General features: G+C 54.4%; 1 protein-coding gene across 2 annotated transcripts; it reads right to left on the bottom strand.

The window, feature by feature from the left end:
- Nucleotides 1–12,852: 12,852 nt before the first annotated feature.
- On the bottom strand, nucleotides 12,853–30,707 carry tarbp2 (TAR (HIV) RNA binding protein 2). Of its 2 annotated transcripts, none has more exons than XM_072493821.1 (8): nucleotides 30,580–30,707; nucleotides 26,975–27,144; nucleotides 23,868–23,970; nucleotides 20,886–20,958; nucleotides 18,829–18,946; nucleotides 17,217–17,344; nucleotides 15,316–15,508; nucleotides 12,853–13,197 (listed from the first exon to the last, which is right to left on the bottom strand). In XM_072493821.1, the coding sequence occupies exons 1-8, from the start codon at nucleotides 30,630–30,632 to the stop codon at nucleotides 13,040–13,042; spliced, it is 996 nt and encodes a 331-aa protein (XP_072349922.1). In that variant the 5' UTR covers nucleotides 30,633–30,707; the 3' UTR covers nucleotides 12,853–13,039. The 2 variants fall into 2 exon arrangements, with proteins under 2 accessions (XP_072349922.1, XP_072349923.1); XM_072493822.1 differs by having other exon boundaries at nucleotides 18,829–18,943.
- Nucleotides 30,708–50,568: the final 19,861 nt, after the last annotated feature.

Below are 50,568 nucleotides of genomic sequence, written 5' to 3'. Positions count from 1 at the left end.
GGCCAAGAATCCTCAAGTTGTTCCTCCTTGCGTTGTTTTCCAGTGCCTCCAACCTCTCCACAGATCGTTTCTGGTGTGCCTCCTGTATCTCCGACTTCACCACCAGGCCCTGTATATCGTTCTCATTCTCTGCTGCTTTCGCCTTCACGACCCGAAGCTCCTGCTCCTGGGTCTTTTGTTCCTCTTTCAGCCCTTCAATCGCCTGTAATATCGGGGTCAACAACTCTTTCTTCATTTCCTTTTTTATCTCCTCCACGCAGCGTTTCAAAAACTCTTGTTGTTCAGGGCCCCATATGAAACTGCCACCTTCCGACGCCATCTTGGTTTTTGCTTGCCTTCCTTGCCGTTGTTCCAAAGGATCCGCTGCAATCCGGCCACTTTCCTCTCCTTTTTCCATCCGTGTCCAGGGGGAACACCCTTCTGGTTTACCGCACGGTGTTTTTAGCCGTTAAAATTGCCGTTGGGGCTCCTATCAAGAGCCCAAAAGTCCGTTCCACCGGGAGCTGCCGAAACGTGCGACTCAGCTGGTCATCGCCGCACCCGGAAGTCAACAAAAGCAAATCTATACACATCAGGTACAGTGATCATAACCCCATTAGATTCACGAATGTTATGGAAAAGGACAAGAATGGACCAGATTGGCCTCCTCCTGCTCCTAATTCCGATGTTCTGACGTGGGACCATTTGCAGGAAGGTGCAATTAGGGCTGGGGCAGCTCTTCTTTGACCAGCACAACCAGGATGGGTTGAATGGCCTCTGGCTGTGTGTCATACACTTTCGGTGATCACCCGGATGTCGGCGCATCCAAACATTTGTTTTCATGGGGTGAGTTTTGGGGTGCACCCTGGAGCCTCAGACGCCACATATGAAGTTCAAACCCATGAACTCGGCCCCATTCCTCTCCAGAAAGTTGTCCACACAGCCAGATTCGTGAATCAGGATGGAAGCATGATGTTGAGATCCGCCCATTGCCAACACAAGCCGGAGAGGACAGTGAGTTAAGAAATGGGGCTGAGTTACTGGGGCTGTTGGTTATAAATGACAACTTAGGGCTGCACGGCGGCACAGTGGTTAGCACTGCTGCCTCACAGCGCCGAGGTCCCAGGTTCAATCCCAGGTCTGGGGCACTGTCTGTGTGGAGTTTGCACATTCTCCCTGTGTCTGCGTGGGTTTCGCCCCCACAACCCAAAGATGTGCAGGTTAGGTGGATTGGCCACGCTAAATTGCCCCTTAATTGGAAAAAATGAATTGGAAAAAATGAATTGGGTACTCTAAATTTATAAAAAGAAATAAATGACAACTTGAATTCATAGAACTTTCATAGAATTTACAGTGCAAAAGGAGGCCATTCGGCCCATCGAGGCTGCACTGGCCCCTGGAAAGAGCACCCTACCCAAGCCCCACGCCTCCACCCTATCCCCATAACCCCACCTAACCTATTTGGACACAAAGGGCAATTTATCATGGCCAATCCACCTAACCAGCACATCTTTGGACTGTGGGAGGAAACCGGAGCACCCGGAGGAAACCCACGCACACACAGGGAGAAGGTGCAGACTCCACACAGACAGCGACCCAACGGGGAATCGAACCCGGGACCCTGGCGCTGTGAAGCAATTGTGATAACCACTGTGCTACCGTGCTGCCCACGTTATTCTACAGGAAGAGTTTAGAACAACATTTACTCGTGGTAAAGACAAACTAAATTGTGAAAATTAAATGCGAACTCTGCTGGGGAATAAATATAACCCTGGAACCCGAAATTCCGTCCCAAAATTCCGTAAATTGTCTGCCAGATTATCCGTCCAGCCGGCGATGATTCCAGGGGGACTGGAAAACGTACCCCATTGACTTTGTTTTTAGACGGGCATCTCCTTCGATGGGGCTTTCTTTTTTTTCAGTTTTCTGTCAATAAAGTGCGATGCGCGTGTTCAAATTAAATTTGATCATTTTATATGTGGCTCACTTGTTAAAAGTGCCAGAAGTAAAATTAGGACCTGGGAAACGCAAGGTGTAAGTTCACAGCCAATTGCTATGGACAGTGCACTGCTGCCACCTACAGGAGAGAGTCGATATAACAAGTCAATACTTCCCCCAATGTCTGATGAGATACAATGGTTAACAAAATGTTCGAGCAAGTTTGGTGAGCGAACTGACCTAGTTCCTACCTTTCAGGCACAGTGTATCGAGGGGCTAGAAATTGTAGAGGACACCTTGGGCTACCTATGACTCATATTGAATGTATATAGTGACCATTACATTTCTCACCTCAGAGTGCAACATGATCAATGTGGAGGATTTGAATGTCATTGCACTTTCTGTTTTAAATGTTACGTTGGTCTGACTGATTCTTTATCCCTTGGAGGGGCTAGGGAATGCATTAGAAACTGGAGGGGCAGGTAACTATGGTCAAACGAAAACTTGGCGTGTGACAGCGATCTCCCCTCTCCATTGCAGACAAAAACCTGGTCATCAAGTGTGAGGCAGTCTTGGCGTTGCTGTGCAAGTCTGGTCCATTCCTCACTCCTGAGCCGTGATGATCACTCGAGCCCTCTTCTGCTTTAGCTGGAGGTCAGAAATGGATCGTCTTCACAGAGAAATGATGTAGAAACCTCGAGACAGAGAGGGGAACTAACATACCCAACATCGCCCTCCTCCTGATGGCCACCATCGTGTGCGACTGCATCAAGCTGTGCGTAGACCCTCGGTATGCAAACACCAATTGTCACTGAGTGCTGAGGTTTTACCTGTCCCCGGTGTTGTGAAGGATGGGTCTGGCTACGTTGCCGTGGGATTTGGACCATGCTGTACTACCTGTCCCTCGTGGAAAAGCTAATGTAAAAAAAACGCATTTGATCACAAGTCCATCAGATAGTGGTCTGTACGTAACATCTGAGAGGCCCTGTGGGGAAAGAAGATGGTGGAACCTGTCGGATGGTTCCCTGCGTAGACTCATGCATTTGGCAGAATGCCTCATCACCAGAATGTTGAAACAACCACCAAGACTGAAATTGGCTGGTGGTGGGAAAGACCCTCCCCGTAAGATCCTCCCTACTCGCCCGGAGTCTCACCTCGTCCGTATGTTGCCCTCGAGGTGGCTGTGGTGGGGAAGAGACTGTTATCCACCTCCTTGTGGAATGTGCCTTTGCAAAGACGGTCTGGAGAGAGATGCTGATTTTTGTCAAAGTTCATCCCGAGCAGCTCTGTGCCCCAGGACTATGTGCTCTACGGGCTGTACCCAGGGACGCACACCCACGTAACCATCAGCTACAGCTGGAGGATCATCAACTCAATGAATGATGCTCGTTGGTCTGCTCAAAACCTACTGATCCTCCAGTGCAAAGAATAGTCCTTGACCGAGTGTTGCAGGGTTAAAGCTTGAGTCAGCTGCCACAGAGGCGCAGTGGGAGAGAGGTCACTCTCTCAGGTCTGTCAACCAGATTACACCGAGGGACTGGAAAATGTGCAGAAATCCTTGAGCAGTAAGCCTGAACGTACTTTTCGAATACAAGGATATTGAAATTGTACTGAGGCACCTCAGAGAGGAACATGCTGTATGAAGGAATGTCGGAATTCAATTTCACTTTTTCTAATTATTCGAATTGAAACATTTTGCCCTCAGACTGTACGCTCAATATGGAAAACATTGTAAATATCAAAAGAATTACAATTGTATAGCGACACCTAGGAGTGGAACATACTACATGGGGACAAGTTGACTCTTATTGCACTTTTTCAAGTTGACATGTTTTGTAATATACTTTTACAAATTTTCTGAATAAAGCATAATTTGGGGCAAAAAAGACACATTGGTATTCATCTGGTAAAGACTGCAGATATGGCGAACGTGTGTTTTCACAAGGCAATGTCGCAATGCAGTGCTGAGCTGGCCGCTTTGTGGCTCTGTCAGGGACTTGTGTCTTAAACAGTGCGTCGTGAATGGCGTCAAGGTGGAGGAAACTTTCTTTAACACAACCTGCAATACTGTGCTATGTAAGTGCGTGGATACCATAAATGACTTTTGTACCCTCCGACATAAAAAAGTCGCAATAAAATCATTTAAACATTGTCCATTTGGGGTGGCACGGTGACGCAGTGGTTAGCACTGCTGCCTCACAGCTCCAGGGTCCCAGGTTCGATTTCCCGCTGGGTCACTGTCTGTGCGGAGTCTGCACGCTCTCCCCGTGTGTGCGTGGGTTTCCTCCGGGTGCTCCGGTTTCCTCCCACAGTCCAAAGATGTGCAGGTTAGGTGGATTGGCCATGGTAAATTACCCTTAGTGTCCAAAGATGTGCAGGTTAGGTGTATTGGCCGTGATAAATTGCCCCTTAGTGTCCAAAGATGTGCAGGTTAGGTGGATTGGCCATGCTAAATTGCCCCTTAGTGTCCAAAGATGTGCAGGTTAGGTGGATTGGCCATGCTAAATTGCCCCTTAGTGTCCAAAGATGTGCAGGTTAGGTGTATTGGCCATGTTAAATTGTCCCTTAGTGTCCAAAGATGTGCAGGTTAGGTGGATTGGCCATGCTAAATTGCCCCTTAGTGTCCAAAGATGTGCAGGTTAGGTGGATTGGCCATGCTAAATTGCCCCTCAGTGTCCAAAGATGTGCAGGTTAGGTGGATTGGCCATGCTAAATTGCCCCTTAGTGTCCAAAGATGTGCAGGTTAGGTGGATTGGCCATGCTAAATTGCCCCTTAGTGTCCAAAGATGTGCAGGTTAGGTGGATTGGCCATGTTAAATTGTCCCTTAGTGTCCAAAGATGTGCAGGTTAGGTGGATTGGCCATGATAAATTGCCCCTTAGTGTCCAAAGATGTGCAGGTTAGGTGGATTGGCCATGATCAATTGTCCCTTAGTGTCCAAAGATGTGCAGGTTAGTTGGGGTTACGAGGATGAGGTGGGGGAGTGGGGCTATGTCTCTTTCAGAGGGTCGGTGCAGTCTCAATGGGCCGAATGGCAGCCTTCTGCACTGTAGTAGGAGTTCTACTTTTCTAAAACTTCTGGCCTATATTTCATTTCCTCCACTTAATGGCAATCTTAATCATTTGTGGTGTACTGGGGACCTCTAGTGGCAAGCAATCTGGTACTACAAGGGCTCAATGATTCATTTTATTGCAACTCTCCCAAACATGGTTTTCAAACAGCACGGCAAGGTGTAACTGGTCTTATCCTGTCCGCACCCTGAGGGTAATTCCTTTTTCAAATGTTCCCTTTGGCAACAACTTTAACAAAAATGTCCCGGGGCACTTCACTGCGGCATTATAAACCAAAATCTGACATTGGGTCACAGGAAATATTCTGGTCAAAAGTTTTTTTTGTAGAAAATATTTTATTGACGTATTTATAATTTTAACAATTTTAAACATCAAATTTCAACAGAAACAAAAACACAATATAACTAACAACCCCCCTCCCCGAGCACAAACCCCAGCCAACATGGCTTACACAAACAATGCCACCTTCCCCAACCCCCCCCCCCTCCGTTGGTTCTCCTGCTCGTCTCTCCCATGCCGCCGCTCCCCCCCCCCCCCCCCCCCCCCCCGCGCTGACAGCTTAATTTTTCTCGAAGAAGTCGATGAACAGCTGCCACCTACAAGCAAACCCGTGCAGCGATCCCCTCAAGGCGAGTTTAATTTTCTCGAGTCTGAGAAACCCCACCATGTCACTAACCCATACCCCCGACTTCGGGGGTTCTGAGTCCCTCCATCCTAGTAGGATCAGTCTCTGGGCCGCCAGGGAGGCGAAGGCCAGGACGTCTGCCTCTCTCACCCCCTGGGCTCCTGGATCTTCCGACACTCCAAAGATGGCCACCTCTGGACTCGGTACCACCCTCACTTTTAATACTTCTGACATGACGTCAGCAACCCCTAACAGAAACCCCTCGGTCTCAAACATGCCCGCAGAGCACCCGCACCTATCCTCCACCTCCTCAAAGAACCACAGTCATGTGCGCCCTGTGGACCACCTTGAATTGTATCTGGCTGAGCCTGGCACACGACGGGGATGCATTGACCCTCCTCAGGGCCTCAAACCTATAACCCGGCCTCCAACTCGCCACCCAGCTCTTCTTCCCGCTTTCTCGTCACCTCCCCTATCAGGGCTCCCTCCCACTCCATCAGTTCCTTATAGATCTCCGAACCCTTCCCCTCTCCTACTCCTGTTCTCGACACCACCTTATCCTGCAGTCCCCGGTGTGGCAGGTGCGGGAAAGTCGAAACCTGCCTCCGCACAAAATCCCTCACCTGTAAATACCAAAAGCTTGTTAATAGAGATTAAAAGAAGTGTCGTAAAGCAGGAAGCGAGGTCAAGAGGTGGAGCGTCTAGTGAGGGAATTCCAGAGCCTGGGGCCTTGGCAGCTGAGGCACGGCCGCTAATGGTGCAGCAATTAAACATAGGTATCCCGGGGGAAGGCCTTGAGGCTGCAGGGGATTAGAGCCAGGGAGGGACCAGGCCATAGAGGGATTTGAAAACAGCGATGAGAATTTTAAAGTCAGTGAGCACAGGGGGCATTAGGGGAAGGTGACTTGGTCCAAGTTAAGATGCGGGCAGCAGAGTTTTGGATGACCTCAAGTTTACAGATAGTAGAATGGGGGAGACCAGGAGTGTGTTGGAATAGTCAAGTCTGGAGGTAACAAAAGGGATGGCCGAGGGTTTTGACAGCAAATGAGCTGAGGTGGGGGCAGAGGTGGGTGACATTATGGAGGTGTAAGAGTTTGGTTTGGTAGTCACAGATTATCCAAAAATAGACAGAAAAGACATTTTACCCTTAACAGGTGAGAACGGTTTACTTGTTCCAGAAGTGAAAAGAACCAAATACAGATGGAATGTCGATCGGGTGATGGCAGCCATTTTGTTCTCTTGTCGAAGTGTGAGGCACCTCTTTCCCCATTATCCCTCCGTCTGAAGAGCATAGATCACTTCAAAAAATTATTTCCTGTCTGGTGATTTGCTCCCTGTCGAGAGCCTGTTTGATAACGTTTGCTCAGACTGTTGGCTCACTTACAATGGGATTGAGATCCAATCTGATCAGGGTTCGAAATGTTCAGGGCCTATGGTCGAAGAAGAGATAACAGGCCTGTCCTGAGTTTGTCAGTCATCAAGCTGCAATGGAAGCTTTCTTCATGAGAGAGTCGGGTATTTCTACAGTAATCCATTCATTTCTTAAGAGGCAACTTCTTACAGGGGTAAAAATAGGTGGTCTTATGGATATGTGGTCAGGAGCTCACAATCGGGGTCAAATATGACACAAAGATCGCAAAGGCTGGTTCAGCCTCAAATCAGTTGATAGGAAGGGGAATGGAGTTGGTCACTAGGGAACTAAATTTGAGGTGGGGGCTGAAGACAATGGCTTCGGCCTTCCCAATATTAAATTGAAGGAAATCTCTGCTCATCCAGATCATTTAGAGATAGTGGAGGCCTCTTGAGTGAGAGAGATGACGATGAATGTTGTCAATATACATGTGAAAGTGGAGAGTTTTTGGATAATGTGGCAGCATTTACGATTGAATTTCCTGCCATCACATTTCCAGATCATAACTAGTTGTATTATAAAACAAAAATCACATCTCCAGTCTGGTTCTCCAGTTAATTACCTTAAATCAGTGCCCTCTCCGTCCTTATCTCTGACAGTGAGCTGTCCCCTCCGCAAAGCAACAGAATATCAATCAAGATAGCAACCCGAATCCTGGATTAGACCCACAACCCTCAGGTTCAAGGAGGTGCTCCCAACTGTGCCAAGCTGTCAAGAGTTGGGGTGTGTACGTCTTCGAAATGGCATTTTATTCCATTATATTTTATCTGTCCCCCCCTATGGAATTTTACATATCGGGTAGCAAAATGCAAATTTTTCTCCAATCCATGCCAAGGCAAAGGATAGTAAGAAGTCTTACCAAGTTAAAATCCAATAGGTTTGTTTCGAATCACTAGCTTTCGGAGCACTGCTCCTCCCTCAGGTGAATGAAGAGGTGGGTTCCAGAAACATATATATAGTAGATAAAGTCAAAGATGCAAGACGATACTTTGATTACGAGTCATTGCAGGTAATTAAGTCTTTACAGGTCCAGATGGAGCAACTTGAGAGCCGGATAACCCCAGGTTAAAGAGGTGTGAATCGTCTCAAGCCAGGACAGTTGGTAGGATTTCGCAGGCCAGACGGTGGGGGATGAATGTAATGCGACATGAATCCCAGGTCCCGGTTGAGGCCGCACTCATGTGTGCGGAACTTGGCTATAAGTTTCTGCTCGGCGATTCTGCGTTGTCGCGGGTCCTGAAGGCCACCTTGGAGAACGCTTACCCGGAGATCAGAAGCTGAACACCACTTCAGCAGTCAAAGGCGGCGCGAGCTGGCGCAGCGCCAACCCCGGCCTAGCCCCTGAAGGTGCGGAGGATTCTGCACCTTCCGGACGACCCGACGCCGGAATGGATCACGCCACTCCTTGGCGCCGGTACGGCCTGCCCTGCTGGGTAGGGGAGAATCCCGCCCCAGATGTTGCTGGAGGATCATCAACCTGATTAAAGACAGGCTTTGGTCTGCCCGAAACTTGTTGGTCTTACAACAGAGTTGTCCGTGACTGAGTGTTGCAGACCGGCACATTCCAAAGGCCAGGACTAGGCGCTGAGGGATTCACTAAAGCTTGGGGCAGGTGCCACAGAGGCACAATGGGGGACGGTCACTTCACTGTCGCCTTTCAGCCAGTTAGCTGAGGAGCTGGGATTGTACAGAGCCCCCTCAGGCTGGATGACTCACATTGAATGTATACAGTGAATATTATGTGACACAATTGTATTGAAGCACCTCAGAGTGAAACTTGATGTAGGTAGAAAACTTAAATCCTGTTGCACCATTTGTAATGACCATGTTGAAATGTCTGTTTCTTTGACTGTATTGAAGCAACTCAAGGGTCAACATGTATGCAGAAAACCTGAATATTACTGCACTTCTTTCAGATATTTTATGAATAAGTATTTATTTGCAACATTAAAAAAAACCTCACTGGGAGTTGGGTGAATACATCTTGCTACAATTGTCCAGGAGGTTTGCCTGCAGTTTTAGTCTCCATATCCAAGGAAGCCTTGGAGGCTGTACAACAAAACCTCCTGGGATAAGGGTTGTTGGAGGAGAGGCTGAATAAGTCAGGCCCGTGCTCCCAGGAGTTTCATACAAGATTCTGGAGCTTGACAAGGTTGAGGCACTGACCTCTAGACCACGGTCTTAGCAGAAGGGGTCGGCCATTTTGGACAGAGATGAGGAGACATTCTTTCAAAGGCTTGTGAATTTTTGCAATTCTCCACTCCAGAGGATTGTGGATGCTTAGCTATCGAGTCTGTACAGGACTGAGATTGACAGATTTCTGAACATTCAGTGAATCAAGGGATATGGGGAGCAGGTGGAGTTGTGGTCAAAGGTCAGTCGCACATTGAATGGTAGATCTGGCTCAGGGGCCTGGATGGCTTACTCCTGCTGCTAATTGCACATTTAAAAAAAAAAAGAATATTCCAATTCATTGGACAGATACTATAATGGCAAAAATCTGGCCACACTGAAATACAGCCAAGTCAGTTTTTTGAGAGTCCGGATATGAATGGTACAGGATTACATTCCAAGGGCATAATGCATTCATTTCCTGTCAACTTTATCCCCTTCCTCCCAGTGTCTGCGTGAGTCTCACCCCCCACAACCCAAAGATGTGCAGGGTAGGTGGATTGGTCACACTAAATTGCCCCTTAACTGGAAACCCCTTCCAAAGCCACTTCTTGCCCAGATGCAGTTCTATGAGCTCCAGTGCCCTACCCACATGTACAGTGCTTGCAGGCCTCGACTGTGTCAGCAGGGTATTTGAATATGGGAACAGCTTGGTCCCGCCTTCTCCAGGTTTTGCATTTTACCAGACATTGCTATCCAGCAATCAGGAGCAGGGAGTCAGAGACCAGAAGGCGGAGGAGCAAAAGTAGGCATTCGGGTCATTGAGTCTGCTCTGTTATTCAAAGAGATGACTGACCTGATACAATCCTCAACTCCGCTTTCCCACCTTTTCCCCATAACCCTTACCGATTAAAAATGTGTCTCAGCCTTGAACATAGTTAACAACCCAGCCTCTACAGCTCTCTGCGGTAAAGAATTCCAGATTCACTCTCCTCTAAGAAATTCCTCCTCATCTCTGTCTGAAATGGGTGACCCCTCACTCTGAGATTATGCAACTCAGTGAACAATGTTTTATCTCCCACAAGGGGAAACAACTTCACCGCATCTACCCTGTCAAGCCCCCTGAGAATCCGATATGTCTCAATAAAGTGGTCTCTCATTCTTTTAAACTCCAATGGGTACAGACCCAACCTCTCCTCATAAGAAAATCCCTCCATACCCAGGATCAACTTAGTGAACCTTCTCTGGACGGCCCCCAATGCCGGTATATCTGGAGGGCAACTGAATGAGTGTTAATATTACCCTGGCTGATATCAGCCAACTATCAGTCGGTATCAAACCGCTTCTCTTGGCCTAATCAGGTCAACTGCTCACTGGCTAGACAGGGCCAAGGAGCCTAAACTAGCCAAGTTGTCTAAAGATTTGACAGGTGATGGTGGCAAATTCTGAACGTGCGCAGAGCGTTCTGACGTCCTAATCAGAAATATTATCTCCCAGTAGGAACTGCACTTGTGTTAAAACAGTGGGCAAGAGGGCTGGCGATGTGTCTATTCACTCAGGATGGGCACTGGTTCTACTTATCAGACAAGGTCCTACAATACTAAATAACCCAAGTAACCCCGATGCAGCATTCTGAATTGCTTCCAATGGAAAAAAAAGGACTTTTCCAATATTTCTCAAAAGTTTTTTTTAATACTTTGCCAACTCAGTGAACAGTTTTATCCGGGGTCACATTTTGCTGGGCAAGGTGCGGAAGAATGAGACACTTTTGGTCAAATCAATCAGGTGACACATCCTCCGCTCCGCCCTAACACTGCGACGAGTTGCTACATTTCAGCAGCGCTGTAAACATGATTTCTGTTTTGCCTGTTATTTACAGGACGTTGGGAGCGGCCAAACAATTCTTCACCCAGTGAAACTGCAGAACTCAGGAGCAGCCCTCACCGCACCTGGATGGCGTCACCTCTGCCGCTTTTCACCCCAGTGTCCACAATAGCCTCAAGCGAGTCTGCCAGCTTTGTGCCACGGGCTTGCCCACACCCACAATCGGTCATTTGGCATAGTGCCCTCATCGCAGGTAAACAGAACATTCTTCTCACGTAACTGGGCTGAGGGAGCTTGAGCGCGCTCTGGAATGAAATGCCTAATTGGTTATGGAGTCTGGCTCTCTTCTAGATCACATTTTTTTTCTCTCTTTAGCACCTCGCCCCACCCTTTCCAAAAGGCGCTAACCTTGCCGGGGCAGTGCCCACTCTTCCCCACGTGTCAGGATAATGGGTATGACAGATCAATCAGGCCCTGTCCTTGTCAGATGTCCACATGGGTAACATTTTCTACAAAAGCTCACTCAATCGCAAAGAGGATCATTTGCCCCACCCCATCCCAACCAATTAGAGCACCACTATGCCCCGGCTGAGATTAGTTACCTCAGTACAAGCCAAAGGGCAACTTGGAGCTGGTTTAGTGGTCATTGCCTCCTGACTTAAGAGCCCATTGAATATGCAGCAACAGTGACTATACCTCACTGGGTGCAAAGTACTTTGGGATGTTCTAAAGTTGTGAAAGATGCTATATAAATGCCAACTCTTATTTTAAACGGAGGATCCCCATGTGCATTAAGCGCATTTCACTGCAGACGACTGCAATGTCTAATAGTGTTGTGCATCTGATATGGATTCCCTCTTAAAAGATTTCAGGCTCATCAAGCACGTTCAAAGTCCTGTTGTAGCTACAAGAGATCAATAAGCTTCATGATACTTGACAATAAAAAATTTAAAAAAATCAGACTCTGTACTTATCCCATTATGTATGCCTTCACAGCCAGGCAGCCCAATACCTGCCACCAGCCTTCACAGCCAGGCAGCCCAATACCAAGGATGCTGCAAAATACTACTTTGGGCCAGGTGGACAGAAGCAGACCAGAACCTCTCTCTCTCTCGAGGAGTCAGCTCATTGCCCTTTCTTTGATAGAGGCACCCAGCCGCTGCTCAGCACCTTCCCACTGCTCATCCAAGATCAAGAACCAACAGGCACACAACACCACGTCATGAGAGTGAGCAATTGCGTGTCACGTTGGGACAATAAACCCCCCCCCCCCCACCCCCAGCTGCTGACTGACCCTGACGAGATCCAGTGAAGGCCCCAAATTCATTCTATAGATCAAAACCCCACATTTTCTGGGAAATTAGCTGAAAAGAATAGCACGGCAGATAGCCGTTAACGTTGCAGCAATTCCACTAGAACCACAGTAAAGATAAAGTCACCACAGTCCCGGACGACCGTGGGTTGCTTTCCCCTTTGAGGGGGAGAGCTGCCTGGTGGTGGTTTAACCAGAGGGTCACCACACCTCAGGCAAGGGGCAAGGTTGAGAAGGCGGGGCCTTTGTGAAAACCAGTAATGGATCAGGGACGCTATACAAAACCACAGTAGGTTTCTAACTATTCATTTCAATGTAAATAAAGGGGATGAATTTATTTGCCCATGGCAATGTCATGTTGGCCATCCAGGAAACTAAAGATATGCGGGTGGCCACTGTGGGGGAGAAACACATCAAAAATATAATTTATTTAACATAAACCTTCAGATCCCTTCCCTGACCCGCCTTGCACCCCCCCCCCCCCCACCCACCCCCCCCACCCCCCCACCCCCCACCCCCCCCCCCCCCACCCCCCCACCCCCCACCCCCCCCCCCCACCCCCCCCCCCCCCCCCCCCCCCCCCAGCCTTAAAAAAAATACAAAGACACCTCCCTAGGCTCGCTGAACTGTAAGAAACCTCAACTTTCAATCAAGTGCAAAACTTGAGATATTCAAGTTGTTGATTTGGAAAAGACAATGTCAGTTTGGGAGAGAGTTAAAACAGTGCGCCAGTCAGACTGAAGAGTGAAAATCGTTCTCCAATGGACTCATTTCCCTCCAGCCATGATTTTCAGATACTGCAATGCATTGTGGGCTGCGTTGGAACGGGCTCCCTCTCTCGCCGAGGCAGAACCGTGGCAGACAGTTGTGGGCTGTGTCGATAGCTCCACCAGACACTGGTACAGGCCGCTCAAACTCAACTCTTCTGTAAAAACAAAAATGCACACACATTAAAACAAAACACTGGAAGTTACTGAGCAAACATCTGGAGAAGTAAGGTTTTCCATTTTTTGGGTGTTGATCCCATCCTTAAAGTTACGAAGCCAATGCGCAAAGTGGACAGGGCAAAGCCTTAATCGTTGCTGGGTCCAAAAAAAAATTCAAATCAAAGCCAATTTTGTGGGGCGGGATTCTCCGACCCCCCGCCGGGGGGGCACCTCGCCCCGCAGCCCCGACTGCCGTATTCTCCGGCGCAGTTTATCGGGTGAGGGTGGGATTCCCCCCACGCCGGTCGGGGGCCGTTGACAGAGCACCCCCACCCCCGCGATTCTCTGGGCCCCAATGGGCCGAGCAGACATCCATTTTTGGCCAGTCCCGCTGGCGTGAACCGCTCAACTCACGCAACGGCGGGACCTGGCAGGTGAGTATGGGTGGGCGGTCCTCGGGGGGGGGGGGGAGAAGAGAGAGAGATCTGGCCCCAGGAGGGGCCCCCACGGTGGCCTGGCCCGCGATCGGGGCCCACCGATCTGCGGGCAGGCTTGTTCCGTGGGGGCACTTCTTCCTTCCAGCACCGGGCTCCGCCATATTACCCGGGGGCCGGCGCGGAGAAGAGAACCCTCCGCGCATGCTCCAAAATACGCCGGCTGGTCTGCGCATGCGCGGATTCACGCTGGCCGTTCCACGCAAGCTCGAACTCGCGCCGGCCCTTCAGCACCAACCCCTCAGGCGTCCACCTAGCCCCCGAAAATGCGGAGAATTCCGCACTTTCGGGGGCTGTTGACGCCAAAGTGGTTGCCGCTGGTTTTCCCGTCAGCATTTTAGTCCCCAGAAGGGAGAATCCCAGCCATGGTCTCCACAAGAGAGACACAAGATCCAAGCTGACAAAAAAAAAAGGCATTGCACCTCGAGGCTTGATCAGACACTTGGTCTTGGCCAAAAGGCCGAGATGCGATAAGGTTGACCAGAACGCCATTCAATCTGCTTACTTGATCCAGAAAATCTGTTCCCCCCCCCCCCCCCCCCCCACTAAACTGGACTAACGAGCTTCATCCTTCACCAGGCTGCTAGTTAAGAGTGAGAGTCTTGGGAACGGATAATAGCCAGAACTGCGATCGGGACGGGATTGAAAGGTCTACACACAAGGGATCAGATGGAGTCGTACAGCGGAACAAGAGACAAACTGCAGTGTCAATGGTGGACACCAGTAAGCCATTTTGTTTCTCGCTGTCACGAGGGGCCCGATTGTGTTTAGCCTCCAGGATTGGAGCACATAATCGAGGCTTGCACTCCAGTACAGCATGGGGCTTCTTCACTGCATTGCACTGGCACCATGTTTCGGATGAATGTTGAAATGGAGGACCTGCCTACTTGCTCAGGTGAATATAAAAAGACGCCACAGCCATCAGAGGAGCAGGCTACACCGGATTAGCTAGTCAGCCAACTCCATTATCATTTGTGGGATCTCAGTAGGTGCAAATTGGCTGCTGTATTTGACTACGTATCAGCGACTAGACTGTAATTAATTGTATATGGAGCACACTGTTGTGATGCCATATGGCAGGATATAAATGCAAATGATTTGTCACTTCACAACTCCTAGAATCAAATGCTTCCTCAGTGCATCTAGAGAGCTTTCACTCCTCAATTTCCTCTTGGTATTCTCAGCACTGGTTTCAAGGCGATCAATTGGGGTGGCACAGTGGTTAGCACTGCTGTCTCACAGTTCCAGGGTCCCGGGTTCAATTCCGGCCCCGGGTGTCTGTGCGGAGTCTGCATGTTCTCCCAGTGTCGGAGTGGGTTTCCTCCCACAGTCCAAACACGTCCAAGTTAGGTAGATTGGCCATGTTAGATTGCCCTTAGTGTCCAAAAGGTTGGGTGGGGTTACTGGGGTAGAGTGGAGGCGTGGGCGCTCTTTCCAAGGGCCGGTGCAGACTCAATTGGCTGCATAGCCTCCTCCTGTTAAGTTCTATGATTCCTATGATCGGATGTCCCTCCCTTCTGCAGTGGCACAGAAAGGTCCTGGATGCTATGAAACATGGAAAGCATTCTCCACAGGCAGGTAAGTGGCTCCATTCACAGTGACATTCAGCCAAAGATAACTTACCAATGTCGAAGTAACTGACATCGAACCGCTGCTCCTCTGCCAGCTCTCTCAGCATCTGGCAGAAGTTGGAGTTGGCAACACCTAGGGGGTGGTTCTTGAGGTGCAGAATCCGTTCTCCTGCAGAATTTCGCAGCGAGTCCCACGTGCAACCTGTGCTCTTGCCTTTTGGACCATCTAGTTTACTACCAACCATCTGGAGAGAAAGAGAATGGATACAAATGGAGGAAACATTTCCTTTCCAAATACCAGTCTCAAAGAAATGCGGTGTTGCTTCCCTTCTGTTTTTTTAAAATAAATTTAGAGTACCCAATTCATTTTTTCCAATTAAGGGGCAATTTAGCGTGGCCCAATCCACCTACCCTGCGCATCTTTGGGTTGTGGGGGCGAAACTCACGCAGACACGGGGAGAACGTGCAAACTCCACACGGACAGTGACCCAGGGCCGGGATCGAACCTAGGACCCCGGCACCGTGATGCAGCAGTGCTAACCCACTGCGCCACCGTGCCACTTCCCTTCTTGCTCTTTCCACAAATGTAATGGCCTGTAATTATCTGCCAAGTATCTCATGCTTACGGGCTCTCACTTCCTCTTCACACAGTGGACTCAAAGTCCCAGTGTAGTTATTGGCTGCATCAAGGAACTGCGCAGACTAGTCCAAGTCTTTCTGGAGACAGAATGATTCCCAGAGCAAAGTGCGAAAGCATGAGGTCTCGAACAAAATCAGGCCATTCAGCCCCTCGGGCCTGCTCTGCTGTTCAATACAATCATGGCAGATCCTCTACCTCACATCCACTATCTCACCCTCTCCCCATTTCCTTTGGTTTCGTGAGAGATCAAAACTCTTGTCTATTCTGGCCTTAAATCTATCCACCAATGGAGCATCCACAACCCTTGGGGTAGAGAACTCCAAAGATTCACAATCCTTTTGAATGAAAAAATTTCTCATCTCAATCCAAAATGGCCGACTCCCTTACCCTGAGACTGTGGCTCCCATGTTCCAGATTCCCCAACCAGGGGGAAAACAATCTCTCAGTGCCACCGCTGTCAGATTCCTTCATCACCTTGAATGTTTCAATGTAGTTTTGCAATAAAAAAGGTGATGCCGTGCTCCTAAAGATCCTCAATCTCGGGATAGGAACTCAGGACGCATTCAACTCATGTAAAAAAAGCAGAGATTGCAAAGAGTTGTGGAGGTCTACGAGTCATCCAAAATGTTGTGGTTTGTGAAGCTCTTAATTCATCATCAGGAAGAGGTAGTGTAATAGCAGTTATCCAGCAACGGTAATCGAGAATTCAAATGTCACCAAGGCAGTTGAGAATTTGAATGGAGTTGGAATTTGAAAAACTGTATCAGTGGCTACTGGGAGTGTCATTAAAAACCCAACTGCTTCATGATTGTCCTCGAGAGAAACTGGTTGTCTTTACCCGCTCTGGGCCTATAGGTAACTTCAGTTCCATATTGGGGTGGTTGACTTTAACTGCCCTCTGAAGTGGCCTAGCAAGCTACTCGGTGGCATCAAATCAAGGCAAATGGAGACGTAACCACCCACATTCCAAGAATGAACGAGTGACGGAAACTTCAAATGGCTCCCACCATTCGTTACAATCCTGAAAACATCAGAACATCACCTTCGAGAGCGGGATTGCACAAAATGCACTTCCAATCTCAAGGGTGGTTTTCAAATTTGAAGTGGACCTGATATGACGATTTCACCCACCCACTGCCCCAGTGTTAACCCTGCAGTCTCTCTTCAATATCTGTAACTACAATGCAGGCGGTCACCATTACAGACTATGCTCACTCGTCTGAACTTTTTGGATCAAGGCGGGAATGGAGCCACGGCACCGCTATCTCATTAGGCAAGTCGGCACTTTACAATTCAGCCTGTCACACACTTACAATGGAAAACTGGTCATCTTCCGGCTCAACCTCATTCCCGTCCCGCTGATCGACGGGAACGTCATGGATTCTTGCTAACATCTTTGCTGCAGCATTCCGTTTTGCCAGCTTTTTCGACGTTCCGCTCCCTACGAGAGTCAAGACACCACAAATGAAGAGATCTTCTTCTCAATGTCACAAAATCGGTACAGTAGCCATTAAATATTAAAAGCAATCCCTAGAACCAATAAAAAGATTTTCAAAAAAAAAAAAACAATCCCTGGAAATTTTATTTTCTTAAATGGGGGGTGCAGGAAGAACTCATGTTCCAACAATAGCCCTCCCCTGTACAGAAACACCTCGCCTCCTCGGAGTGGTATAGCCAGAATGCAGGACACTCAATATATTTTTTCAAGTGCCTGCATCAACAGGGCAATTTTGCTAAAAAGATTATTGAACCCAATCTGAGGAGATCACAACACCAGCATACATCACGTGTGATACTGGTAATGTGGTCTATGGGCGGCACGGTAGCATAGTAGTTAGCAGTGTTGTTTCACAGTGTCAGGGTCCCGGGTTCGATTCCCGGCTTGGGTCACTGTCTGTGCGGAGTCTGTACGTTCTCCCCGTGCCTGCGTGGGTTTCCTCCGGGTGCTCCGGTTTCCAGTAATGACTTGGATTGATGGACTTGGCTAGCGGCCAATGAATTGGCTCAAATGTCTGTGCCCTGCCCGGTGCCCGGTGGTGATTGGTTCTGGTCCCACTGACATGTTTCTCAGTATCACAAGGCTGGAGTTGGTTTTGCTTTGGTTCTAGAGCCTGGATGGAGGAGTTCTAACTCTCTCTCTCAAAGATCTGATTAATTCTCTCTAGACATCCAGTGTAAGAGCTCCCTCTCTCTCCAAAAAGGCTGGTGTGAAGCAGAGACCAGAATCTGATAACTCTCTCTGTAAGAGCAGGCTGATATGAAGCCAGAAGCCCCTCCTGAAAAAGCTGTAAGATATACTGCTGAGCTACAAAGAAGACCATTACGGGCTGCTGACCAGAGACTTTAAACCACACTCGTACTGTGAAAAGGGTGCACTGAATAACTCATAATCTGAAGCAAGGACTCTTTATCTTTTGGCCTTAAACCTTATTATTTGTCACCTTATTCCTTAGCCTGTGTATGTCTGACTTACGTGGGGGCAGAGGGTGGGGCAGTTAAGTGTGGGGGGAGGGGTCAGGTGTCAAAGGACATTTAACCAACTGTATTCACTGCATATTTCATATTTGTTCTAGTTTTAAATAAACAGTAATTGCGCTTAAACGTACAAACCTACTTATTGGGCAGCCAAGGGCCAAAGACTTTGGGTATTTTTATATGAATTATCAGTTAATTCACTTGCTGCGACTCCAGGACGAGTGGGGCTGGAATTAGCCGCGCACTTGTCTAGGGTTTCGTAACACGATGTGCAGCTTCGCGTAACCAAGCTGCTTGGCTCAGCAGTCACCCAGTACAGATAACGTGACTCAGAGCCAGAACATTGAAGGAAGGCAGCAGAGGCACCTCACCACAACAGCGGCAGTATCAGAGGCAAGCACGCAAGGCAATGGCAACACGGAAGGACTCGGAGGAGTGGTGGGTCTGTACCTATCTCCAAGAATCTCTCCACCCTGCAGGTCATGGTGAACTCTTTCCGGTGGGCGGGTCCGGATTCCTGAGTGACCGTATACTCTGGGAGTCTCCATCCCTTCTGAACCACCAGCTCCTGGAAAGAAAGAGCACACACTAAGCAGAACATCACTGATATGCACTGCTACGTCAACAATGTGCCGCAAAGCAGTTTCACACAATCGCCCTAACTCGGGTACATCCTAAAACTCACCACTCCCCGAAAACCCAAGATGATGAAGGGATTTCAAATAGAGTAGATGTTAAAAAAAAATTTAAAAACTGCTTCCACTGGTGGGAAGAGTAAAACAGGGTGGTCCTAATCAATCCAATAGGGAATTCCAGGAGAGCGGAGAGAAGGTGGAACTCACTACCATAAGACATAGGAGCAAAATTAGGCCACTCGGCCCATCGAGTCTGCTCCGCCATTCAATCATGGCTGATATTTTCTCATCCCCATTCTCCTGCCTTCTCCCCATAACCCCTGATTAATCAAGAACCTATCTATCTCTGTCTTAAAGACACTCAGTGATTTGGCCTCCACAGCCTTCTGCGGCAAAGAGTTCCACAGATTCACCACCCTCTGGCTGAAAAAATTCCTCCTCATCTCTGTTTAAAGGATCGTCCCTTTAGTCTGAGGCTGTCTCCCTCTGGTTCTAGTTTTTCCTACAAGTGGAAACATCCTCTCCATGTCCACTCTATTCAGGCCTCCCAGTATCTTATAAGTTTCAATAAGATCCTCCCTCATCCTTCTAAACTCCAACGAGTACAGACCCAGAGTCCTCAAACGTTCCTCGTACGACAAGTTCTTCATTCCAGGGATCATTCTTGTGAACCTCCGCTGGACCCTTTCCAAGGCCAGAACATCCTTCCTTAGATACGGGGCCCAAAACTGCTCACAATACTCCAAATGGGGTCTGACCAGAGCCTTATATAGCCTCAGAAGTACATCGCTGGTCTTGTATTCTAGCCCTCTTGACATGAATGCTAACATTGCATTTGCCTTCTTAACTGCTGACTGAACCTGCACATTAACCTTAAGAGAATCGTGAACAAGGACTCCCAAGTCCCTTTGTGCTTCTGCTTTCCTAAGCATTTCCCCATTTAGAAAATAGTCTATACCTAAATTCCTCCTTCCAAAGCGCATAACCTCACACTTTTCCACATTGAATTCCATCTGCCACTTCATTGCCCACTCTCCTAGCTTGGCCAAGTCCTTCTGCAGCCTCCCTGCTTCCTCAATACTACCTGTCCCTCTACAGATCTTTGTATCATCTGCAAACTTAGCAACAGTGCCTTCAAGGCACAGGGAGTGGTTCAAGATGAATACTATTGATGTGTTTAAGAAGAATTTGGACACACACAGAAAGGAATGGAAGATCATGGTGTTAGAATGAGTTGAAGTAGGGCAGGAAGAGATGTGTGTGGAGCATTGACAGCCTGTTGCTGCGCTAAACATTCCAATTGAAGTAAAGGACCCATGGCAGTGCTGGGCAACCAGTGAGCCACACAATTGGCCCTTCTTCATCTCAGTGGGTCGCAAGATGAAAACCGGTTGGGCATGTTCATGAACTATGATCCTTGAATAAGGTCGAGTACATTTAATACATGCAAAATCTTTCGTAAGTTATAGAAAATGCTTAATCATTCATATATTAATAGAACTATCAATTTCAAGTGGTTAAAAACAAAAGAAATATTTACGTTTGATTGGACACAGAGGGAGCGCACGGCTCTCACAGTCAATGTTGTGAGCAATCAGCACGCTCCTCACTTCACTTCCCCTTCGCCTTCGCTTTACGTGCGAATCATTTCAGTCAGTAGGAAAGAAGCTACACAGCAGGAGATCCGTGCAATTTAGCAACTCTGCACATGGGAAACAGTCAACAAAATGTCTCGCAGGGCGTACTCAGAACCCAGATTGGCCGCACGTGTTCCCCCACCCCCCCACCCCCAACCCGGGCCACAGGTCGCCCACCACTGACCCATAGCATACATCTATCCCAAGTCTTGGAAAATGAATAAGAATACAATACCTGCAAGGCCCCCACTGGGTTGCATTCTGCCAGCTGTGCGGAGCTAGAGCTTTTCGATTCAGTGCCAGAGATCCTGGAGAGAGAGAGAAAAAGAAAGGCAACAGTGGAAGAATGAGATGTTGCGATTGCCAAATATTTTTCAGCTAGTCACATACGGAGACGGCTCCTTTCCTTAGGCCAAAGGAGCACCGAGGAGCGAGTTGGGTGACTTACCCCTCGGTCTCGGCACAATTCCAGTCCAAAAACCCTTTATCTCACAGACGCATCGCGTTTCGAAGGGGTGGGGAGGAATGGTACAGTAATCTATTTATTGCCTGGTGCTGCTCTCTAATGCCGAACGCGTAAACCTTCAATGCCCTTCTCAATCGCGCAGACACGCACACACGAGCGGCTCCACAGTGGCACAGTGTAGGATTTGGGGATGGGTGCAGAAAGTAGGTGGAGAAAAGAGATCATACAACATAGTTCAAGGATTCATCACAAAAGCTAAAGCTCCTAAAACGCCAGAGATCACAACGAGCCTGCGTAAGGATAGCTTCCACATCTAATCTCCATAGCAATGTGGCTGGGATGGATATTAAGGTATGCAGCTTAGTGGTTCAGGTACCAGACTAGGAAGTCATGAGCTCAAATCCCACAAAGGCAGAGTGTGAAATTGAATTCAATAAATCGGGTAATTTGTGGGTCAGAACCAGCAGCCACAAGATCTCAAATGCCATTGTTTTGGTGTAAAAATCCAATCGGTTCAAACCCTGTCCTTCAAGGAGGGGCCTAACTTCCTTACCTGGTTAGGCGTCATCGATGATACAAGTTGATACAAGATGATACTATGTAATAATAATAATCGCTTGTCAAATAGGCTTCAATGAAGTTACTGTGAAAAGCCCCTAGTCGCCACATTCCGGCGCCTGTTTGGGGAGGCTGGTACGGGAATTGAACCCGCGCTGCTGGCCTTGGTCTGCATTGCAGGCCAGCTATTTAGCCCACTGTGCTAAACCAGCCCCTGTGGTCGACTCCTAATGCCCTCATTCAGATAGTAAGTCAACACTACCGCTTACCAGTGTCATCCATACTCAGAAAATAATGTTTTTCTTAAAATAAAGGCATAAATCTGTCCCTCAGCAATGTGGTGTGGGGGATTTTGACAGATACAATTAGAACCTTTACGCATGTACACTGCATGTTTAACTGGGTCTCGGTTCAGCAAGGGTTAAACCTACCAGCTGATCTTCCCCTTTCCTGCCTGAGGCAAGTACGGCCAGTTTACGGCAAGTACCGCACAATCTAGATTGGAGCTGGAGCTGGCCTGGTGGAAACAAACTAGGAGCCTGCATCCTTCCAATGGTATGGTACGGGACCAACGCACTGAATCCCTGTCTGATTGAACTTGGGATGTAAACGGACAGAGAGTTCTGGAGTTATTTTCAACTTTTAAAAACTTTTATTTGCATCGCGCCTAATCATGAGTCTTGTAAACGATTAAGCGCATCACAAATTAGGAGTTACTTTGAAGTTTAGCGACCGTCAACGTGCAGCAAACGCGGCAGCCATTTTGCGCAAGCAAGATCCCGCCAAGAGCAACGAGCGGAATGTTTTTGGTGAAAACGCTGGCCGTGAACACTGGGAAAATTCCCCAGGCATAGAATCCCTACAGTGCAGAAGGAGGCCTTTCAGCCCATGGAGTCTGCACCGACCTTCTGAAAGAGCACCCTAGGCCCACTCCCCGCCCTATCCCTGTGACCACAACTAACCTGCACATCTTCGGACACTACGGTGCACTTTAGCATGACCAATCCACCTAATCTGCACATCTTTGGACTGTGGGAGGAAACCCACGCACACACAGGGAGAATGTCTGTGTGGAGTCTGCACAGTCACACAAGGCCTGAATTGAACCCACGTCCCTGGTGCTGTGAGTCAGCAGTGCTAACCACTGTGCCACCGTGCACTCGTCTTCCATCTTTGTAATCGCCACACAATTTTTAAAAAAAAGTCTAATTATTTGTTATCAGAGAATTTACAGTGCAGGAAACCATTCGGTCCATCGAGTCTGCACCGGCCCTTGAAAAGAGCACCCTACTTAAGCCCACACCTCCACCCTATCCCTGTAACCCCATTTAACCTTTTTTGGCCACTAAGGGCAATTTAGCGTGGCCAATCCACCTAACCTGCACATCGATGGGCTGTGGGAGGAAACCGGAGCACCCGGAGGAAACCCACGCAGACACGGGGAGAACGCACAGACAGTGACCCAGCGGGGAATCGAACCTGGCACCCTGGAGCTGTGAAGCAACAGTGATAACCACTGTGCTACCGTGCCGCCCATAATTTCCATCAACATATCACGTACCCATGACACTTAATTCACTGCACATACAGAAGTTAGGCTTTCCAGTCCCAGGTTCAACCCCCAGTCTCTGAGATTGCTCATAGAAGTAAAAGAATTTGCATTCACGTAGCGCAATTAGTACATTCTTCAGAAACGCCCCAAAATGCTTCACACACATACACGGTGACTTGCGTTGAACTGAAGTGCAGTGACTTATGGAGGCAAATACAGCAGCCATTTTGCGCACCGCGGTGTTTGCAAACTGTAACAAAGAGTGATTTGCCAATCAAATTTTGGAGGGACAGGTTCATGGAGGGACGTTGGCCTCAGGGCACCAGGCAAACTCCCTGCTTTTTTGTTGTTAACAAGGCAAGCAACAGCGCCACGGAATTTTTTCACACAATTGGAACTTGCAGATGGGGCCTTGATTTGCCATCTCGTCACAACAATTGATGTGCACTGTGTTGCCAGCGGGGTACAATTGGGAAGGAAATGTGATGTTTAACGTCCCTACTCTTGACCAGCAGTCAATGCCGCCTGGTGAAAGCGTGTGGTGGGGGTTTCCCTTCATATGCCACTGCCTTTTGGAAGAGATGTGGGGGGGGGGTTGGGATGGAAAGGTCTTTCTAGGTGCAGTTAAGCTATTCACGTACTTGACTCCATCCAACATGGGCTCCAACATGTTTCCTCCCTTTAGTAATTTGAGGGCAGCCTCTGCTGCCTTGTGCTTTGCTGCCTTTTTGCTAGGCCCCTGACCTGAGGGGGGGAAAAACATCGATTAAAACACAAATTGAAATCAAAGCCATGAAGCAGCTGCCAACCATAAAATAACCATTTTTTAAAATGGCCGCCTTTATTTCAGCCCCGAAATGAGAGCGGAAAAAATCCTCAGCCAGATTTGAACAGTCACGCTCAGAACCGATTGGTTTCTGCCAAACCTGTGTCTCAGTCCCTTCAGACGTGGAACTATTTAGACGCATCAGTCCAATTCCTTTGCTAATAAGCGAGCGAGCACGCTCACCGTGGACCAGAAGGTCGTGGCTTCAAGGCACACTTTAGGATGCTCTCTACTCAAGATCAGGACCACCTTAAAGAACCAAACAGTCTTTTCGGGCAGGAGAGTCCAAGAGGTCACTGAAAGAGCAACACAGCCCACCTAGTGACCAGGTTAAGACATCCCCTCAACCCAACACCAGCCAACAACAACAAAAAAAGGTAACTGGTCTCTCATCGCAATGCTCTGATATGGGTCAGAAATGGCAAGGCCATTTCAGAGTGATTGTTGGGCGGCACAGTGGTTAGCACTGCTGCCTCATGGCACCAAAGACCCGGGTTCGATCCTGGTGGATCTACCAGTGTCTGCATGGGTCCCAAAAGATGTGCAGGGTAGGTGGATTGGCCACGCTAAATTGCCCCTTAATTGGGAAAAAAAGAATTGGGTCCTCTAAATTTATGAAAGCCAACCACATTGGTTGTGGATCTGGTGCCTGGCAAGGATGGACGTGACTGAACCAGATGGGTTTTTATGACAATCGACAATGAAGTCTTGACGATGACCATGAAACCAAACTCCAGATTTCTTTGAATTCAAATTTCACCATCTGCAGTGGTGGGATTCGAACCCAGGACCCCAGAGCATTACCCAGAGTCTCTGGATTACTAGTCCAGTGACAATGCCACTGCGCCACCATCTCCCCATGTGTTTACCTACTATAAACAAAAACCGTTGCTGCACTGCTACGTAACCCACACAAGGTGCTTTTTAGTTCAGTTATTATATGGTCTGCACTCGCAAAAATAAGTCGGGGCATTATGACACAGGTCCACCTTCAATAAATCACTGATCCCACGCACTGTCATGTTGTTTTAAAATGGGAATGTCACTCCAGGGGTTGGAACGGCTGGAATATTTCCCACGGATCGAGTCAATGACACATGAAGGAAATTCAAAGTTCTCCTCCGGATAAATCCAACAGGGAATTCAGGAGAAGGAGCAGTGGGAATGCAGCACTCACGACCACATGGAGCAGTTGAGGCAATTAACAGGGATATATTAAAAGGGAAGCTGGACATGGATACGAGGGCGAAACAAGTGGACGGTTACATTGATAAGAGATGAAGAGGAGGATCTAGTGCAGCATAACCACCGGCACGCAACAGTCATGCCAAACGGCCCATTTTATGTAAAGATTCACATTTCTGCCCATTGCAAAAGCATCGTGCTGGAGTCCGTTCATTTCACATTTGCTGTTTCGAAGATGACCCACTTGCACTGGACATCACATGGGTCTGCTTTTGACTGTCAGTTATTACACTGGTTTCAACACTGAGATTCTTCCCCACCCTCAAACGGTGATATCAGAGCCACGACGCCCTTCAAATACACGCTCGCCAGTACAAAGCAGGTACAAAGCAGGCACAAACACTGCTGCTTTGCCACGGGCTAGCAAAGTCAGGAGACTTGCCTCGAGTCGCTCCACTCACAAGATAACTCTCCCAAGGGTCACTCCACACTACGACCAGGAGAGCAACTAGCTGGGAAGCAACGCCAATCTCAAACTCAAAGCAAAATACAGAGGATGCTGGAGATCTGGAATAAGAAACAGCAAAGTGCGGGGGGGGGGGGGGGGGGATTCAGCAGTGTTTGACAGAGAAGCAGAGCTAACGTTCCGCGCCCATATGACACTTCTTCAGTGTTGACGAAAGGCAGAAAGGGGGGGGGGGGGGGTCTTGAAATGTCATTTGTTAATGCCAGCAGCATCATTCGATTTCACAGACGGTATCAAGATCCTGTGCTGTATCATTTGCGCATGCAAAGGGAAACCAGGAAAAAGAGGAAGAGACTGTTAAGAGGAATATGGTTCCGATTACGGGTTTTGATATGGAGCGCAATTCCCAAAACACCGCTCCATACAATCGAATAAAAACAGAACGTGACCCAATTAGTCATAAGGCAATGTCCTCATTATAAAAGGACATGCGCAAAGACATTTTATTTAAAACTTCCACAGCGGGCAGCACGGTGGCGCAGTGGGTTAGCCCTGTTGCCTCACGGCGTCGAGGTCTCAGGTTCGATCCCGGCTCTGGGTCACTGTCCGTGTGGAGTTTGCACTTTCTCCCAGTGTTTGCGTGGGTTTCGCCCACACAACCCAAAAATGTGCAGGGTAGGTGGGTTGGCCGCGCTAAACTGCCCCTTAATTGGAAAAAATGAATTGGATACTCAAAATTTAGGGAAATTTTTTTTTTTTTTTTTAAATTCTACTGCAACAAAAAAAAAAAAAATGCAGATTGTGATCAGTCGTAAAAATGAAATTCCAGAAACATCCAGAGAAATTCAATTTTAAAAGTTCCCCACAAAAGTGGAGCTACCCGACACGACAATCAGCGATGTCCCGCTAAACCCATCAGTGCGAATCACAGTAGGTCTCCGCAGGAATGAATGAATGAATGAAAATCGATTATTGTCACAAGTAGGCTTCAATGAAGTTACTGTGAAAAGCCCCTAGTCGCCACATTCCGCCGCCTGTTCGGGGAGGCTGGTACGGGAATTGAACCGTGCTGCTGGCCTGCCTTGGTCTGCTTTAAAAGCCAGCGATTTAGCCCAGTGCTAAACAGCCCCAGAACAGGAAACACGGCCTCATCGGATGCCAGGACCCCATTAGAATTAAACAGGGGACACACACAAACGCGAAACATTGAAAGTAGCAGAGAGGGGTGTTCGGTTTTACATTTGAAGCTCCATTTTACACGAGACACAGACCTGTGCAGTTAATATCACCGACTGTCACGCGGAAAGTGAAATTAGGTTGATGGGCTTGGCCCTCCGCTTTCAGCAAGTCATACACCGGCGTTTTTCCAATCCTTGTTCCATACTCCTGCAGTAAACTAATAGGCGTCTTCCCAGGATTTGAGGCCAGCATTTGCTCAATACTGTGTTAAAAAGAACAAAAGTAACTATTACAGGATTTGGAAAGAATTTATTCTAAACTGACGAACAGAACATTGCTTTAAAACATTTTGTTGATGTTTTGCATCTTGCATGAGTCAGGACAATTCACAAGAATAACAATGTCAAGGAAAACAGCAAATTCATACTGTATAACAAAAAATTTATACACTTTGTTTTTTCCCTTACACAACTGAAGAATAATTTGGTGACACATTGGACATCGCAACTTTCACTTTGTACAAAACGAGCAATGAGTCAACCAAATACTATCTCTAGATTCATTTACATAGTTGTTGGGGGCGGTGGGGGAGGGAGGAGGAGAGAGAAATTAGACCGACAAAGCTTTTCATGTTGCAACATTCATCAAGATAGCGCTCAAGAATTTTCCAGCCGTAACGGGGGAAACAACAATTTCTCCTGCACGAGAAGACTGGTTGAGAGTGGACTCTGATTGATGGAAGGGTTGCCATGGCGAATGCAGCATGGAACAGTTAACTGCCCAGATTTGTTTCAATTCAAACTGGGCCGGTCGACTCTGATCGGTCAAGACATTGCTCTGGGGAATGAACCGGGGAAATACTGTTCCCTAAGCGGTCGTGTAGTTGAGAAAAGGTGCAAAGTGTGGACACATTCCTTCTGTGAGCCCAATTGATCATCTTAAATTGGTCGTCGGTGTAATTCTTAGCACAATCAGGATTGTTCAGCAAACGTTGTCCAATCGTGGGATCACATCTCATGTTGGACACTATGGTTTGCGTTTTAGACATAGAACATACAGTGCAGGAGACCATTCGGCCCATTGAGTCTGCACCGACCCACTTAAGCTCTCACTTCCACCCTTTCCCCGTAACCCAATAACCCCTCCTAACTTTTTTTTGTCACCAAGGGCAATTTATCATGGCCAATCCACCTAATTCGCTCGTTTTGGGCCTGTGGGAGGAAACCGGAGCACCCGGAGGAAACCCACGCAGACACGGGGAGAATGTGCAGACTCCGCACAGACAGTGACCCAACGGGGAATCGAACCTGGGACCCTGGAGCTGTGAAGCCACAGTGCTATCCACTTGTGCCACCGTGCTGCCCATTTTGCAAGCATGGACTGGTTGAGCAAGCTCTGTACTCTGCCAGATGTGAACGGCTGAAGGGACATGTTGTTTGATATGATCCACCAATCGTTGGGATGTAAATATCTGGCATCACATTAGCACTGACATTCATATACCACATTGCTCATCTATGTCATAAGCAGAAAGTCATTTTGGCTTGATCCTGTTTGTGGAGACTGCCACTCAATTGCCATCAAGCCAAAAAAGATCTTCTGCTGGCCACACAAATACAAGCAAATACATGCTTACTAGAAGGTAGGGTGCTGGGAGCTTCTAGTTTGCAAGCTAAAAAAAAATCCTGATCCAACAAATGCTGTTGCGTCTTAGGGAAAGCAAGTTGCCTCGCCTCTGATGGGTCTGTTTGCAAGCATACACTGGTAAAAACAAAAACGAAAATAGTGGAAAAGCCCAGCAGTTCTGGCAGTATGGCTCTTCGAGCTCTGCCTGGGGTACTGCTGGAACTTAACCAGTTACAACAATGCAGCTCACCAAAACCAAACTATGTCCAGATTACAAAGAATAAAGAAAAGTACAGCACGGAAACAGGCCCTTCGGCCCTCCAAGCCTGTGCCGACCATGCTGCCCGTCTAAACCAAAATCTTCAACACTTCCGGGATCCGTATCCCTCTGGATTGACCCGTACTTATCCAAGCCAGGGCCACCTTAACCTTGGAGCGTGTGCTTGCTGGCTTATTTGGAGTCAAGTGAGAAGGTTCTGATATTTTGGTAGCAGCTTGATTTTATCCTGCTTATTTTGCCTTCTCAAAGATGGGGAGGACGGCATGCATGCATCCCTGGCAACTTTTGCTGTGCAAGTTGTTGATGCTTTAGCTAGAGGAAAGCCTGCAGGAGTCAACAGTGCTCCTTCGTGTGTCAGCCACAGTTTATCAGTAACGCTCTTCCCTCGAAGTCAGAAGGTTCCAGATTAAATACCCACCAGAGGGGCACAAAAATCCAAAGAACAAAAGGAACAGGAGCTGGCGAAGATCATACGGTCTATCAAGCTTGCGCTGCCATTCAATATGGCCACAGGATCTCAGGCTTAAACTCCACTCTCGCAAGAAGGGAATGCTGCATTGTCAAAGGCGGCTGGATGCACCCTTCAAGCAAACCTGCCCTCTTAAGTGGAGCCGAAGAGTCCCAAGGCACCATTTCAAAAAAGGAGTTGGGGAGGTACATCCAGCACCCTGGGAACTATTTCCCATCTCGGTACAGTGGCACAGTGGTTAGCACTGCTGCCTCACAGCGCCAGTGACCCCGGTTCGATTCCAGCCTTGGGTGACTGTGTGGTGTTTGCACGTTCTACCTGTGTCTGCGTGGGTTTCCTCTGGGTGCTCCGGTTTCCTCCCACAGACCAAAGATGCGCAGGTTAGGTGGATTGACCGTGATAAATTGTCTCTTAGTGTCCAAAGATGTGCAGGTTAGGTGGATTGGCCATGCCAAATTGTCCCTTAGTGTCCAAAGATGTGCAGGTTAGGTGGATTGGCCATGCCAAATTGTCCCTTAGTGTCCAAAGATGTGGTTAGGTGGATTGGCCATGATAAATTGTCCCTTAGTGTCCAAAGATGTGCAGGTTAGGTGGATTGGCCATGTTAAATTGCCCCTTAGTGTCCAAAGATGTGCAGGTTAGGTGGATTGGCCATGTTAAATTGTCCCTTAGTGTCCAAAGATGTGCAGGTTAGGTGGATTGGCCATGCTAAATTGTCCCTTAGTGTCCAAAGATGTACAGGTTAGGTGGATTGGCCATGTTAAATTGTCCCTTAGTGTCCAAAGATGTACAGGTTAGGTGGATTGGCCGTGTTAAATTGTCCCTTAGTGTCCAAAGATGTACAGGTTAGGTGGATTGGCCATGATAAATTGTCCCTTGGTGTCCAAAGATGTACAGGTTAGGTGGATTGGCCATGATAAATCGTCTCAATGTCCAGGGATATGCAGGTTTGCTGTGGTTACGGGGATAGTGGCTTGGGGAGTGGGCCTGGGTAGGGTGCTCTTTCAGAGGGTCAGTGTAGACTCGATGGGCCGAATGGCCTACTTCTGCACTGTAGGGATCATATTCTATCTCAGATGCCCTGGGATCATTGTCACATATTTGGCGTGCACAAACTGGCTGCTATGTCCTACTTAATAACAGAGGCTGCACTTCAAAAAAAGCTGGGGTGCCCAGAGGATGGGAAAGGCGATATAAAAATGCAACTCCGTATGTAGTGAGGGAGCCCGGTTCCTGCTCTGCAGCTGGATGAAAGGCGAGGAACAAAGCACGTTTAATGGGAAAAAAAACACAAGTCGGATGCCCTCCAGCTCCCGCCATACCTGGGACAGCTGGAATTCTTCTTGGCTGCAGCAGCGGCCCGATCCTCCGTCATCCCAGATGACAGTGCCGGTGATGGTGGCTCAGACGGCGGCTCCTGCTCGGTCCCTGCATAAGCATCAGCCTAGAATGACACTGCGCACGCGCCGACACCACTTCCGGGGCGGGGGTCGAGCCGCCAAAAGCGCGCGAAAGGCGCAACCCTTCAAAATGGCGGACAGGAGGGAGAGGCGACCAACCCCCTTAGACCCCAAACAACGGCAAAGCAAGTCTATTGTAACCAGATCAAAAGAGGCTTTTTCACTCTGACACACCCCCCCCCCGCCAAAACACGTCACATCCTTACACCCCTCCCTCCAAACACTCCCCAACACGCACTCTCCCCTCCCCCCCCAACACGCACTCTCCCCTCCCCCCCAAACACGCACTCTCCCCTCCCCCCCAAACACGCACTCTCCCCTCCCCCCCAAACACGCACTCTCCCCTCCCCCCCAAACACGCACTCTCCCCTCCCCCCCAAACACGCACTCTCCCCTCCCCCCCAAATACGCACTCTTTCCCCCCCCCCCAAATACGCACTCTTCCCCCCCCCCCAAATACGCACTCTCCCCCTCCCCCCCAAACACGCACTCTTCCCCCCCCCCCAAATACGCACTCTTCCCCCCCCCCCAAATACGCACTCTTACCCCCCCCCCCCAACACGCACTCTCCCCTCCCCCCCAAACACGCACTCTCCCCTCCCCCCCAAATATGCACTCTTACCCCCCCCCAACATGCACTTCCCCCCCCCCCCAAATACGCACTCTTACCCCCCCCCAACACGCACTCTCCCCTCCCCCCCAAACACGCACTCTCCACTCCCCCCCCCCAAACACGCACTCTCCCCTCCCCCCAAATACGCACTCTTACCCCCCCCAACATGCACTCTCCACTCCCCCCCCCAAACACGCACTCTCCCCTCCCCCCCCGAATACGCACTCTTACCCCCCCCCCCAACACGCACTTTCCCCTCCCCCCCAAATACGCACTCTTACCCCCCCCAACACGCACTCTCCCCTCCCCCCCAAACACGCACTCTCCCCTCCCCCCCAAACACGCACTCTCCCCTCCCCCCCCCCAAATACGCACTCTTACCCCCCCAACACGCACTTTCCCCTCCCCCAAACACGCACTCTCCCCTCCCCCCCCAAATACGCACTCTTACCCCCCCAACACGCACTTTCCCCTCCCCCAAACACGCACTCTCCCCTCCCCCAAACACGCACTCTCTCCCCCCCAAATACACACTCTTACCCCCCCAAATACGCACTCTTACCCCCCCAACACGCACTTTCCCCTCCCCCAAACACGCACTCTCCCCTCCCCCCCAAATACGCACTCTTACCCCCCCAACACGCACTTTCCCCTCCCCCAAACACGCACTCTCCCCTCCCCCAAACACGCACTCTCCCCCCCCCAAATACACACTCTTACCCCCCCAAATACGCACTCTTACCCCCCCAACACGCACTTTCCCCTCCCCCAAACACGCACTCTCCCCCCCCCAAATACGCACTCTTACCCCCCCCCAACACGCACTCTCCCCTCCCCCCCCCAAACACGCACTCTCCCCTCCCCCCCAAATATGCACTCTGACCCCCCAACACGCACTTTCCCCTCCCCCAAACACGCACTCTCCCCCCCCAAATACGCACTCTTACCCCCCCCAACACGCACTCTCCCCTCCCCCCAAATACGCACTCTTACCCCCCCCAACACGCACTTTCCCCTCCCCCAAACACGCACTCTCCCCCCCCCAAATACGCACTCTTACCCCCCCCAACACGCACTTCCCCTCCCCCAAACACGCACTCTTCCCCCCCCAATACGCACTCTTCCCCCCCAACACGCACTTTCCCCTCCCCAAACACGCTCTCCCCTCCCCCCCCAAATACGCACTCTTACCCCCCCCCCAAATACGCACTCTTACCCCCCCCAACACGCACTTTCCCCTCCCCCAAACACGCACTCTCCCCCCCCCCCAAATACGCACTCTTACCCCCCCAACACGCACTCTCCCCTCCCCCCAAATACGCACCCTTACCCCCCCCCCAACACACACTTTCCCCTCCCCCAAACACGCACTCTCCCCCCCCAAATACACACTCTTACCCCCCCAACACGCACTTTCCCCTCCCCCAAACACGCACTCCCCCCCCCCCCAAATACGCACTCTTACCCCCCCAACACGCACTTTCCCCTCCCCCAAACACGCACTCTCCCCTCCCCCCCAAATACGCACTCTTACCCCCCCCAACACGCACTTTCCCCTCCCCCAAACACGCACTCTCCCCTCCCCCCCCAAATACGCACTCTTACCCCCCCAACACGCACTTTCCCCTCCCCAAACACGCACTCTCCCCTCCCCCCAAATACGCACTCTTACCCCACCCAACACGCACTTTCCCCTCCCCCAAACACGCACTCCCCTCCCCCCCAAATACGCACTCTTACCCCCCCCAACACGCACCCTCCCCCCCCAAACACGCACTCTCACCTCCCCCCCCAAATACGCACTCTTACCCCCCCCCAACACGCACTTTCCCTCCCCCAAACACGCACTCTCCCCTCCCCCCAAATACGCACTCTTATCCCCCCCCAACACGCACTTTCCCCTCCCCCAAACACGCACTCCCCTGCCCCCCCAAATACGCACTCTTACCCCCCCAACACGCACTCTCCCCTCCCCCCCAAATGCGCACTCTTACCCCCCAACACGCACTCTCCCCTCCCCAAACACGCACTCTCCCCTCCCCCCAAACACGCACTCTCCCCTCCCCCCCCAAATACGCACTCTCCCCCCCCCCCCCCAAATGCGCACTCTCCCCTCCCCCAAATACGCACTCTTACCCCCCCCAGCACGCACTCTCCCCTCCCCCCCAAACACGCACTCTCCCCCCCCCAAATACGCACTCTTACCCCCCCCAACACGCACTCTCCCCTCCCCCCCAAATACGCACTCTTACCCCCCCCAACACGCACTTTCCCCTCCCCCAAACACGCACTCTTCCCCCCCCCCAAATACGCACTCTTACCCCCCCCCAACACGCACTTTCCCCTCCCCCAAACACGCACTCTTCACTCTTCCCCCCCCAATACGCACTCTTACCCCCCCAACACGCACTTTCCCCTCCCCAAACACGCTCTCCCCTCCCCCCCCAAATACGCACTCTTACCCCCCCCCCCAAATACGCACTCTTACCCCCCCCAACACGCACTTTCCCCTCCCCCAAACACGCACTCTCCCCCCCCCAAATACGCACTCTTACCCCCCCAACACGCACTCTCCCCTCCCCCCCAAATACGCACTCTTACCCCCCCCAACACACACTTTCCCCTCCCCCAAACACGCACTCTCCCCCCCCAAATACGCACTCTTACCCCCCCAACACGCACTTTCCCCTCCCCCAAACACGCACTCTCCCCCACCCCAAATACGCACTCTTACCCCCCCAACACGCACTTTCCCCTCCCCCAAACACGCACTCTCCCCTCCCCCCCAAATACGCACTCTTACCCCCCCCAACACGCACTTTCCCCTCCCCCAAACACGCACTCTCCCCTCCCCCCCCAAATACGCACTCTTACCCCCCCCAACACGCACTTTCCCCTCCCCCAAACACGCACTCTCCCCTCCCCCCCAAATACGCACTCTTACCCCACCCAACACGCACTTTCCCCTCCCCCAAACACGCACTCTCCCCCCCCCAAATACGCACTCTTACCCCCCCAACACGCACTTTCCCCTCCCCCAAACACGCACTCTCCCCCACCCCAAATACGCACTCTTACCCCCCAACACGCACTTTCCCCTCCCCCAAACACGCACTCTCCCCTCCCCCCCAAATACGCACTCTTACCCCCCCCAACACGCACTTTCCCCTCCCCCAAACACGCACTCTCCCCCTCCCCCCCAAATACGCACTCTTACCCCCCCCCAACACGCACTTTCCCCTCCCCCCCAAATACGCACTCTTACCCCCCCCAACACGCACTCTCCCCTCCCCCCCAAACACGCAGTCTCCCCTCCTCCCCCCAAATACGCACTCTTACCCCCCCAACACGCACTTTCCCCTCCCCCAAACACGCACTCTCCCCTCCCCCCAAATACGCACTCTTACCCCCCCAACACGCACTTTCCCCTCCCCCAAACACGCACTCTCCCCTCCCCCAAACACGCACTCTCCCCCCCCCAAATACGCACTCTTACCCCCCCAAATACGCACTCTTACCCCCCCAACACGCACTTTCCCCTCCCCCAAACACGCACTCTCCCCCCCCAAATACGCACTCTTACCCCCCCCAACACGCACTCTCCCCTCCCCCCCCCAAACACGCACTCTCCCCTCCCCCCCAAATATGCACTCTTACCCCCCCAACACGCACTTTCCCCTCCCCCAAACACGCACTCTCTCCCCCCCCCCAAATACGCACTCTCCCCCCCCCCCCAAATACGCACTCTTACCCCCCCCAGCACGCACTCTCCCCTCCCCCCCAAACACGCACTCTCCCCCCCCCCAAATACGCACTCTTACCCCCCCCAACACGCACTCTCCCCTCCCCCCAAATACGCACTCTTACCCCCCCCCCCAACACGCACTTTCCCCTCCCCCAAACACGCACTCTTCCCCCCCCCCCAAATACGCACTCTTACCCCCCCCAACACGCACTTTCCCCTCCCCCAAACACGCACTCTTCACTCTTCCCCCCCCAATACGCACTCTTACCCCCCCAACACGCACTTTCCCCTCCCCAAACACGCTCTCCCCTCCCCCCCCCAAATACGCACTCTTACCCCCCCCCCAAATACGCACTCTTACCCCCCCCAACACGCACTTTCCCCTCCCCCAAACACGCACTCTCCCCCCCCCCAAATACGCACTCTTACCCCCCCAACACGCACTCTCCCCTCCCCCCCAAATACGCACTCTTACCCCCCCCAACACACACTTTCCCCTCCCCCAAACACGCACTCTCCCCCCCCCAAATACGCACTCTTACCCCCCCAACACGCACTTTCCCCTCCCCCAAACACGCACTCTCCCCCACCCCAAATACGCACTCTTACCCCCCCAACACGCACTTTCCCCTCCCCCAAACACGCACTCTCCCCTCCCCCCCAAATACGCACTCTTACCCCCCCCAACACGCACTTTCCCCTCCCCCAAACACGCACTCTCCCCTCCCCCCCCCAAATACGCACTCTTACCCCCCCCAACACGCACTTTCCCCTCCCCAAACACGCACTCTCCCCTCCCCCCCAAATACGCACTCTTACCCCACCCAACACGCACTTTCCCCTCCCCCAAACACGCACTCCCCTCCCCCCCCCAAATACGCACTCTTACCCCCCCCAACACGCACTCTCCCCTCCCCCAAACACGCACTCACCCCTCCCCCCCCAAATACGCACTCTTACCCCCCCCAACACGCACTTTCCCCTCCCCCAAACACGCACTCTCCCATCTCCCCCCCCCCGCAAATACGCACTCTTACCCCCCCCAACACGCACTTTCCCCTCCCCCAAACACGCACTCTCCCCTCCCCCCCCAAATACGCACTCTTATCCCCCCCCAACACGCACTTTCCCCTCCCCCAAACACGCACTCCCCTGCCCCCCCAAATACGCACTCTTACCCCCCCCAACACGCACTCTCCCCCTCCCCCCCAAATGCGCACTCTTACCCCCCCAACACGCACTCTCCCCTCCCCCCAAACACGCACTCTCCCCCTCCCCCAAACACGCACTCTCCCCTCCCCCCCCAAATACGCACTCTCACCCTCCCCCCCCCAAATACGCACTCTCCCCTCCCCCCCCAACGCGCACTCCCCCCCCCCAAATACGCACTCTTACCCCCCCACAACACGCACTCTCCCCTCCCCCCCCCCAAGCACGCACTCTCCCCTCCCCCCCCCCCAAATACGCACTCTCCCCTCCCCCCCCCAACACGCACTCTCCCCTCCCCCCCCAAATACGCACTTTTACCCCCCCACAACACGCACTCTCCCCTCCCCCCAAACACGCACTCTCCCCTCCCCCCCAAATACGCACTCTTACCCTCCCAACACGCACTCTCCCCTCCCCCCCCCCACAAACACGCACTCTCCCCCCCCCCCCAAACAAGCACTCTCCCCTCCCCCCCCAAATACGCACTCTTACCCCCCCCAACACGCACTCTCCCCTCCCCCTCCCCCAAACACGCACTCTCCCCTCCCCCCCCCCAAATACGCACTCTCCCCTCCCCCCCAAATACGCACTATTACCCCCCAACACGCACTCTTACCCCCCCAACACGCACTCTCCCCTCCCCCCCCAAATACGCACTCTTACCCCCCCAACACACACTCTCCCCCTCCCCCCCCAAACACGCACTCTCCCCTCCCCCCCCAAATACGCACTCTTACCCCCCCAACACGCACTCTCCCCTCCCCCCCCCCCAAACACGCACTCTCCCCCCTCCCCCCCAAATACGCACTCTTACCCCCCAACACGCACTCTCCCCTCCCCCCCCCAAACACGCACTCTCCCCTCCCCCCCCAAACACGCACTCTCCCCCCCCCAAACACGCACTCTTACCCCCCCAACACGCACTCTCCCCTCCCCCCAAACACGCACTCTTCCCCCCCAAACACGAACTCTTACCCCCCCCAACACGCACTCTCCCCTCCCCCTCAAACACGCACTCTCCCCTTCCCCCCCCAAACACGCACTCTTACCCCCCCAACACACACTCTCCCCTCCCCCCCAAATACGCACTCTTACCCCCCCCCAACACGCACTCTCCCCTCCCCCCAAACACGCACTCTCCCCCTCCCCCAAACACGCACTCTCCCCTCCCCCCCCCAAATACGCACTATTACCCCCCAACACGCACTCTTACCCCCCCCCCAACACGCACTCTCCCCTCCCCCCCAAATACGCACTCTTACCCCCCCCAACACGCACTCTCCCCTTCCCCCCCCAAACACGCACTCTCCCTCCCCCCCCCAAATACGCACTCTTACCCCCCCAACACGCACTCTCCCCCTCCCCCCCAAACACGCACTCTCCCCTCCCCCCCAAACACGCACTCTCCCCCCCCCCAAACACGCACTCTTACCCCCCCCAACACGCACTCTCCCCTCCCCCCCAAACACGCACTCTTCCCCCCCAAACACGCACTCCTTACCCCCCCAACACGCACACTCCCCCTCCCCCTCAAACACGCACTCTCCCCTTCCCCCCCCAACACCCCCAAACACGCACTCTTACCCCCCAACACACACTCTCCCCTCCCCTCCAAATACGCACTCTTACCCCCCCAACACGCACTCTCCCCCTCCCCCTCCCCCAAACACGCACTCTCCCCTCCCCCCCCAAATACGCACTCTCCCCTCCCCCCCAAATACGCACTATTACCCCCCAACACGCACTCTTACCCCCCCCCCAACACGCACTCTCCCCTCCCCCCCCCAAATACGCACTCTTACCCCCCCCAACACGCACTCTCCCCTCCCGCCCCCCCAAACACGCACTCTCCCCTCCCCCCAAATACGCACTCTTACCCCCCCCAACACGCACTTTCCCCTCCCCCAAACACGCACTCTCCCCTCCCCCCCAAATACGCACTCTTACCCCACCCAACACGCACTTTCCCCTCCCCCAAACACGCACTCCCCTGCCCCCCCCAAATACGCACTCTTACCCCCCCCAACACGCACTCTCCCCTCCCCCAAACACGCACTCTCCCCCTCCCCCAAACACGCACTCTCCCCTCCCCCAAACACGCACTCTCCCCTCCCCAAACACGCACTCTCCCCTCCCCCCCCAAATACGCACTCTCCCCTCCCTACCCAACGCGCTCTCCCCTCCCCCCCCAAATACGCACTCTTACCCCCCCCCACAACACGCACTCTCCCCTCCCCCCCCCCCAAGCACGCACTCTCCCCTCCCCCCCCCCAAATACGCACTCTCCCCTCCCCCCCAACACGCACTCTCCCCTCCCCCCAAATACGCACTCTTACCCCCCCACAACACGCACTCTCCCCCTCCCCCCAAACACGCACTCTCCCTCCCCCCCAAATACGCACTCTTACCCTCCCAACACGCACTCTCCCCTCCCCCCCAAACACGCACTCTCCCCCCCCCAAACACGCACTCTCCCCTCCCCCCCAAATACGCACTCTTACCCCCCCCCCAACACGCACTCTCCCCTCCCCCCCCCAAATACGCACTCTCCCCTCCCCCCCCCAAATACGCACTATTACCCCCCAACACGCACTCTTACCCCCCCAACACGCACTCTCCCCTCCCCCCCAAATACGCACTCTTACCCCCCCAACACACACTCTCCCCTCCCCCCCAAACACGCACTCTCCCCTCCCCCCCAAATACGCACTCTTACCCCCCAACACGCACTCTCCCCTCCCCCCCCAAACACGCACTCTCCCCTCCCCCCCCAAATACGCACTATTACCCCCCAACACGCACTCTTACCCCCCCCCAACACGCACTCTCCCCTCCCCCCCCCCCAAATACGCACTCTTACCCCCCCCAACACGCACTCTCCCCTCCCCCCCCAAACACGCACTCTCCCCTCCCCCCCCCAAACACGCACTCTCCCCTCCCCCCCCAAATACGCACTCTTACCCCCCCAACACGCACTCTCCCCTCCCCCCCAAACACGCACTCTCCCCTCCCCCCCCAAACACGCACTCTCCTCCCCCCCAAACACGCACTCTTACCCCCCCCCAACACGCACTCTCCCCTCCCCCCCAAACACGCACTCTTCCCCCCCAAACACGCACTCTTACCCCCCCCAACACGCACTCTCCCCTCCCCCTCAAACACGCACTCTCCCCTTCCCCCCCCAAACACGCACTCTTACCCCCCCCCAAACACACACTCTCCCCTCCCCCCCAAATACGCACTCTTACCCCCCCCAACACGCACTCTCCCCTCCCCCAAACACGCACTCTCCCCTCCCCCCCCAAATACGCACTCTCCCCTCCCCCCCAAATACGCACTATTACCCCCCAACACGCACTCTTACCCCCCCCAACACGCACTCTCCCTCCCCCCCAAATACGCACTCTTACCCCCCAACACGCACTCTCCCCTCCCCCCCCCAAACACGCACTCTCCCCTCCCCCCCCCAAATACGCACTCTTACCCCCCCAACACGCACTCTCCCCTCCCCCCCAAACACGCACTCTCCCCTCCCCCCCCCAAACACGCACTCTCCCCCCCCCCCAAACACGCACTCTTACCCCCCCCCCAACACGCACTCTCCCCTCCCCCAAACACGCACTCTTCCCCCCCCAAACACGCACTCTTACCCCCCCCCAACACGCACTCTCCCCTCCCCCCTCAAACACGCACTCTCCCCTTCCCCCCCCAAACACGCACTCTTACCCCCCCAAACACACACTCTCCCCTCCCCCCCCAACACGCACTCTCCCCTCCCCCCCAAACACGCACTCTTACCCCCCCAACACGCACTCTCCCCTCCCCCCCACAAACACGCACTTTCCCCTCCCCCCCCAAACACGCACTTCTCCCCTCCCCCCCAAACACGCACTCTTACCTCCCCCCAACACGCTCTCTCCCTCCCCCAAACACGCACTCATCCCCTTCCCCCCCCAAAACACTGCATTCTTACCTCCCCAACACGCACTCTCCCCTCCCCCCCAAACACGCACTCTTACCCCCCCAACACGCACTCTCCCCCCCCAACACGCACTCTCCCCTCCCCCCCCCCAAACACGCACTCTCCCCCCCCCCCAACACGCACTCTCCCCCTCCCCCTCCAAACACGCACTCTCCCCTCCCCCCCAAATACGCACTCTTACCCCCCCCAACACGCACTCTCCCCTCTTCCCCCCCCAACACGCACTCTCCCCTCTCCCCCCCCAAACACGCTCTCTCCCCTCCCCCCAAATACGCACTCTTACCCCCCCCCCCAACACGCACTCTCCCCCCCCCAACACGCACTCTCCCCTCCCCCCCAAATACGCACTCTTACCCCCCCCCAACACGCACTCTCCCCTCCCCCAACGCGCACTCTCCCCTCCCCCCCAAATACGCACTCTTACCCCCCCAACACGCACTCTCCCCTCCCCCCCCCAAACACGCACTCTCCCCTCCTCCCCAAATACGCACTCTTACCCCCCGCAACATGCACTCTCCCCTCCCCCCCAAATACGCACTCTTACCCCCCCCCAACACGCACTCTCCCCTCCCCCCCCAAATCCGCACTCTCCCCTCCCCCCCAAATACGCACTCTTACCCCCCCCAACACGCACTCTCCCCTCCCCCCCAAATACGCACTCTTACCCCCCCCCAACACACACTCTCCCCTCCCCCCCAAATACGCACTCTCACCCCCCCAACACGCACTCTCCCCTCCCCCCCCCAAACACGCACTCTCCCCTCCCCCCCCCAAACACGCACTCTCCCCCTCCCCCCCAACACGCACTCTTACCCCCCCAACACGCACTCTTACCCCCCCCAACACGCACTCTCCCCTCCCCCAAACACGCACTCTCCCCTCCCCCAAACACGCACTCTCCCCTCCCCCCCAAACACGCACTCTTACCCCCCCAACACGCACTCTCCCCTCCCCCCCAAACACGCACTCTCCCCCCCCCAAACACGCACTCTTACCCCCCCCCCAAACACGCACTCTCCCCTCCCCCCAAACACGCACTCTCCCCTCCCCCCCAAACACGCACTCTCCCCTCCCCCCCCCCAAACACACACTCTCCCCTCCCCCCCAAACATGCACTCCTCTCCCCCCCCCCAAACATGCACTCTTACCCCCCGCCAACACGCACTCTCCCCTCCCCCCCCACAAACACGCACTCTCCCCTCCCCCCCCAAACACGCACTCTTACCCCCCCAACACGCACTCTCCCCTCCCCCCCCCAAACACGCACTCTCCCCTCCCCCCAAACACGCACTCTTACCCCCCCAACACGCACTCTCCCCTCCCCCCAAACACGCACTCTTACCCCCCCAACACGCACTCACTCCTCTCCCCCCCCCCAAACACGCATTCTCCCCTCCCCCCCAAACACGCACTCCCCCCTCCCCCCAAACACGCACTCTTACCCCCCCCAACACGCACTCTCCCCCTCCCCCCCAAACATGCACTCTTACCCCCCCAACACGCACTCTCCCCTCCCCCAAACACGCACTCTTACCCCCCCCAACACGCACTCTCCCCCCCCCAAACACGCACTCTTACCCCCCCCCAACACGCACTCTCCCCTCCCCCCCAAACACGCACTGTTACCCCCCCCAACACTCACACTTAACCCCCCAACACGCACTCTTACCCCCCCAACACGCACTCTCCCCTCCCCCCCGAAACACGCACTCTTACCCCCCCCAACACGCACTCTCCCCCCCAAACACGCACTCTTACCCCCCCCAACACGCACTCTCCCCTCCCCCCTCAAACACGCACTGTTACCCCCCCAACACTCACACTTAACCCCCCAACACGCACTCTTACCCCCCCAACACGCACTCTCCCCTCCCCCCCGAAACACGCACTCTTACCCCCCCCCAACACGCACTCTCCCCCCCAAACACGCACTCTTACCCCCCCCAACACGCACTCTCCCCCTCCCCCCCAAACACGCACTCTTACCCCCCCAACACGCACTCTTCCCCCCAACACTCACTCTTACCCCCCCCCAACACTCACTCTTAACCCCCCAACACTCACTCTTAACCCCCCAACACTCACTCTTAACCCCCCAACACTCACTCTTAACCCCCCAACACTCACTCTTAACCCCCCAACACTCACTCTTAACCCCCCAACACGCACTCTTACACCCCCAACACGCACTCCTACCCCCAACACGCACTCCTACCCCCAACACGCACTCTTACCCCCCCCAACACGCACTCTTCCCCCCCCCAACACGCACTCTTCCCCCCCAACACGCACTCTTCCCCCCCAACACGCACTCTTCCCCCCCAACACACACTCTTAACCCCCCAACACGCACTCTTAACCCCCCAACACTCACTCCTACCCCCCCAACACGCACTCTTACCCCCCCAACACGCACTCTTCCCCCCCAACACGCACTCTTCCCCCCCAACACGCACTCTTCCCCCCCAACACGCACTCTTCCCCCCCAACACGCACTCTTCCCCCCCAACACGCACTCTTCCCCCCCAACACGCACTCTTCCCCCCCAACACGCACTCTTCCCCCCAACACGCACTCTTCCCCCCCAACACGCACTCTTAACCCCCCTAACACTCACTCTTCCCCCCAACACTCACTCTTACCCCCCCAACACGCACTCTTACCCCACCAACACGCACTCTTACCCCCCCCAACACACACTCTTACCCCCCAACACACACTCTTGCCCCTCAACACGCACTCTTCCCCCCCCAACACGCACTCTTCCCCCCCCAACACGCACTCTTCCCCCCAACACACAATCTTGCCCCTCAACACGCACTCTTCCCCCCCCAACACGCACTCTCCCCTCCCCCCCACAAACACGCACTCTCCCCTCCCCCCCACAAACACGCACTCTCCCCTCCCCCCCAAACACGCACTCTTACCCCCCCAACACGCACTCTCCCTTCCCCCCCCAAACACGCACTCTTACCCCCCAACACGCACTCTCCCCTCCCCCCCCCAAACACGCACTCTCCCCTCCCCCCCCCAAACACGCACTCTTACCCCCCCAACACGCACTCTCCCCTCCCCCCCCCAAACACGCACTCTTACCCCCCCAACACGCACTCTCCCCTCCCCCCAAACACGCACTCTCCCCTCCCCCCAAACACGCACTCTCCCCTCCCCCCCCCAAACACGCACTCTCCCCTCCCCCCCCCAAACACGCACTCTTACCCCCCCAACACGCACTCTCCCCTCCCCCCCCAAACACGCACTCTTACCCCCCCAACACGCACTCTCCCTTCCCCCCCCAAACACGCACTCTTACCCCCCAACACGCACTCTCCCCTCCCCCCCCCCAAACACGCACTCTCCCCTCCCCCCCCCAAACACGCACTCTTACCCCCCCCAACACGCACTCTCCCCCTCCCCCCCCAAACACGCACTCTTACCCCCCCAACACGCACTCTCCCCTCCCCCCAAACACGCACTCTCCCCCTCCCCCCAAACACGCACTCTCCCCTCCCCCCAAACACGCACTCTTACCCCCCCCCCAAACACGCACTCTTACCCCCCCAACACGCACTCCCCCCTCCCCCCCCCAAACACGCACTCTTACCCCCCCAACACGCACTCTCCCCTCCCCCCAAACATGCACTCTTACCCCCCCAACACGCACTCTCCCCTCCCCCAACACGCACTCTCCCCTCCCCCCAAACACGCACTCTTACCCCCCCCAACACGCACTCTCCCCTCCCCCCCAAACACGCACTCTTACCCCCCCCAAACACGCACTCTCCCCCTCCCCCCCCAAACACGCACTCTCCCCTCCCCCCCCAAACACGCACTCTTACCCCCCCCAACACGCACTCCCCCCCCAAACACGCACTCTTACCCCCCCCCAAACACGCACTCTCCCCTCCCCCCCCCAACACTCACTCTTACCCCCCCAAACACACTCTTACCCCCCCCAAACACGCACTCTCCCCTCCCCCCCCCCAAACACGCACTCCTACCCCCCAACACGCACTCTTACCCCCCCAACACGCACTCTTAACCCCCCAACACTCACTCTTACCCCCCCAACACGCACTCTCCCCTCCCCCCCCAAACACGCACTCTCCCCTCCCCCCCAAACACGCACTCTTACCCCCCCAACACGCACTCCCCCCCCAAACACGCACTCTTACCCCCCCCCCCAAACACGCACTCTCCCCTCCCCCCCCCAACACTCACTCTTACCCCCCCAAACACACTCTTACCCCCCCCAAACACGCACTCTCCCCTCCCCCCCCCCAAACACGCACTCCTACCCCCCAACACGCACTCTTACCCCCCCCAACACGCACTCTCCCCTCCCCCCCAAATACGCACTCTTACCCCCCCAACACGCACTCTCCCCTCCCCCCCCCAAACACGCACTCTCCCCTCCCCCCCCCAAACACGCACTCTTACCCCCCCCAACACGCACTCTCCCCTCCCCCCCCCACAAACACGCACTTTCCCCTCCCCCCCCCCCCAAACAACGCACTCTCCCCTCCCCCCCAAACACGCACTCTTACCCCCCCCAACACGCTCTCCCCTCCCCCCAAACACGCACTCTCCCCTTCCCCCCCCCCAAACACGCATTCTTACCTCCCCAACACGCACTCTCCCCTCCCCCCCCAAACACGCACTCTTACCCCCCCAACACGCACTCTCCCCCCCCAACACGCACTCTCCCCTCCCCCCCCCAAACACGCACTCTCCCCCCCCCCCCAACACGCACTCTCCCCTCCCCCTCCAAACACGCACTCTCCCCTCCCCCCCAAATACGCACTCTTACCCCCCCCAACACGCACTCTCCCCTCTTCCCCCCCCAACACGCACTCTCCCCTCTCCCCCCCCAAACACGCTCTCTCCCCTCCCCCCAAATACGCACTCTTACCCCCCCCCAACACGCACTCTCCCCCCCCCAACACGCACTCTCCCCCTCCCCCCCAAATACGCACTCTTACCCCCCCCAACACGCACTCTCCCCTCCCCCAACGCGCACTCTCCCCTCCCCCCCAAATACGCACTCTTACCCCCCCCAACACGCACTCTCCCCTCCCCCCCCAAACACGCACTCTCCCCTCCTCCCCAAATACGCACTCTTACCCCCCGCAACATGCACTCTCCCCTCCCCCCCAAATACGCACTCTTACCCCCCCCCAACACGCACTCTCCCCTCCCCCCCCAAATCCGCACTCTCCCCTCCCCCCCAAATACGCACTCTTACCCCCCCCAACACGCACTCTCCCCTCCCCCCCAAATACGCACTCTTACCCCCCCCCAACACACACTCTCCCCTCCCCCCCAAATACGCACTCTCACCCCCCCAACACGCACTCTCCCCTCCCCCCCCCAAACACGCACTCTCCCCTCCCCCCCCAAACACGCACTCTCCCCTCCCCCCCAACACGCACTCTTACCCCCCCAACACGCACTCTCTCCTCCCCCCCCCCAAACACGCACTCTCCCCTCCCCCCCCAAACACGCACTCTTACCTCCCCCCAACACGCACTCTTACCCCCCCCAACACGCACTCTTACCCCCCCCAACACGCACTCTCCCCTCCCCCAAACACGCACTCTCCCCTCCCCCAAACACGCACTCTCCCCCTCCCCCCCAAACACGCACTCTTACCCCCCCAACACGCACTCTCCCCTCCCCCCCCAAACACGCACTCTCCCCCCCCAAACACGCACTCTTACCCCCCCCCCCAAACACGCACTCTCCCCTCCCCCCAAACACGCACTCTCCCCTCCCCCCCAAACACGCACTCTCCCCTCCCCCCCCCCCAAACACACACTCTCCCCTCCCCCCCAAACATGCACTCCTCTCCCCCCCCCCAAACATGCACTCTTACCCCCGCCAACACGCACTCTCCCCCTCCCCCCCACAAACACGCACTCTCCCCTCCCCCCCCAAACACGCACTCTTACCCCCCCAACACGCACTCTCCCCTCCCCCCCCAAACACGCACTCTCCCCTCCCCCCAAACACGCACTCTTACCCCCCCAACACGCACTCTCCCCTCCCCCCAAACACGCACTCTTACCCCCCCAACACGCACTCTCCTCTCCCCCCCCCCAAACACGCATTCTCCCCTCCCCCCCAAACACGCACTCCCCCCTCCCCCCAAACACGCACTCTTACCCCCCCCAACACGCACTCTCCCCTCCCCCCCAAACATGCACTCTTACCCCCCCAACACGCACTCTCCCCTCCCCCAAACACGCACTCTTACCCCCCCAACACGCACTCTCCCCCCCCCCAAACACGCACTCTTACCCCCCCCCAACACGCACTCTCCCCTCCCCCCCAAACACGCACTGTTACCCCCCCAACACTCACACTTAACCCCCCAACACGCACTCTTACCCCCCCAACACGCACTCTCCCCTCCCCCCCGAAACACGCACTCTTACCCCCCCCAACACGCACTCTCCCCCCCAAACACGCACTCTTACCCCCCCCAACACGCACTCTCCCCTCCCCCCTCAAACACGCACTGTTACCCCCCCCAACACTCACACTTAACCCCCCAACACGCACTCTTACCCCCCCAACACGCACTCTCCCCTCCCCCCCGAAACACGCACTCTTACCCCCCCCCAACACGCACTCTCCCCCCCAAACACGCACTCTTACCCCCCCCAACACGCACTCTCCCCTCCCCCCCAAACACGCACTCTTACCCCCCCAACACGCACTCTTCCCCCCAACACTCACTCTTACCCCCCCCCAACACTCACTCTTAACCCCCCAACACTCACTCTTAACCCCCCAACACTCACTCTTAACCCCCCAACACTCACTCTTAACCCCCCAACACTCACTCTTACACCCCCAACACGCACTCTTACACCCCCAACACGCACTCCTACCCCCAACACGCACTCCTACCCCCAACACGCACTCTTACCCCCCCCCAACACGCACTCTTCCCCCCCCCAACACGCACTCTTCCCCCCCAACACGCACTCTTCCCCCCCAACACGCACTCTTCCCCCCCAACACACACTCTTAACCCCCCAACACGCACTCTTAACCCCCCAACACTCACTCCTACCCCCCAACACGCACTCTTACCCCCCCAACACGCACTCTTCCCCCCCAACACGCACTCTTCCCCCCCAACACGCACTCTTCCCCCCCAACACGCACTCTTCCCCCCCAACACGCACTCTTCCCCCCCAACACGCACTCTTCCCCCCCAACACGCACTCTTCCCCCCCCAACACGCACTCTTCCCCCCAACACGCACTCTTCCCCCCCAACACGCACTCTTAACCCCCCTAACACTCACTCTTCCCCCCCAACACTCACTCTTACCCCCCCAACACGCACTCTTACCCCACCAACACGCACTCTTACCCCCCCCAACACACACTCTTACCCCCCAACACACACTCTTGCCCCTCAACACGCACTCTTCCCCCCCCAACACGCACTCTTCCCCCCCCAACACGCACTCTTCCCCCCAACACACAATCTTGCCCCTCAACACGCACTCTTCCCCCCCCAACACGCACTCTCCCCTCCCCCCCACAAACACGCACTCTCCCCTCCCCCCCACAAACACGCACTCTCCCCTCCCCCCCAAACACGCACTCTTACCCCCCCAACACGCACTCTCCCTTCCCCCCCCAAACACGCACTCTTACCCCCCAACACGCACTCTCCCCTCCCCCCCCCAAACACGCACTCTCCCCTCCCCCCCCCAAACACGCACTCTTACCCCCCCAACACGCACTCTCCCCTCCCCCCCCAAACACGCACTCTTACCCCCCCAACACGCACTCTCCCCTCCCCCCAAACACGCACTCTCCCCTCCCCCCAAACACGCACTCTCCCCTCCCCCCAAACACGCACTCTTACCCCCCCCCCCAACACGCACTCTTACCCCCCCAACACGCACTCCCCCCCTCCCCCCCCCCAAACACGCACTCTTACCCCCCCAACACGCACTCTCCCCTCCCCCCCAAACATGCACTCTTACCCCCCCAACACGCACTCTCCCCTCCCCCAACACGCACTCTCCCCTCCCCCCCAAACACGCACTCTTACCCCCCCCAACACGCACTCTCCCCTCCCCCCCAAACACGCACTCTTACCCCCCCAAACACGCACTCTCCCCTCCCCCCCCAAACACGCACTCTCCCCTCCCCCCCCAAACACGCACTCTTACCCCCCCAACACGCACTCCCCCCCCCAAACACGCACTCTTACCCCCCCCCCAAACACGCACTCTCCCCTCCCCCCCCCAACACTCACTCTTACCCCCCCAAACACACTCTTACCCCCCCCAAACACGCACTCTCCCCTCCCCCCCCCCAAACACGCACTCCTACCCCCCAACACGCACTCTTACCCCCCCAACACGCACTCTTAACCCCCCAACACTCACTCTTACCCCCCCAAACACACACTCTTACCCCCCCAACACACACTTACCCCCCCCAACACGCACTCTTGCCCCTCAACACGCACTCTTCCCCCCCCCAACACGCACTCTTCCCCCCCCAACACGCACTCTTCCCCCCCAACACGCACTCTTACCCCCACCCAACACGCACTCTTACCCCCCCAACACGCACTCTTACCCCCCCCAACACGCACTCTTACCCCCCCAACACGCACTCTTACCCCCCCAACACGCACTCTTACCCCCCAACACGCACTCTTACCCCCCAACACGCACTCTTACCCCCCCAACACGCACTCTTACCCCCCCAACACGCACTCTTACCCCCCCCAACACGCACTCTTACCCCCCCCAACACGCACTCTTACCCCCCCAACACGCACTCTTACCCCCCCAACACTCACTCTTACCCCCCCAACACTCACTCTTACCCCACCAACCCTCACTCTTACCCCACCAACCCTCACTCTTACCCCACCAACCCTCACTCTTACCCCCCCAACCCTCACTCTTACCCCCCCTCCAACACGCACTCTTAACCCCCCAACACGCACTTACTCCCCCAACACGCACTCTTACCCCCCTCCAACACGCACTCTTAACCCCCCAACACGCACTTAACCCCACCCAACACGCACTCTTACCCCCCCAACACGCACTCTTACCCCCCCAATACGCACTCTTACCCCCCCAACACGCACTCTTACCCCCCCAACACGCACTCTTACCCCCCCAACACGCACTCTTACCCCCCCAACACGCACTCTTACCCCCCCAACACGCACTCTTACCCCCCCCAACACGCACTCTTACCCCCCCCAACACGCACTCTTACCCCCCAACACGCACTCTTACCCCCCAACACGCACTCTTACCCCCCCAACACGCACTCTTACCCCCCAACACGCACTCTTACCCCCCAACACGCACTCTTACCCCCCAACACGCACTCTTACCCCCCAACACGCACTCTTACCCCCCAACACGCACTCTTGCCCCTCAACACGCACTCTTACCCCCACCCAACACACACTCTTACCCCCCAACCCTCACTCTTACCCCACCAACCCTCACTCTTACCCCACCAACACTCACTCTTACCCCCCCCTCCAACACGCACTCTTAACCCCCCAACACGCACTCTTCCCCCCCCAACACGCACTCTTCCCCAACACGCACTCTTAACCCCACCCAACACGCACTCTTACCCCCCCAACACGCACTCTTACCCCCCAACACGCACTCTTACCCCCCAACACGCACTCTTACCCCCCCAACACGCACTCTTACCCCCCCCCCAACACGCACTCTTACCCCCCAACACGCACTCTTACCCCCCCCCAACACGCACTCTTACCCCCCCCAACACGCACTCTTACCCCCCAACACGCACTCTTACCCCCCCCAACACGCACTCTTACCCCCCAACACGCACTCTTACCCCCCCCAACACGCACTCTTACCCCCCCCAACACGCACTCTTACCCCCCAACACGCACTCTTACCCCCCAACACGCACTCTTACCCCCCCAACACGCACTCTTACCCCCCAACACGCACTCTTACCCCCCCAACACGCACTCTTACCCCCCAACACGCACTCTTACCCCCCAACACGCACTCTTACCCCCCCAACACGCACTCTTACCCCCCAACACGCACTCTTACCCCCCAACACGCACTCTTACCCCCCAACACGCACTCTTACCCCCCAACACTCACTCTTACCCCCCCTCCAACACGCACTCTTCCCCCCAACACGCACTCTTACCCCCACCCAACACACTCTTACCCCCCCAACACACACTCTTACCCCCCCAACACACACTCTTGCCCCTCAACACGCACTCTTCCCCCCCCAACAC

Source organism: Scyliorhinus torazame, chromosome X, assembly GCF_047496885.1.
Source record: "Scyliorhinus torazame isolate Kashiwa2021f chromosome X, sScyTor2.1, whole genome shotgun sequence".
Lineage (NCBI taxonomy): Eukaryota > Metazoa > Chordata > Chondrichthyes > Carcharhiniformes > Scyliorhinidae > Scyliorhinus > Scyliorhinus torazame.
This window is presented reverse-complemented; position numbering and strand designations above follow the sequence as displayed.

Excerpts from the sequence above, each read along its gene's own strand:
- tarbp2 (XM_072493821.1), bottom strand. The coding sequence starts at position 30,632 with ATGACGGAGGATCGGGCCGCTGCTGCAGCCAAGAAGAATTCCAGCTGT. Across the intron at positions 17,345-18,828 it reads GGAGAGATTCTTGGAGATAG|GGAGCGGAACGTCGAAAAAG; the intron begins GTACAGACCCAC and ends TGACTCTCGTAG. Across the intron at positions 15,509-17,216 it reads AAGATGACCAGTTTTCCATT|ATGGTTGGTAGTAAACTAGA; the intron begins GTAAGTGTGTGA and ends CTTTCTCTCCAG.